The sequence below is a fragment of the Cervus canadensis genome, chromosome 2, assembly GCF_019320065.1.
Source record: "Cervus canadensis isolate Bull #8, Minnesota chromosome 2, ASM1932006v1, whole genome shotgun sequence".
NCBI classification, from domain to species: domain Eukaryota; kingdom Metazoa; phylum Chordata; class Mammalia; order Artiodactyla; family Cervidae; genus Cervus; species Cervus canadensis.
In genome coordinates this window covers 17,544,664-17,609,867 of record NC_057387.1, presented here as the reverse complement: position 1 = coordinate 17,609,867, position 65,204 = coordinate 17,544,664, and the positions used below count along the sequence as shown (strand labels likewise).

The window sequence follows — 65,204 nt, the reverse complement described above, 5'->3', positions numbered from 1 at the left end:
GCATATAAGTTAAATAAGCAGGGCGACAATATTTTACAGCCCTGACATACTCCTTTCCCAATTTTGAACTTTATTGTACCTAGGTTTAATACATAAGACCTTATTATATCTTTTGCAAGGAAAATAGCTTGATGTGATGAAAGCTTAAAGTACATGTAAATGAGATATGAGCTTTGGGTAAGCGCTTTAAAAAAAATTATATTTTAGAGACGTCTACTTCAAATGATCTTTCCAGATATTTGGTAAAGTCCTAGAGTTGTGCTGACTTAACTGATGGAAGTAAATTAACTAGATAGTTTCAAAAAAATAAGATACTGAGACATCAATTACTAAGTAAACTAAGGTATTTAGGAATACTAATAAAAAATGTTTGAACTAAACATAAGTGAAATTCTCAATGAGCGAAATTGAATTCTGAAGAATGGAAGTTCACGGCCAGTCGCGACGCTTAATGCGTTTTACTAGACATACACACAATACTACAACACGAAGACGACTGGATTTGAAAGGAACCGGTTTCCCCTGGACTGCTAAATGTTCTGTTCTCCCCCATTGAACGCCGTTATTTGAAAAAAGGTGCACAGGCTTCAGCCGACCGCCAGAACGGTGCTGGGCAGGACAAAAGTCAGGCAGGCAGCGGAGCACGCGAGGTCCCAACACATAGAGGCTGGGAGAACAGGAGCGGGAGGCGGACGTCACTTCCCCCAGAGGGCGCCCGCCGGCCGGTTGGCCCGGCCGGACGGCGTGGGAGGACGGAGGCGGGGACTAGGGCGGGGCGTGGGCTGGAGGGAAGCGCGGGTTTCCGTCGACGTCACGGCTAGGGGCGTGTCGTATGTAGATATCTGAGCGCAGGGGCTGCTGGTCCGTCTTCTGGTGCTGAAACACGATATGGTCTCCCGTGGCGTGGGAGAGAATCCAGGCCTTTTTGCTTGAAAGTGCGTGGATGCGCTGTGTGGAAGGTCGAAGAAGGCTCGGGGATGCGGGGAGTAAAGTGAGCGTGTGTGAAAAGTGGAGGGCGTATGAGGTTGAGGTGGGCCGGCCGGCTGGCAACTCATACTTACCTGGCAGGGGAGATACCATGATCACGAAGGTGGTTTTCCCAGGGCGAGGCTTCTCCATTGCACTCCGGATGTGCTGACCCCTGCGATTTCCCCAAATGTGGGAAACTCGACTGCATAATTTGTGGTAGTGGGGGACTGCGTTCGCGCTTTCCCCTGATCTTTCTGTGTGGTAAGAGTAGAACTAAAGGGGGCCTTGGTACAGCCACGGGAGTGTCACAGTGTGGAACAGGCCTGCCAGCTTTCGAGAGAACTAGAGCTTAACGTGGAAGCCGCGACGCGACTCCGGGACCGATGCTGCTAACAGCCCCAGTTGGCGCTTGAAAAATAAAGCAGCACCTGGGTGTCACGTCTTGTACCCGTCGAGAAGCGCGCCTGTTTCCGACGTTGTAACACCGGGAGCCTGCCCGGGATAGCGTGGGTGCGCCTTTTTGGCGCACGTTTGTTTTAGTGTCTTACCTGGGCCGTGTTACACACGGAGTCGGATGAGAAGTCGTCAGGAAGGGCGCCGTCTAGCCTGTCCTGTGAGAGGCTGCATGCAACTAGCCATTTTCCCAGCAGTGTCCTGTTTTCAGAGGCTTCATTTCTTGCGTGCTCAGCTGCCTTGCTTTGTCACGCCGCCCCTCCTGACCTTGAACGTGGAGTAGCTCCTCTCGGCCCTCCTGAGCCCACGAAGCCACTGCTCTTTTGAGGTGGGCTAGTCCTCTCGGCCGCTGCCCCTGACATCGGACGTGGGTAATACCGCTCCTCTTTTCTCTCTAGGCCTTCTTCAGCAGTCTTGCAAACTAGGAAACCTCCTTAAAATTCCTTCTCATTAAATGGCAATAGAAATCGTACCTTTTTTTTTTCCTTTCCGTCCAAACTAGTTTTCCTTTTCTTCCGATGAACCCCAGGCCAGTTGTTTTTCTCAGGATATGTTGTGCTCACTTCTGATTGACAAAGTCCTCATGGCAAATAGAAACCACTGGGCCAAACAGAAAAGGCAGGACCATGGCGGGAAGGACTGTCCCCCTCGTGGCTGCCTCGCGGGCGGCACTCATAGATCCGCTCACTCCCAAAAAGCCTCTGAGATTGGAGGAGGCGCTGGGAGTGGGAGTGGGGTGACGCTTAAGGGTAGGTCCAAAGGAAACTAACCAAAAAGCACACAGGATGCAGTTAGAGGATCTAGGTCATTGAAAGTGAAAAGTAGAACATCCTCTGTCTCCCCAACAACCGGAGATTTCCTTGCTCAAATATGAAATATCTGCAACAAGACCAAGGTTAATTTTTAGTGGCTTACTGATGAGAACCAAAAAGCCTCGATGAAAGAGGAGAGTGAAAAAGTTGGCTTTTTCAAAGCTCAACATTCAGAAAACTAAGATCATTACTTCATGGGAAATAGATGGGGAAACAGTGTCAGACTATATTTTTAAGGGGCTCCAAAATCACTGCAGATGGTGACTGCAGAAGAGCTCGAAAGAGCTTTCACGAAGTCGGCACTAAAACAAACGTACGCCAAAAAGGCGCACCCACGCTATCCCGGGCAGGCTCCCGGTGTTACAACGTCGGAAACAGGCGCACTTCTCGACGGGTACAAGACGTGACACCCAGGTGCTTTTTTTTTTTCAAGCGCCAACTGGGGCTGTTAGCAGCATCGGTCCCGGCGTCGCATCGCGGCTTCCACGTTGAGCTCTAGTTCTCTGGAAAGCTGGCAGGCCTGTTCCACACTGTGACACTCCCGTGACTGTACCAAGGCCCCCTTTAGTTCTACTCTTAACCACACAGAAAGATCAGGGGAAAGCGCGAACGCAGTCCCCCACTACCACAAATTATGCAGTCGAGTTTCCCACATTTGGGGAAATCGCAGGGGTCAGCACATCCGGAGTGCAATGGATAAGCCTCGCCCTGGGAAAACCACCTTCGTGATCATGGTATCTCCCCTGCCAGGTAAGTATGAGTTGCCAGCCTGCCGCCCCACCTCAACCTCATACGCCCTCCACTTTTCACACGCGCTCACTTTACTCCCCGCATCCCCGAGCCTTCTTCGACCTTCCACACAGCGCATCCACGCACTTTCAAGCAAAAAGGCCTGGATTCTCTCCCACGCCACGGGAGACCATATCGTGTTTCAGCACCAGAAGACGGACCAGCAGCCCCTGCGCTCAGATATCTACATACGACACGCCCCTAGCCGTGACGTCGACGGAAACCCGCGCTTCCCTCCAGCCCACGCCCCGCCCTAGTCCCCGCCTCCGTCCTCCCACGCCGTCCGGCCGGGCCAACCGGCCGGCGGGCGCCCTCTGGGGGAAGTGACGTCCGCCTCCCGCTCCTGTTCTCCCAGCCTCTCTGTGTTGGGACCTCGCGTGCTCCGCTGCCTGCCTGACTTTTGTCCTGCCCAGCACCGTTCTGGCGGTCGGCTGAAGCCTGTGCACCTTTTTTCAAATAACGGCGTTCAATGGGGGAGAACAGAACATTTAGCAGTCCAGGGGAAACCGGTTCCTTTCAAATCCAGTCGTCTTCGTGTTGTAGTATTGTGTGTATGTCTAGTAAAACGCATTAAGCGTCGCGACTGGCCGTGAACTTCTATTCTTCAGAATTCAATTTCGCTCATTGAGAATTTCACTTATGTTTAGTTCAAACATTTTTTATTAGTATTCCTAAATACCTTAGTTTACTTAGTAATTGATGTCTCAGTATCTTATTTTTTTGAAACTATCTAGTTAATTTACTTCCATCAGTTAAGTCAGCACAACTCTAGGACTTTACCAAATATCTGGAAAGATCATTTGAAGTAGACGTCTCTAAAATATAATTTTTTTTAAAGCGCTTACCCAAAGCTCATATCTCATTTACATGTACTTTAAGCTTTCATCACATCAAGCTATTTTCCTTGCAAAAGATATAATAAGGTCTTATGTATTAAACCTAGGTACAATAAAGTTCAAAACTGGGAAAGGAGTATGTCAGGGCTGTAAAATATTGTCGCCCTGCTTATTTAACTTATATGCAGAGTACATCATGCAAAGTGCCAGGCTGGATGCCTCACAAGATGGAGTCAAGACTGCCCAGAGAAACATCAACAACCTCAGATATGCAGATGATAGCACTCTGATGGCAGAAAGCAAAGAGGAGTTAAAGAGCCTCTTGATGAGGATGAAAGAGGATAGTGACAAAACTGGCTTAAAACTCAACATTCAAAAAACTAAGATTGTGGCATCTGGTCCCATCACTTCATGGCAAGTAGATGGGGAAAAAGTGGAAACCGTGGCAGATTTTATTTTCTTGTGCTCCAAAATCACTGCGGACGGTGACTGAGAGCCAGAAGAATCGACGGTTTCGATTTGTGGGTGCTGGGTAAGACTCTCGAGAGTCCTTTGGACAGCAAGGAACTCCAACCAGTCAATCCTAAAGGAAATCAACCCTGAGATTAACTCTGAGATTAACAAAAATATGCAGACGACAAGACCCTTATGGCAGAAAGCGAAGAAGAACTGAAGAGCCGCTTGATGAAAGTGAAAGAGGAGAGTGAAAAACGTGGCTTAAAACTCAACAATCAGAAAATGAAGATCATGGCATCTGGTCCCATCACTTCATGGCAAATAGAGGGGAAACAGTGAAAACAGTGACAGACTTTATTTTCTTGGGCTCCAACATCACTGCAGATGGTGACTGCAGCCATGAAATTAAAAGACGCTTGCTCCTTGGAAGAAAAGCTATGGCCAATCTAGACAGCATATTAAAACAGCAGGGGCATTACTTTGCAGTCAAAGGTCCGTCTAGTCAAAGCTGTGGTTTTTTCCAGTAGTCGTGTATGGATGTGAGAGTTGGATCATCAAGAAACCTGAGCGTCAAAGAAATGATGCTTTTGAACTGTGGTGTTGGAGGAGACTCTTTTTTTTTTTTTTTTTTGGAGGCGACTCTTGAGAGTCCCTTGAATTGCAAGGAGATCCAACCAGTCCATCGTAAAGGAAATCAGTCCTGAATATTCATTGGAAGGACGGATGCTGAAGCTGAAGCTTCAATGCTTTGGCCAGCTGATGCGAAGAACTGACTCACTGGAAAAGCCCCTGACTCTGGGAAAGATTGAAGGCAGGAGGAGAAGGGGATGGCAGAGGACGAGATGACTGGGTGGACTTGAGTTTGAGCAGGCTCCGGGAGTTGGTGATGGACAGGGAAGCCTGGCGTGCTGCAGCCCATGGGGTCGCAAAGAGTTGGACACGACTGAGCGACTGAACTGAATTCCTGTTACGTGACTCCTCTTGGGTGTTTTCTCAAAAGAAATATACGGACTTAAATTTCTTGTCAAGCATTTTTACGGTTTGTGTTCTTCTTTGACTGTGGAGCCAGGAAGGCTTCAGTTCAAATTCCTGCTATCGGATCCCACTCACTGACTGACTTGACAAGTTACTTAACCTTTCTATGTCTCAGGTTTCTCATATGTGAAATGAGGATGATGACGTGATACAAGCCTTTTGAAAGGATTAAGTGAGTAAACCCATTTAAAGCTTGTAGACCATGCCTGGGCACATGGCACTTTGCGTGTCTTCATTGGGTGTAAGCTCTTGCATTTTGGGAGCAACACTGGATGAAGATTGGGTGTGATTTTATTTGTTACTGACACTTTTCAGTGACTACGAACCTTCCTAGAGAGATGAAAGCAGTGACCTCCTGGGCTGAGAGGGTCTGCCTGTCTACTACCTCGTGTGATCAGCCCATCAGAGGGGGGAATAATGGGCTGATTGCTTGCTTCGAGAATGCCCCCCCCCCCAATTTATGGTTTTACAGTGGAAAACATTCCTACACATGACACAAGACCCAGAATTTTATGAGTGATACATATAATTACACAAACGTTTAAGTTGGAAACACAAGCAGTGAGCTTTACTCATATAATGTGTACATATATATAATATACAGTTACATATGCCCCAAAACTTGTAATGGGAAAAAGTAGACCCTGATCCCATCCCGCATTTCTTCAAAGAATAAACACTTTAAGGTCAGGAAACCGACTGGCTGTTTATCTCCTTATCTCTAAATAAATACTGATGCTCCGATTTTCCAGTTTCCCACCCCAGATGCTGCAGACCGGCCTGAAAAGGGGAAAGTGGAGTGTGCGCGGGTTCCCTGCCAGCCAGTCATCCCCAAGGCAGCCACCAGGACTTCCGCTCACCTGCAGACCCACACAGCCCACCTCACCGCTCCGCACGGAACCGCCAACGGAACTTTGCCAGAACAATTGCCAGGCCAGCAGCTTTGCGATTCGGGGTGAACCGGGTTCCCGGACATTTCAGTGAAGGGTGGCAGCTGCTCCAGGGTGAGGCGCTGTGAGTCGCCCCAACCCAGGGACCGCCCCGCCGCGGCACCCGCCCGCTCCTCTCCCTTCCAGTCCCTTTCTCCCTTCGGGCTCATCCTCTGTTCTCTCCTGCTCTTGCCCTTCCGGCGATCTTTTCGCCGGCCTTACCCCTTTCTTTGGAGGAGGAAATGGCAACCCACTGCAGTATCCTTGCCTGGAGAATCCCATGGACAGGGGAGCCTGGCGGGCTACAGTCCATGGGGTTGCAAAGAGTCGGACACGACTGATCACAGAGGACGCAGGCACCCCTCTCTTTTCCCGTCCTCCAAAGACAGCTGCGTCATTGAGTCCTTCGTAACCGCTGAAAGTTCCAAATTACAAGCCTCGGAGAGATGCTCCTTAGCACCGCGAAGGGAACACCTTAATAAGCTATTCAAGTCCATCACGGGCCTCATCCGTGTTTTTCTCCCACGCAGTAGAGGACACAAGTGTTTCCATCCGCTCACGTCGTGGGGTGTCTTCTCGGTGGAGCAGAGTCTCGGCAGGACGAAGGGGGCCCGGCCGGGGGTGCGGACTCCGAGCGGCCCGTCTCCCCTTCGGTCCGCAGCAGCCTGGCCGGGCGGCCGTGGGTCAAGGACCTGGGGTCTCCTCAAACGCCGGAATCCTCTTTCGGGCTGAGCTTGGGACCAAAGGACGCGATCTCCAGGAGTGAAGGTTCAAACCTTGGCCGAACAGCGGCTTTGCGTGCCCAGCGGAGACTTAGGAGCGAGAAACTCAGAATAAAATCAAAATAAACTGGGATAGGGTCAATAACAATTCGGAATAATAGAGAACCTGACTGAAACACAGTTCTTCCCAGTCAGGTCTGGAACCCTGGATGGACCCGAAAGCTGCCGTCCTGACTGATCAGTGACATCGCAGGCCCTCCCCGCCACCATTTACTCCCAGGGACGACCGTGCAGCTACAAGCCGTGCGGTGCGAAGCCCCCTCGCGGGGCAGGACTCCGTGGGCTCAGCCTCTGCCTTTTACTCCAGACACCCAGGGGACCCGACGAGGGGGCGGCACTGGCGGGGTCGCTGCGCCCCTGGGCGGGGGTTGGAGGGCTGAGGAGGGGCCGGGCTCTGGTGGGCAGGGATGGGCAGAGCCGCCCGCGTCCAGCGAGGACGCCCCGGGTCGGTCCCACACCTGTCCGCCGTGTCCGTGCGAACCACGCCGCTGGGGGTCGCGGGAGCCGGAAGGCAGGTCCTATTAGGGGTGTAAAAGGTGTGCCTCTTCTAACTAGGCAGAAAGGTCCCACCGAGATTTGAACTCGGATCGCTGGATTCAGAGTCCAGAGTGCTCACCATTACACCATGGAACCCCCTCGGGAGCCACCTGGCCTCCGCCGCCAGAGAACCGTATCCGCTTCTTTAGCCTCCAGACGTCCCACCCATAAGCTCAGGGCAGTTCTTCTAAGGCCCTGAGGAGACTCCAATACGGTTGACTCCCGCAGGTGCTCATCCCTCTTGCTTTCTCTCTGCTCCTCTCCTTTGATCGACTCAGCTCACTCTCACCTCAGAAAATGAGGTGAAATCCGCTTTGGGTTTTGTGCCAGGGAGGACCCCCTTAGCTCTCCATCACCAACCGCATAGTCTGCCTAGGTTAACCAGAGTGTCCCATCCTGAGGTAAAATTTCTGCAAATAAGAGTGTTATTTTCCTTTTCTTTGCCTTCACCCTTTTCCCATCATAGCCCAGAGGGGGCAGACGGTTGTCAGGACAGGAGGCGGGGTTTCCTGGGTCCCTTAGTTTCCTCATAGGGCTGATTACACTCCTAAGCCGCCGCCACCTGTTACGTGTAACATATAAAGCGTGTCAGCGGTGGAGTGGGAGTGGAGGCAGGAGAACGCTTCTTCTTCATATATTTCTGATTTGGAGAGGGGTAAGTTCTTCTCACAAGAGGTGTCTATTTGTTAGATTTGCCATGTAAGTAAGAACAACTATTTACATAAAACAGTCGGACAAACCAGCTATACTCACCTAAAGGTGAAGTCAGTGTCGCTCAGTCATGTCCAACGCTTTGTGACCCCACAGACTGTAGCCCGCCAGGCTCCACTGTCCAAGAGAGTCTCCAGGCAAGAATACTGGAGTGGGTGGCCATTCCCTTCTCTAGGGGATCGTCCGAAATCAGAGGTTTAACCCGGGTCTGTTGCATTGCAGGCAGATTCTTTACCTGCTGGCCCACCAGGAAAGCCCCATACTCACCTGGGGTGACTGAAGATCAACCACATGTCGTGGAGGACACGAGACAGGGCTCTGACACTTAGGCAGTCACAGACTCTTTGATCAGGTCGGTCAAGTCAGTTTCTCTCCCATTTCTTAACATATCAAACCCAGAAATTGCAGTTTTTAAAAAGGCGTACAAATATCAAGGTACCCAAGAGCACTGATTGCTGAATCATAGAGGATGCACATCCAAGTTGTCTTAAGTACAGACAGTATTTATGTGCACAAAATACCACCACACTAAATATTTACATGTAGAGTAGATATAAATCCTATCATGGCTCCGAGTAATAATCTTTACTTCTTCATCGTATCCTAAAACTGTTTCTTCCCTAATCCGATACACAGAACAGAAAAAAATAGCACCTGTTTTTAGCCGGCCGAAAAACAGAGTCAGAAAGAAGCCCAGTGTTGCCTGGAGACGTATTTGTTCCCAGAGGCTGGACAGAGGTTGACTCAAGGAGGAAGGAGGCAAAGGGGAGGCGCGAGGCTCTTGTTATGAGGAGGAAGTTCACAGCTCCAGGGTGAGAAGATGAAACTTCTTGGAAACTCAAGATGTTGAGTGGTAACGAACAGCACAAAGTGCTCCACCAGGAGAACTTGAAGAAGGGTCAAGGTTTATGGGTGCAAGGACCTGAAACGGACTCTGACTGATATAGGAAGAAAAGAACGCCCTGGGTTTTCTCGTTACCACCAACGCTGGCGCTGCTTAGAGCCCGGCGGCCGTTAGCTCGGCGGCCGTTAGCTCGGCTGTCTGTGCCCGTGTCCCGGGAAACCATCGGGTGAGAAGGACTTTTAAAAATGTGGGAGGAAAGAGCCAAAAGCTGAAGATAGCCCGATATCACCGGTCTTCTTAGCTCTACTGTGGCCAGATTTTAGTTTGGAAGAATTTGAGGTTATTGAGGGCAACGGCGGGTGGCAGAAATCAGACTCGGTGGAAATCTAGGTTGGCTCCAGTTGAAACAGCTTGAACGGGGTCCCTGCGACCCACCTTCTGCACCAATTACGAGAGCGATGACGTCGAAGTGAGTGGGTAGAAATGAGAAGACCCAGAGTTCCCATCTTTCCTGCCCTGCTCCTCTCCATCTGCACTCTGCCTTGACCTATCCATGGGACCCCTCAAGGCATGCCCGGTACTTCCTCCAAGACCGACTTAGGGACAGGCCTTTACATGGAGCACAAAGATGATGATGATGATGATGTGTCTGCTGCCAAATGGACGAGCAGCTTCTGGGGTCACAGCTGGATAGAGGAGGATGAGCGAGGACTCCGGGACCGCCGCGGCTCGCAAGACGCCAGTTACAGGAAGAGCTGCCTGCCCTGCCCGTTCCCTGTGCTTCCCAGAGTGATGTCGTCTGTCAGCCATCCTAGGAGGGATTCTGCTGCTGCTGCTGCTGCTGCTGCTAAGGCGCTTCGGTCGTGTCCGACTCTGTGCGACCCCATAGACGGCAGCCCGCCAGGCTCCGCCGTCCGTGGGATTTTCCAGGCAAGAGTACTGGAGTGGGTTGCCACTGCCTTCTCCAAGAAGGTATTCTTATGAGGGCCTGGGATTTCGATGCCACACTCCTGTGCGGGATCACAGACAGTGCTCAGGGGATGGGTCATTCAGGGAGCCGTTGGGATCAAAAGGAAGATCCCATACCAAAATTCATTCATTTCCAGACTCCTTTGAACGGCAACTGTGCTTTAGAACCTGACGTTCCGTCTCTTTGGGACCTGAGAGCAGAAAGGAGAGAAATGAGAGAGAACGCCGGTTTCTGGAAGTGAGGTCTTGCAAGAAAGTGGAGGAAGAAAGGAGCTCTAGGAAGGAAGAGCATGGAGAAGCGTACCTGCCCACCCTGTCTGGAAAAGCACTCAAACAACCCTTTGCTTCCACACCACGACTACCACGACGACGCTGCTGTCTTTCTTGAGCCCCAGTTCACCAGACCCAGGAACGGTACCTGTAAGAGGGTCTACAGATGCTGAGTGACTCAGGTGGGTGGTTGATTCAGCTGCTCCCCAAGGCAGCTTGCATCATACCCCACTTGCTTTTCAGAGTATGATCTGCTCTGTTGCCCTTGTAGGGGAATAAAGAGAATAAACGGTATTTTAATAGAATAAAGTTGTTCTTGAAAAGGCAAAGAGAGCTATTTAAAGAGCCACCCACACATCTTCACCAACCCTTCTTCCACATCAGCCTCACAAATAATCTTAAATAAAAGTCATTGGTGTGACTCGAAAAAAAAAAAAGAAAAAAGAAAGAAATCCCTGGAAAGTATGTTGAGAGATCACAAAATGGCCAGGAAACCTGGAGAACCAGGCTCTCACAAGGGGCAAGGACAGAATCAGGTGAGGTTAGAACTGGGATGGGTGGAGATGTGTGTTCTTCCCAAATCCTCCAGCCTGCACATCCGTCCCTGACCTGCAAGCAGAGAACTGGCGATGAAGGGCGGCCGAGCTACAGCAGAGCAAACCGCAAGAGCAATCATGGGAGCCTTTGTCTTGGTTCTGTATACAGAAAATCTAGAAGCAGCAAGCTAATTCAAGGTGAAATAAAGAAGGGTAAGGGTTTGTCAAAAGATTCTGAGGATAGTGACAACACTCTTTATGATTTCTCTGCGTTTAACATTAGATCCAGTCGTTTCTAAACCCAGGCATACCTGAGAACAAGAGAATGAAGTAGAATGCTCTCATGGCTCCCATTTCACAGCAGAAAGAAGGGAAGCACAAGAAGTTGTCTTTAATTTGCCTAAGGCCACAAAAAGTGAAGTCGCTCAGCCGTGTCTGACTCTCTGGGACCCCATGGACCGTAGCCCACCAGGCTCCTCCATCCATGGAATTTTCCAGGCAAGAATACTGGAGTGGGCTGCCATTTTCTTCTCCAGGAGATCTTCCCCACCTAGGGATCAAACCCGGCTCTCCCTCATTGCAGACGGATGCTCTACCATCTGAACCACCAGGGAAGCCCCTAAGGCCACATAAGGACAGAACGATTTTTGCAACCCAGAATGTGTGCACCTGAGCACAGCTTAGTCGGGTCTTTCTTCTCAAAAGTGGGTGTGTCAAGATTTCTCCGCTGTAGGGATGGGAAGAAGACCAAGAAGAGGAGAGAAGGCCAGAGAGGGAGGAGGGGAGGGTAGAAGCACAAATTCTTTTATTCGCTCCTTCCTCCCCTCTCCTTCTGCCTCCTTCATTCTTGGGTTTGCCGGCCCTCTCCCTCCTCCCCCACTCTGCTACCAGACTGAAGCAATGCTCACCGCTGGGGATCCTGGCCCCAGTCTCCTGGGAGGTCTCAGTGCACTCCCCCCAAACCCGCCTTCCCCGCTTGGTCTTCGCCCTTTCCCGCTCCCAGGTGGACCCCACAGAACGCAGCCTACCTAGCTGGGCGCTCCACCCGGCAGGCAGTGCTCCGGAGACCTTGCCCTTGCCCGCCCAAAGGGGTGCTGCGAAATCCAAAACCCGGGATAAAGGCTTTTAAAACAGAACTGTTCACTTCGAAAACCATTCTGCATTTCCATTCTCAGGGGTCTTCATGGGACGAAGGGCAAGAGACGACAATGTACTCATCCAAGTCCTGGAGCGCCCCAGCGAGTGCCAGACTCTGTCCTGGGCGTGCTGACACAGGGCGACCATCTCCGCGACCTGTGTGCTTAGTCGCTAAGTCCTGTCCGACTCTTTGCGACCCCATGGACTTAGCCCGCCAGGTTCCTCGGTCCATGGGGATTCTCCAGGCAAGAATACTGGAGTGGGTTGCATGCCCTCCTCCAGGGGATCTTCCCAAACGAGGGATTGAACCCCGGTGTCCTGCACTGCAGGCGGATTCTTACCGTCTGAGCCCCCAGGGAAGCCCACTCTGGTGGAAACCGCCTGGTGGACAGAGGAAAGCGAAGCACAACCTCGGCCCCGGAGGCCTTTGCCGGGGGGGGGGGGGACGGACGGGACTCTCATTCCTTGGGTGTAGGGGAGGAAACGGGAAGGGCCATCATGGGAGCCCACCGGGTGTTCCGCTGTCCTTGAATCTATTTCGGTTCAGGACCGGAAGGATCGAGCCCTGGATGCCGGTTTCTCCGGGGGCGCTGGCATCTGTGGCGGGTATGGGACAGGGAAATGGCACTGTTTCTCTGGGGGACAGAGCGCTCACCCTGGGAATGCCTTAAGTGTCTACTCCATACGGAGTCCAAGGGAATCGCGTACTGCTGTCTCTGTGGCGCAATCGGTTAGCGCGTTCGGCTGTTAACCGAAAGGTTGGTGGTTCGATCCCACCCAGGGACGGTGCGGTGAGGCTTTTCGAGAACACCGAAGAGACTCCCTTTTGCCAGGAGGACACCGGACAAGTGCTGCGGCGAACCGGCTTGCGGAGAAAGAGCGCAGGAGTCAGATGCAAAGGGGCAGCGGGGAGGGCGGGTCCCGGGTGGACTGGGAGCCTCGGTCATTCCTGAGAGCCCGGAGCGCTGACCGCCGGCGCCGTGGAAAGGGCCACCGAGGCGCGGGTCCGCAGCGCGGGAGGGGCGGCGTCCACACCGCTGGGATGGGGGGGTCTCCTGGGCCTCGAGCGCCCCCAGTCCCCGCCTCCTGCGGCTTCCGGGAGCTGGGGAGTCGGCGGGGGCGACCCCTGAACTCAGGCTGCGCAGCTGAGGGTCTGAGGATTCTGCGTTGGGTGCGGGACCCCGAAGGCAGCCTGTGGGGGCCCGAGGGTCCTCACTTCAGGGGAGAGGAGGAACCCTGAAGCAGGGCCCTCGGGGGCCGCCGTCTCCGTGCCTGAGAGAGCTAGGGGCGTCAAGGTCCCTCTTTCAGAGTTAAGAGTCGATGGTGTGGATAGCGGTGGCGGGACCTCGGGATTTCATGGATACTGTCTTCCGGTAGAAATTGTCCCGTTTCCGTAGTGTAGTGGTTATCACGTTCGCCTCACACGCGAAAGGTCCCCGGTTCGAAACCGGGCGGAAACAGTCCTCCTCCTCCTCCTCCTCCTCCTCCTTTTTTCCCCCCTGAGATGTGCGTTCTCGTTGGCAAAACTAACAGGCGCGAAAGGCCCGGGGTGAGGCAGGGGACGCAGCTGTAGGAAGAGTTGGTGACCACCTGGAAGTTTATTCAGCGCTCGGAAAGGCCCCGGAGCCAGGTCAGAGATCTGGAGGTGGACGGATCCGCTCATCACTCTCCACTCATCACCGAGCCTTCTTTCTTAGCAAAGAAAACCGAGGTTCACGAAGAGAGCAAGACCTGGGCTCCGCAGCGTGCCGCGCTAGAGCTAGAGCAGGAGGGACCCAGCCCGCTACTTTGTGTCCTTGCCCCGGAGCAAAAGCGACGCCCAGGACAGGAGAGGCGAAGGCCGATGAGCGGCGGGGGCAGGGCTGGGAGCCTCGCACAGCTGCACACAGCCCTGGGCCGCTGCGACATTTCCTTTCCAGCTTTCTGACGTTCTGAAGGGTCATCTTGCACTCACCTGTCACCTGGAGAAGCTAAATAACTGCTTTGTCTACAGCTCCCTGGTGGTCTAGTGGCTAGGATTCGGCGCTTTCACCGCCGCGGCCCGGGTTCGATTCCCGGTCAGGGAAAACCTTCTTTCTTCCAGCGTCTGCACTCACACAAGTCTCTCACTTCCTGACCAGAGCGGAACTGTATTTTGCTTAAAGGTCCAGTGTAGAACATTTCTGCACAGAGTTTCTAAATGCCGCTGAGTCCGCGCCTCAGGGTCCTGGACCTCAGGCTGGCTGTTGGAGCTCAGATGCCATGAACAGCCTGGGCTGGCCAGCTCTCGCCTCCACCCTTTTCTCCTGGCATGGTAAACCCAGAGTCTTACTTAACAGAGTTTCCATTCAAAGAGAATGTGAGCCTTCAGTTCCAAAAATTCATTAAAAACTCAAAGCAAAAGCTTTTCTAAGATACCAAAAGTTTGTAAGAATACGAACATCCTATATTCTGTACCTAAGTGCCCAGTTGCTATCACATTCTTTCTTTATGTAAGAGTTATGACATCACTTGGTAGTAATATGCGGATATCTCAGGATTGTTCCTTTCCTTTGGCGTCCCTCTCAAAGCTAACTTCCCTGGGACCTGTCTTCCAAGGCCAGGGAACAGCTTTACCGTCCAGAAGAGGGCCCTGTTGGCCCTTGGGGAACCTGAAATCTGTTCTCTTCTGGGTTGCTCAGTCCTTTTGAACTTTTTTCCAGCCCTTGTAGCATTCCTCTGTCCATGGGATGCTCCAGGCAAGAACACTGGAGTGGGTTGCCATTTCCTTCTCCAGGGGATCTTCCCAGCCCAGGTCTCCTGTATCTCCTCAAACAGATTCTTTACCTTCTGAGCCACCAGGGAAGCCCAAAACAAACAGGACCACGATGCATTGGCCGGGAATCGAACCCGGGTCTCCCGCGTGGGAGGCGAGAATTCTACCACTGAACCACCAATGCCGCTCTCGAGGGGCTGTTCGCAACGACTGCCTAGTTGGAGTTCTAGTCAGGTCTTTCTCAAGCGCGGGCCACTCGTGCCCTTTGTTCCCAGGACGGTCTAGGCTTTCCTCCGCCGCCCTCCGCGGCACCGGCTGCGCCCTGCCTCCTGAGGGTTGCTTTGGCGGGCAGTCAGGTGCGCTCCGGCTCCGTCTGAGTGGGGGAACCGCCTGCTGCTCGTGCTCACTGGCTCAGCCTTGTCCAACTCTCTGCGACCCCTTGGACTCTCGCCCACCAGGCCCCTCTGTCCAGGGGACTCCCACGCTCCTTTGCTGGAAACCCGTCGAGGCAGTGCAGCTGCCCCCTTGGCTCTGGCCTGGCTCCCTGTGCCCTGCAGGGAGGGCCCTTTATCTAAAGCTAAGCCTTTAGATAAGTTAGTGCTCTCCATGCTACAAACAAGAATAACATTCAAGTTGATAATAAGGATGAAGCTCGAATCCTTTTACACTCCTGAAAATTCTAATAATTGATGTATAATTACATAGAAAATATTTGTCCTGTCATGCTCCCAGCGATGACTCCTGGTCATGCACCACACTGCTTTAATAATTTTGGTCTAAAAACTACTTCATGGTGACTTTCAGATTTATTATTATTTATAAAGTTTAAAATTATGTATCTCAGTAAATTAAATATATCACATAATACCTTTTAAATCAAGATTCAGTCTTTAGATTCTCGAAATCATAGTGACTTAATAATTCCCCTTTCAATTTGGGGTAAATGTTTTTAGGTCTCATCTAATATGTGATTCTAAGCAGCATTTATCAGCCACGAGTCAGCTCAAATTTCGATTTTAAGATCTATCGTTAACTTTAAGTTCTTTGACGGATGTTAAATTGGTTGAATTAATGTATAATATTTGCCTGGAGAATTTCTAATTATGGTAAAAAATAATGCTGCCCATATTTTTATAGAGTATACATAGAAGGGCTGTAGCTTAACAGCTTAAGAGGATGTGTGGGTACCTTTAGCAGATGTTCCTGAATGTAGCCATAATGTCACTTGAAGATGAGTACAACACATGGACTCTCTAAGCTAAGTAAGGACCTGTTGCTTACCTGAGGTACTCCTTTATTTAAAAAAAAATTCCTGATTCTTAGTTACCTGCCTTCTAGATCTCAAGTCACCCATTTTCCCATGTGCTATGTAATTCTTTTTTTACTCCGTGCTGGGGTCCTTATGCGCTGGCAGGCAGATGAACCTGAGAAGAACGTGACAGGCTGTTCTCCTGCTGTGATTCTTATTTGTCTCTGTGTGTGTGTGTCTTATTTTTGATGCCTCTTGGTGTGAATGCACCTTGACTTTGCTCCTGATACAGCAGTTTTCCAGGAGAAGGGCCTGGTACCTGGTGAGCACCTAGTAAGTGCTTCCTGACTGAAGGACTCCTAATGCACAGTTCCAGAAAACTGGTGAAGAAGACAGAAAATGGGTAAGAGCCACAGCAGCCTAGAGTATAAGGGACAGAGAGAGACAGAAGGGCACACACTCCAAGAGCGAAAGAGAAGGGCAGAGGGAAATGTCCTAGAACCTAGAGACATCCTCGACTGAGTACGGAAAATCCAAAGACCTCTTGTTTCCTCATGAGCTTCAACTGAGGAATCAGTGGAAGGCGGACCAGGAACTCTCAGGATCCAGGTTTGCACAAGATATATTATTGGTGCAGGATTCTGTAGCTTGCGCCAATTTGTCTCAAATGAGATAATTTTTGCAGATGTAGCCACGTACTGTTGAGATATCATTCGGAGACAAGTCTCAGGCTTGCAACTGCACCGGTAAATTGGAGGGAGACCCCTCATTAGATTGTGTGCATCCAACCTAAGCCAAAATACAACTCATAAAGGGGAGGTAAGACGATAAATGTCTGGAACCAGTGAGTCTTTTTTTTTTTCTTTAAACTCCTGTAATGCATAAGCTGCTCTGCAAGAAGCTCTCCGGAGTCATTCTGGCTGGTCTTCTCTGGAGCGAATTGCTGGGTCACCACTATAAACACTTACAATTATTAGAATACTTTCCGATCGGCTTGGAAGTTTAGCTGCTGAATATGTGCGACCTCTGGGAGATGAACACATTGTCTTTTCATTGTACCTCCCGCTAAGCTGAGTCAGTAGGGCACAAATTCCTTTGTTAGAGTAACAGACATGTGTATTGACAGTTTCCTGTGATGGCAAGACCATGAAGAAAAAGACTCTTTCCTTGAGTTGGCAAAATACATTGGAATATAAATTAGAACATCTATTTAGGGAAAACTAAGAACATGCAAGGGATGCCTTCAGTTTCCAGCAAAGGTGCAGTGACAGAAATCAGACTAACCCTCCTTCCTAAATCTCACTGTCCCCCTTTGAGCCACTCCCAAAGGAACAAAAAGACAAAGAGCATGAAATACTAGCTTCTAAGCCACTGAAAATCAGGCTTTAGCAAAGGATAGCAAGCCCTGAGAGGTGACAAGCAAACAAGATGAGTCTTGCCATGGGCCCAGCTTCCTGCTTTCAGTGAGTTCCCAGGCTGGGCACCAAGAGGAGGATTTGAGGTCAATCCACTGGGCTCAAGAAGCTGAGTGTTGGTGGAGAGCAAGGCAGCTAGAGTTCACAGGACAAAGATCCAGTGATTGTTATTTGCAATGCAGAAGTAGAGATACAGATGTAGAGAACAAAGGTAGGGCTATCGAGGGGGACAGGGGAGTTGGAGGAACTGGGAAGTTAGGATTTACCTATATGCGTTACTGATGCCATGTATACAGTAAATAGCAAAGGGGAACCTACTCTACGGCATAGCGAACTACTGGATGCGCTGTGGTTACCTAAATGAGAAGGAAATCCAAAAAAGAGGGGATATATGTGTATGTATAGCCGATTCACTTTGCTATTATCACAACATCGTAAAACAGCTATACTTCAATAAAAGTTAATAATAAAAGAAAGAAACATGAAGAAAGGTCCAGTGATGAGAGAGAGTGGGAGACAGAGAGAACGCTGGGATGTGAAAGGGTCTCCCTCAAGTACTCAGCAGGGTAACGATCGGGGTATCCTTGTGAAAAAAGTGCCTGTGGCCAAGGAAAGAAAGTTTTAAAAAGATCCTGGTGCAATGCCTGCTGCTCACACAGGACAAGCAATTGTATTCGATCCCCCCAGACTGAACTACTCCTAACTCATGGGCCATTGGGAAGAACATTCAGAAAACTCTTGTTACAGTATTGGGAATAAGCAGCTCTAGACTAACCTACCTAAAAAATCATGAAAGGAAGATCCAAAGGGATCAAACCATTTATAAGTCGCTCGAATGTACCCCAGATAAAACTCAAGAAGATTCGTAGGAATACCAAAATAGCCAGTGCCCCAAATGAGAAACTCTGACCACGTTTGGGCTCCAATCAAAGGATGTCAGTCATGCAAAGAGGCAGGAAAATGACAGGTAAGAAGGAGATGGATGAATGAATGAGTCAATCAAATTGAACCAGAAGGGACACAGTGTAAAAATCTGCAGAGAAGACTTTAACAGTTATCATGACGGTATACATATGTCCAAAATGTCAATTAGAAACGTAGAACATACAAAAATGGCAAAAAGAAATCAAACTTTAGAGCTGAAAACTGTAACATCCAATGCAATAAATTCACCGGATTGAAGAGCAGATTAGACATGGCAGAAAACAACAAAAACAAGATTATGGAACACAAAGCAATGAAAAACTGTTCACAATATCCAAATGGAAACTCACTGTCAAAATAAAATGCTTTTAATGAACATAGTGTCACTGAACACTTGTTTTTCAGTTACTAACTCGTGTTTGACTCTTTGTGATTCCATTGACTGCAGCACTCCAGGCCTCCCTGTCCCTCCCTGTCTCTCAGAGTTTGCCCACGTTCGTGTTCATTGGATCGGTGATGCCATCCAACCATCTCATCCTCTGTTGCCCTTTTCTCCTTCTGCCTTCAACCTTTGCCAGCATCAGGGACTTCTCCAAGGAGTCTGCTCTTCTCATCTGGTGGCCAAAGTATTGGAGTTTCAGCATCATCCTTCCAATGTGTATTCAGGGTTGATCTCCTTTAGGATTGACTGGTTTGATCTCCTCGCCGTCCAAGGGATTTTCAAGAGTCTTCTGTAACACCACAGTTCAAAAGAATCAGTTCTTCAACATTCTGCCTTCTTTGTCATCCAACTCTCACATTGGTACATGACTACAAGAAAGAGCATAGCTTTGACTATATGGGCCTTTGTGGGCAAAGTGATGTCTTTGCTTTTTAATGCACTGTCTAGGTTTGTCATAGCTTTCCTTCCAAGAAGCGAGTGTCTTCTAATTTCATGGCTGCAGTCACCATCTGCAGTGACTTTAGAGCCCAGGAGCAGAAAATTTGTCACTGCTTCCACATTTTCCCCTTCTATTTGTCATGAAGTGATTGGGCTGGTTGCCACGATCTTAGTTTTTTTTTAATATTGAGTTTTAAGCTGGCTTTTTCACTCTCCTCTTTCACGCTCATCAAGAGGCTCTTCAGTTCCCCTTCGCTTTCGGTCATTAGACTGGTGTCATATGCATACCTGAGGTTGCTGATATTTCTCCCAGCAATCTTGATTCCAGCTTGTAACTCATGCAGCCTGGCATTTCCCCTGATGTGCTCTGCATACAAGTCACATAAACAGGGTGACGGTAAACAGCCAAGTTGTACCCGTTTCTCAATTTTGAACCAGTCAGTTGATCCGTATGAGGTTCTAACTGTTGCTTCTTGACCCGCATACAGGTTTCTCAGGAGACAGGTAAGATGTTCTGGTATTCCCATCTCTTTTAGAGTGTTCCACAGTTTGTTATGATCCACACAGTCAAAGGCTTTAGTGTAGTGAAAGAAACAGGAGTAGATGTTTTTTCTGGAATTCCCTTGCTTTGTCTATAATCCAGCAAATGTTTGCCATTCGATCTCTGCCTTCTCTGCCTTTTCTAAACCCAGCTTTTACAGCTGGAATTTCTCGATTCAAATTGAACGCTGAAGCCGAGCTTGAAGGACTTTGAGCATAATCTCACTAGCATGGGAAGCGAGTACAATTGTCCAGTACTTTGAACGTTCTTTAGTGCTGCCCATTGAATGGTAGCACATCATTGAAAGACCTGATACACGGGTGACTGATGCTCCTGAAAATACCCAGGGACGAGAAAGTTTTTGGAGGCACAATGTCAGCTAATTCCAATCATAGTAAAGATTTTAAACCCACCGATCCAAGGAGCCAAATGGACAAAATGAATGAGCACGACAGCATGGAAAAAACACATCTAGTCCCATCGTAATTAAAGTGCTCAAAGCCATTGAGAAAGCATATAGTCCCCGAGGGACCAGAGGAAAAAGACCAGGTACATATAGAAACAGAAGTACACATGTCAGATCTCATCAGAAGCATAGAAGTGAGGGACTTCCTGGGTGTTGGATCCCTGGTTGGAGAGCTAAGACCCCACAGGCCTCATGGCAAACAGGAAAAAGAAAAAAAAAAAAAATCAAACATGAAACAGAAGCCATACTGTAACAAATTTAATAAAGACTAAAAAGAGAGAGAAGAGGAGAGAGATGCATGGAAGTTAAAAGACAGTGGAGCAGCCTCCTCAAAGGACTGAAGCCAAAAAAGTCAAGGTGGAATTCTATCACTACCCACCTTCAGAGTCCTTCAATGTGAAGGTGAATAATGACCGTTACAGACATACAAATGCTGAAAGACTTCATCAGCAGCAGACCCACGATACAAGGAATGCTAAAGGAATCCTCCAGGAAGAACACCACCAGATGGAAATCTGGATGCACGCCCAGGGATGAAGGAAAAGAGAAATGGTATCTGTATGGGGAAAATAAAAGATTTTTAATATAAATCTCTATAGAAATATGTAACTGATTATAAAACAGAACAGTGCATTTGCTACATGCTCAGCAAAGGAGAAACGTAAAGAAATACGGTTACTGGTTTCACTGCTTCAGGAAAGTCTGGACTCCCAGTGACCTGGCAAACCTCCTGTGCACCTAAGACGCAGGACAGGAGGGTAGCGGTAGAGGAGCCCTTTTGCCGTTCCCGGAGAGGTTGCGCAGCGGGGAAAGAACCACAACCCTTCTGAGTGTTTCAAGGAAGGCTTTCCCAAGGTGTGCTTAGAACAATCAACCTTTCCGTGAACAGCCAAAGGCACTAATAGATGGCGCCCCAGAGACACGCTCAAGGAAGGTACGTCTCATCCCTACGGATGGGTAATTACCCGCTTCCACGGCCGGGGGAGCCACACACGTTTGCGAGGGCAGAAACGCGCCAGAGACGCCCCGGGCCGGAGCCGCGGGGGCCAGAGGGAGGCTGAACGCCGGGTGGGCCCCGACTGGTTCTTTCGGTTCTTTCCTCCGCCTGCACCCGACCGACCGTCTGCACCGCTGGTGTTGCCCTCCCTCGGCTCGGCCGCGGTCGGTGGGGCGGGAGCCGGAAGCAGCGAAAGGGGAAGGTCGATCCAAAGGGACGAAGGCGAGGAGCTGGAAAAGAAGCCGGCGAGGTGGGGACGAGGACAGCGAGACTTCCCAGAAGGAACGTGCCGGATCTGGGGAGATGAGAATTGGTGTTTGGTTTGATTTTGTTTCATTTTGTCGTAATATATCAGAATTGAGAGAAAGAGCGGGGGAACCAATGATCGAGCATGAAAGACAGAAAACGAATACTCGTCGTTTCCAAGAATAAAGCAGCTTATAACGATGGAAATCATTTTCCCTCAAAGGACGTACGTTAAAGGCTGTTCTCATCGCTTGATATGTGGCACGCCGTGATCGTATAGTGGTTAGTACTCTGCGTTGTGGCCGCAGCAACCTCGGTTCGAATCCGAGTCACGGCAGGGCATCCGTGTTACACGTGGCATCTGACTTCTTTTTCTTCAACACGGTAATGGTCTATACTGGGTTCTCCAACATGTGACCGCCCATTCTATCCAAAAAGAAAATTATTAAGGTGTATTCACAGGACAAGATGCACAAAATCATTAATGAACAGCTGTTTGATCTGTAATAATCACCAAGATCAAGACATACAAAATTTTTTATCAACCAAGTATGGAAGATACTCTTTGATACATCGATGAAGCACTCTGATACGTTTTCCAGGTAATGCCTATCCATCCCCTGCTACTTAAAATGGTTGAGTTTGTCCTTTCCTCAATTCACCAGAATGACTATAGACATTTTACTATCTAGGGATTATCAAGCAGAAATTCTGAAGTCAATTTCACCCTAGTAGGGAAACCACAGAGGTCAGAACGCCAGGATAACTGCTGCCTCTGCAGGCTTAGTCCACACCCCTGGCCCCCATCCACCAGCCCCACTCCCTCGCTCACCTCTTGCTCTACTCTGGACATAACATCTGTCCTAACAGGTCTTCTGAGCGAGTTTCCCAAGCAAAAGGGAAAACGTGCCCACTGCCTGGTAGAGACCACGGGGATTCCAAACAACAGCAGCTGGAGAGTCAGGCCATTTCCCTGGATCACCATCGTATTGATATTCTGATGTTGATTTTTACATGAACCATCTGCTTATGCTGCTGATGACAGTTTTCCCTTTATGGTAGTGAGATGAATTGGCTATTCAAAGTACTGGGCGGGGGGGGGGGGGGGGGGGGGGAGGGAATGAATGTGAATCAATAGGTTGAAAGAGAATATTTTAAAAACCTGTTATGCACTTGCTCAACTGAAAGCGGGTGGAGATGGTAAAAACCTGGGAGGCTGGGCATGTCCACTATTGCTGGGCCAGTCATTGGATCTAACCCTGTGCACTCTGGGAATACCCTGAGCCTGGGTCTCTGTCTCTGAGAGACACTGAGGAAAATCCACAGCACCTGGTTCCCTTTTCCTGTGAAGCCTAAGCCAGGGATCACAAAGGTAATATTTTAATGACCAGACGTTATAAGAAAATACTCTTGACATATTTACTCGTTCGGAAAATAAACGTCATACGTATAAGGAGATCTCATTACATAGCCTCCAGCACGACTGCTTTTTAAACATTCCTACACTAAATGCTGACAAACGTGGAGCAATTGCATCTGCACTAGTCAGTTCAAAATCATTCTAGAAGACTGCTGGCAGTTTCTAATAAAGTTAGTCTTGTACCTACTTCATGACCCAGCAATTGTAATACTTCTATGAATGCACAAATGTACAAAAAGTTGGTATAGAAAATTCATCAAGAACACCTGTTAACACCAAAAAATCCCAATAAAATTACTCCAATAATACCAAAATTAATGAGATATCCATAACACTTTGAATATGTTTAACGAACAAAATGTTGCATGAAAGCAAAGTCAGTTACCAAAAATGTAGCTTCCTTCATTTGAATTTCAAGAGCAGGCAACAGTACACTATTGCAGTAGACCTCAGAATAGTAATAAAAGAAGCGATCTAGTGTAGGAATTGCCTAGAAAGTGGCTCAAATGACATATCAGGGATGGGGGAAATTTTCTACAATTTGATCTGGGTGCTCATTACATTTGCAAAAATTCAACAAACTGTGCCTATAGTTCAATGATTTACTGTTTCTGTAAAAATCAGTGGCTGGTGGATGGAAAGGAACTGGTCTAGACCATGATGACTAGTTTGCATTTTATTGTAAGCCTCTTAAATACGCCTTCTCCTTTAGTGTAAAAAAAAAAATCACTGATATTAGAAATATGTTTACCAGAAAATGACAACAACAACAACAATGACCATGTTATTTTGTTAATGTAAACTATAGACAAGGCTCCTTGAAGGGCAATATTTCAATTTTGGGGATGTGTTCTGCTCAACAGTGAGACAAGCAGTCATTCTAGGTTTTGCTTTGACCGGCAGGTTTGTGCACTGTGGGATTTACTCCTCTTCTCGCTGCATCTTGCTTTCTGGGCCAGCGGCAAATTCTGTTCTCCCACCGCTGCTAGGGGGCATAGCTGGTGCTGGAATTAAAAGTAAACAGATAGAATATTACTCAACCAAAAAAAAAAAAAACCAGAAAAGAATAAAATAATGCCAATTACAGCAACACGAATGGACCAAGAGATTGTCATCTTAGTGATGTAAGCCAGGCAGAGAAAGACAAATATCATATGACATCGCTTATATGAGAAATCTAAAAAACAAAACTAAAACTGATACAAATGAACATATGTACAAAATGGAAATAAACCCACGGACATAGAAAACAACATTATGGTTACTAAAGGGGAAAGGGGAAGGGATAAATTAGAAGTTTGGGATTAACATACACACACTACTACTGTGTAGAAAACAGATAACCAACAAGCACCTAGTGTATAGCCAGGGACCTGCACTCAATATTTTGTAATAATCTATAAGGAAAAATAATCTGAACCACAAATAGATGTATATGTGTGTACAACTTAATCACTTTGTTGTACACTTGAAACAAATACAACATTGTAAATCAACTATAAGTCAAACTGAAAAAAAGAAAACAGGCAAATGGCGAGACAGGCTATAGACACCACCTTGCCTTAGCCTGGATCTGAACCAAGGTCGCTGCTGCCACAGTGCAGCACCCACACTGTCCAGTGACAGTACACAACGCGGCAGAAGGTAACTGTCCCACATAAACATACCCACACTGCGTTTGCTGCTTTATTTGTGGACACCTACAGAAGTTCGAGCTTTTCTCTCTTTCATGCTCTTCTCTGATTCTCCCTCAGAGTTTTGCCAAGAGAACGCACCGGGCATAACAAACACTCTCTTCCAACAACACAAGAGACGACCCTATACATGGACATCACTAGATGGTCAATACCCAAATCACACTGGTTATATTCTTCGCAGCCCGAAGATGGAGAAGCTCTATTGCCAAACTCAGACTTAAACTGAAGAAAGTAGGGGAAACCACTAGGCTGTTCAGGTATGACCTAAATCAAATCCCTTACGATTGATTATACAGTGGAAGTGACAGATTCAAGGGATTAGATCTGATAGACAGAGTGCCTGGAGAACCATGGATGGAGATTCGCAACATTGTACAGGAGGCCTTGATCAAAACCATCCCCAAGAAAAAGAGAAGAAAAATGCAAAATGGTTGTCTGAAGAGGCCTTGTAAATAGCTGAGAAAAGAAGAGAAGCAAAAGGCAGAGAAAAGGAAAGATATACCCAAATGAATGCAGAGTTCCAGAGAATAGCAAGGAGAGATAAGAAAGCCTTTCGAGGTGAGCAGTGCAAAGAAATAGAGCAAAACAATTAAAATGGGAAAGACTAGCGATCTCTTCAAGAAAATTAGAGATACCAAGGGAACATTTCATGCAAAGGTGGGCACAATAAAGGACAGAAACAGAAGCAGAAGATATTAAGAAGAAGTGGCAAGAATACACAGAAGAACTACACAGAAAAGATCTTCATGACACACATAACCAGGATGGTGTGATCACTCACCTAGAGCCAGACATCTTGGAGTGCAAAGTCAACTTAGGGACTCAAGAAGCATCACTGCAAACAAAGCTAGTGGAGGTGAGAGAATTCCAGCTGAGCTATTTCAAATCCTAAAAGATGATGCTGTTTAATTGCTGCACTCATTTGCCAGCAAATTTGGAAAACTCAGCAGTGGCCACAGGACTGGAAAAGGTCTGTTTTCATTCCAATCCCAAAGAAAGGCCGTGCCAAAGAATGTTCAAACCACTGCACAATGGCACCAATTTTTCATGCTAGCTGTGTAATGCTCAAAATTCTCCAAGCTAGGCTTCAACAGAATGTGAACTGAGAACTTCCAGGTGTTCAAGCTAAATTTAGAAAAGGCAGAGGAACCAGAGATCAAATTGCCAACATCTTTTGGATACTAGAAAAAGCAAGAGCATTCCAGAAAACATCTATTTCTGTGTCATTGACTACACTAAAGGCTTTGACTGTGTGGATCATAACAAAGTGTGGAAAAGTTTTCAAGAGATGGGAATACCAGACCTCCTTACCTGTCTCCAGAGAAACCTGTATGGAGCTCAAGAAGCAACAGTTAGAACCGGGCATGGATCAATGGACTGGTTGAAAATTGGAAAGGAGTACGTTAAGGCTGTATATTGTTACCCTGCTTATTTAACTTCTATGAAGAATACATCATGCAAAATGCCAGGCTGGATGAAGCACAAGCTGGAATCAAGACTGCAGGGAGAAATATCAATAACCTCAGACATGCAGATGACACCACCCTTTGTCAAACAGCAAGGAGGAACTCAGGAGCCTCTTGATGAATGTGAAAGAGGAGAGTGAAAAAGCTGGCTTGACACTCAGCATTCAAAAAGCTAGGATCATGGCATCTGGTCCCATCACTTCATGGCACATAGATGGGGAAGCAATGGAAACTGTGACAGACTTTATTTCCAGGGCTCCAAAATCACTGCAGATGGTGACTGCAGGCATGAAATTAAAAGACACTTGCTCCCTGGAAGAAAAGCTATGACCAGCCTGGACAGCATATTAAAAAGCAGAGAATAACTTTGCCAACAAAGGTCCATAGAGTCAATGCTACGGTTTTTCCAATAGTCATGTATGGATGTGAGAGCTGAACCATAAAGAAGGTTGAGCATGGAAGAATTAATGCGTTTGAACTGTGGTGTTGGAGAAGACTCTTGAGAGTCCCTTGATCAAGGAGATCAAATCCTTTGATCAAGGAGATCAAACCAGTCAATCCTAAAGGAAATCAGTCCTGAATATTCACTGGAAGGACTGATGCCGAAGCTGAAGCTCCAGTACTTTGGCCACCTGATGAGAAGAGCTGACTCAGTAGAAAAGACCTTGCTGGTGAGAAAGACTGAAGGCAGGAGGAGAAGAGGGTGACAGAGGATGAGATGGTTGGATAGCATCACCGACTCAATGGATATGAGTTTGAGCAAGCTCCGGAAGTTGGTGATGGACAGGGAAGCCTTCCGTGCTGCAGTCCATGGGGTCGCAAAAAGTCCGAGAGGACTCAGCGACTGAACAGCACCACCAATGTTTCTGCTACTTAATGAAATTATCTTTTCTCTCTTACGATCTGTCCTGAGCCTCTTCACAGGCTTCCTGGGAGGTCTCAGTGTCTCATCCATGCTTCTGCCTGCTCTCGCTCCTTTTCACGTTTCCTCGTTGGACGTGATCTCTTTCCAGCTGCAGTCACACGCACCCCATCTACTAAGCCGACGTCCAGAAGCGCAAATGGTCGGATAAAGGCGGAGCAAACCAGGAGCCATCAGCTTCCTTCGGACGCCCCTTGGATCAAGCTCCGGGCGTCTCCTGGGCGCTGGCATGTGCGGCGGGATTGGAGCAACGCGCGGCGGGGACCCTTCGGGGACCTTCTGCCCTCGGAATCTCACGGCTTCCCCGCGGGAATGAACACGCCGAGTGGACTCCGTCTCTCAGGTTGTCCGAGGCTCGGAGGGGGAAACGCTGTTCTGAGAGACACAGGTGGCTCCGGCTAGCTCCGTCAGCATGCTTGCTTTCTGTCGGAGTGAGGAGTAAGCTCTCCTCGCGTCTCTGCGGTGCAATCTGTTACGGAGTTCGGCTGTTAACCGAAAAGTTCTTGATTCGAGCCCACCCAGGGAGGGGTGTCACTCTTAGAATGTAAATGACGTACGATTGTTTCTAATCTCTGCATCCTCTCCTGAGCTCCAGTACTACCTTACCCTGTGTCTTGAATACACACACGCGCGCGCGCGCGCGCGCACATAGGAGGACCTACGTCCGGGATCTCTGGGGGAAAGCAGGTCCTGGAATTCATGAAACAGTAGGCTCATCAGCTACCCTGTAAACTCATTTTACCAATGAAGTTTCTTCCACTGTTCGTAGTAGTCTCTATTTAACCTTTTCCATACACTTTTCCAGTTAATTTGGTTCTATTCTTTTCCTCCATTTTTCCTACATTGGATCACAGAAGAAGCCAGAGAATTCCAGAAAGACATCTGTTTCTGATTCATGAACGAAAGCCATTGACTATGTGGATCACAACAAACGGAGGATGGAAAATTCTTCAAGAGATGGGAAAAACAGACCACCTTACCTGCCTGCTGAGAAACCTGTCTGCAGGTCAAGGAGAGATGAAACCAGTCAGTCCTAAAGGAAATCAACCCTGAATGTTCCTTGGGAGGGCTGATGGTGAAGCTGAAGCTCCAAGCCTCACTCCCCGCGGCGGGCCTCCATTTTGTGTTTAAAATATGAACCTAGAAGTTTGCGGAAAAGTGAAGTTGTTCCCGCCCGGTTTCGAACCGGGGACCTTTCGCGTGTTAGGCGAACGTGATAACCACTACACTACGGAAACCACATGGCCATCAGTGCCTAGTGACATCCTCAAGAAATGCATGTTTGAACACACCTGACCGTCCAATTTTCAAAGGAAGAAGACTCTGGAAGTCCAAGTGATCCTTCAAGTCAGGATCTGGGTTCCTGAAAGGCCCTGACTTAGGGTTCCTCACCTCTCCCAGAGCGAGGTCCTGTGGGCCCCCAGGCAGTTAGACCTCAGGATGCCCCAGAATCTGCTCTCCACTCCCTCCACTCTTCTCCCAGGCCAAAATTTCAGGCTTCTCCATGAACTGCAGCTGGTCAGTTGCTCCTTCCATTTGTGAGGTCCAGATGCTTTCAGGACCTTGTCAGTTGAAAAGCAAACATCAGAGTGATGCAATCTGTTGGGATTTGTCTTTAAAAAAAAAAAAAAAAGGAGTTGGAATGGAGGCCCCCAGGTGAGACCTGGGATCCCAAATATCTCTAAGGACCACAGATGTGGGGAAGGGGACAGCGTCAATGGATAATGCTTTCTGGGAAGGCCCCAGGGTCCCAAAGGAAACTCTAGGTCTTTCCCCTTCCACCCCTGTGGCAAGGGTGTTTTCCCACCTTACCTGATGCTCTGTTGGCTCAGACCAAACACACTTCTCTTTGACACCAGTCTTTCAGACCACACTTCCAACTTGTCAGAAAATCCTATTTTTCTTTGATTATGCATTTTGATGCACATAATTTTTTTCTTGGTCTGATTTCCTCCCTCCACTTTCCTCATAAAGGCCGGGAGATGGATTCAACTCGAGAGTCTCGCTCCTTTGAAACTTCAGGGTTTGAGGCTCTTAACCTCGAGTGTGTGGGGCTGGGCCAAGGTTGAGAACTCTCTTGGCCAGGTTGGTCAAGACCGGCCTCTCCTCGGCCTGTCCTCCAGGGTTGGGGGCAGGGCCGGGCCACCTCAGCATGGCCCCTGTCGCAGGGTCTAGAGCCCCACACAGGCGTGGTGCTGCGGGAGAAGCTTCAGCCGGCAGAGTGGATTCACGTCGCCGGGAGCCGGTGAGGCACAGGTAAGCGGTGCACTTGTGTGCACGTGGCAAATTTTGGTTCTCAGGCAGCCGGTGCCCTCCCAGCTCCCTGGTTCTGATCCTGCGGGCAGTAATGTCCGGCAAGAAGAGACCAGTAGGAGAAGAGCAGCATCTCCTTCAAGCCCTATCCAGTCAGCATCCAACAGTGGTCTTGAAGAGAGGCAGTGAGAAGTGGTAATAGATTAGGGGAAAAGAAGAAATCCTTGGTGATTTCCTCATCGAAACACCTCATGAGGATGAAGTGGGAGCTTCAAAGTTTTGGTGCTTTCACGGCTGTGGGCCAGGGTTTGTGGACCTAAGATCCCACAGTCTGTGTTCAGTCATGCACACTCAGTCATATCCAACTCTGTGGGATGCTATGGACTGTAGCCCACCAGGCTCCTCTCTTCATGGGATTTTTCAGGCAAGAATACTGTCGTGGGTTGCCATTTCCTACTCCAACAACAGATAGGTTTCTTCTTAATGCACTTATTAAGGTGAGTAGTGACTGGTGGCTAGATGGCCCAGCAGGCTTTGTTTGCTGATATGACAGGCAACCTTTATCATTCACATTCCTCCCCTCTCCCCTCTGATCTCCTTTGTTTGGCTGCACCCATTGGATTCCACGGGCAAGAAAGACCTGGAAATGCTGGTTGCCAAGGTCAGCCACAAGCACACAGATCAGGGGCAAAAGGTAGACAGGAAGCCAGGAACCAGGGACGGCAGAGAGTATTTAGCCCAAATGAAATGAGCCCAATACTCAGGGGGCCTCCTATTAGTCCTGGTGCCACCACTTAACTTCCTTTTGACCTTGGGTCAAGTCCAATTTGCTAGGCCAATTTTACAAGTGTCATATGAAAGAAATAATAAGTACTTCATAAAACTATTGTGTAGATTAAATGAGACAATCAAATAACACAGCTGGCATAGAAGGTGGCCAATGTGAAGTATGTTCTGGTAGGAAACAATCAAAGATAAGCTGGTACTTCCATCTTTTTAACATTTGAATACATTTTTAAATATTTCAATAAATTTTGTCTTTACGAATGTAACATCCATTCACAAAATAAATGTATATTAGAGAATAGAAAATTTTAAATGGAATTTATAAAACATATGCCCACAAAAGGGACTTGCTTATAGTAGCTTTGTTCATAATAGTCCCCAAATTGAAAACCATTCAAATGTCCATCACCAAGTGAATAGATATAATTGTGACATATTCACTCAAAGGAATACTACTCTTCAATAAAATGAAACAAATTCCTGATACATGGCAACAATACAGACTAAAACATCACCCTGAGTGTTGAGAAGAGTACCTATTCTGGGGAGCCACCTATGGGGATTACTAGATGAGCCAAACTAATCCCTAGTGAGAAGAACTAGATCATTGAGTACTTGGGACAGGGAGTGATAGGGGGATTGACTGCAAAGGGGCACAAGAGGATATTTTGGAATACTGGAGATGTTCCTGAACAGGGTAGTGGTTCCATGGGTACATCCACTTGTCAAAAGTCATCGAACTTGAAATGGATAGATTGTATTATTTTTAAATTAATTCTTAAGAAATTTGATATTTTAAAAATAATGAGAAAAATCATTCCAAATTTTAATAACTTAATTCAATCACACTCATTATTTTTATTAGCATAGAGGGTTCTTTTAGAAATGTATGTCTCTTAAGGTAAACAATTTGACTGAAAGTTCAACAGTTTCTTCATTTTTGTGTTTTTTTCATTCAATTTATACACTAGTAAATTGAAATACTTTAAAGTTGGAATAGATTTTATAAAAGCTCAATCACATAAAAGCATATATATATATATATATATTCTTCTCTCAGTTGATATTCCTAAATGATTCCATTATCATTTACCTACATTAACAGAAGTTAGTTTTGAATTTAAAGTGTTTCAAAATTTTACATATTTGTATTTTCTGCATCATTTCAATTTTTTAAAATAACATATAGAGTGTAGGAGCTTCCCAAGTGATACTAATGGTAAAGAACGCACCTGCCAATGCAAGAGACACAAGAGATGTGGAGTCTATCCCTGGTTCAGGAAGATTCCCTGGAGGAGGGTATGGCCACCCACTCCATATTCTTACCTGGAATCCTCTCATGGTCAGAGGAGCCTGGCGGGCTACAGTCCACGGGTCCCAAAGAGTCAGACAGGACTGAAATGACTCAGCATGAACACTTTTGCTACAACTTAGAATAATGTAAAAGTAGATTTGAAGAAAAATGTGCAAAGATGTTAACAGCAGTTCATTCTAGGAGGTGGGACTACAGATGACTGCTTATTTTCTTCTTTAGATGTATTTAACATTTTTAAATTTTAAAAAATGAATGACCTGGAAGTGAAAGAACAGAAGAACTATGAAAGAGGTATTGGAAAGGTGAGAGGAAAGGACAAAAGGGAGGAAAAACCTAGTTCTTTCAGAAGGTGTGTTTAAGTTGGGGATCAAGGGGAGCAGCTCTTGGAATAAGAAAGGTGTTTGGGAGACAAGTGGGTCATGAGGATACTGCAGTTTTATTCATGTCACATGACTCCTCCTTGGTGTTTTGTGAAAGAAATATACAGGCTTAAATTTCTTGCCAAACATTTTTACCATTTGTGTTCCTCTTTGACCAGCACCATATCCTGTGGAGCCAGGCAGGCTCCGGTTCAAATTGCTGCTCTCAGATCCCACTCACTGATTGAGTGACTAGACAAGTTATTTAACCTTCCATGCCTCAGATTTCTCATATGTGAAATGAGGATGATGATATGATAGAAGCCGGTTGAAAGGATACAGTGAGTTCACCCATGTAAAACTTGCAGACAGTGCCTTAGCACATGGCACTTTGCACGTCACCATTGAGTGTAAGCTCTTGCATTTTGGCACTACACTGCATAAAATCTGGGTGTGGTTTTCTTTTAAGTTACTGATATCTTTCAGTGGCAGTGGATCTTTCAAGAGAGAGTGAAGGAATCCCGTCTGACCAGCAGTAACCTCCTGGGCTAGTGGAATCTGCCAGTTTACTAGTTCATCTGATCAGCTCATCAAAAGGGGAACAGTAGTCCAATTCCTTGCTTCAGAAATCCCCCAATTTTAAAAAAATGAAGGTTTTACCGTGAAAAACATTCCTATACATAAGACCCAGAATTTTACGTAACAGATATATATATATATATGTATATATATTTATGACTACATAGAAACATAAAGCTAATATACAAGCAATGGACCTTACTATATGTTTATCTGTGTATATACACCACACACACATACACACACACAGACAAGGACGTACATGCAGGTAGCCTCTGATCCTCAGTGAGGATCTCTGGAGGAAAGCAGGTTGACTGGGAATCCTAGAATGCATCGAAGAGTAGGCTCATCATCATCACCCTGTAAACTCCTTTTACCTATGAAATTTCCTCCACTGTTTATAGGACTCTCTATTTAACCTTTTCCATATACGTTCCCAATTAATTTGATTCTATCCTTTTCCTCCGTTTTCCCTCCATTTTTCCTCCATTGTATCATAGAAAAAGCAAGCGAATTCCAGAAAGTTATCTATTTCTGCTTCATTGACTCCACTAAAGCCTTTCACTGTGTGGATCACAACAAAATATGGAAAATTCTTCAAGAGATTGGAATAGCTGACCACCTTACCTGCCTGCTGAGAAACCTGTCTGCAGGTCAAGGAGAGATCAAATCAGTGAGTCCTAAAGGCAATCAACCCTGAATATTGACTGGAAGGAATGATGCTGAAGCTGAAGCTCCCAACATCACTCCACGCGGCAGGCCTCTACTGTGTGTTTAAAATATGAATCTGAACGTCTGGGGGGGAAAGTGAAGTTGTTTCCGCCCGGTTTCGAACCGGGGACCTTTCGCGTGTTAGGCGAACGTGATAACCACTACACTACGGAAACTGGGCGACCACTTGAGCCTAGTGACATATTCAAGAGTTGCATGCTTGACCACACCTGACCGTCAAATTTTCAAAGGAAGCGGACTCTGGAAACACAGGCAATTCGTCAAGTAAGGATCTGCCGGTCTTGAAAAGCCCTGATGTAGGGTTCCTCGCCTCTCCGCCTCTCCCGGAGCGAGGTCCCTGTGTGCCGGCTTTGCGCCCAAGCGCAGAGGTCGCCCCCGCTGACTCCCCAGTTCTCAGAAGCCTCAGGAGCGGGGGGGAGGAAGGTGCGTCTGAGCCCCAGGTGGCCCCACGTCCGTCAAGGTGGACGCAGCCCTTCCGGCGGCAGATCCGCGCCTTAGAGTCCCTTTTCATGGCGCCAGCGGGGACCGGGCTCGATGCTTTAAATCCCACTCGGGAAACAAAGGACCCGCCCTCCCCTCTGCGCGGCCCGACCCGTGCGCCCCTCTCACAGGCCTTTCACAGCAGCGCTTCTCCGGCGCCGCCTGGCACCGGGGGTTCCTCAGATTCCTGCCTCTGTGGCTGATTCTAGTCCCCTAGTTTCAGTCCGGACTTGCATCACACGTCCACGTTTAGCAGGAAGCGCAGCAAAGGCTGAGGCTCAGGTCATTTGTTGAATTCCTTTGCCGACCAGGCCCCGCAGAAAGCGCGGAGGAGCCGGGCGCGGTCCACGCAGATCTGACCGTCTTCATTCCTTCCTCATCAAACTTGACATTCTTCTTGAAGGACGGCTTTGTTTTACAATTCACAATGTCTGAAACGCCTCTGGTTTTCCTTTTATAATTTTGCAGTTCAACAGGTCGTGGAACGCGAATTTAACACAGAGGTAAAGGCGTTTTCTCAGAAAGCCGGTGACTTGAAGGGTTTTCGTATTTACTTCACAGCAGGCCGAGTTTCTTTTCGCTGAAAGACTTGAATGCAATGTTGTCTGTGTCTGTCTCTGGTTTCCTTTAGAAGTGGAGCGTCTCAATTTGGGGACTGCATGTGCCGTTTTCTCCAGCAGTGGCTTTCCTCTTCTCGCGGCGGCCGGCGCTGCCTTCGCGTCTGAGGTTCACCGGCTCAGACCCCGAGGAAGGCGCGGGCCGCGTCCAGGCCGCAGGGCTCCTCCTGGTTCCGCGTGGACTCCGAGCGCGGTCGAGGGTGAGACCGCCCGACAGCACCCTCACTCGCGCTAGAGGCCTGAGTTCCCAAAGAGGCGGACTGGAAAATAGCTTTAGATGAGGGCGTTTCTTTGAGATTTCGCCTTACTTTCTTCCCCTGCAGGTCCTAGTGTTCGGCTCCCACGTCCAGATGGAGGAGCGGGTTCATCGCTTTCTGTCGCGTCCGGCATGCTGACGCCCCACTTGGACGGGACCAGGGTGCGGTGGTCCTCTCCCCGTCAGGGTGGGCGCACAGCGGACGCCGGAGGGACCACAGACATACGGCTCCCTGCGGCAGAAATGGTAGGCGCAGGGCTTCAGAGCCCGCGAGTGGAGCGCGCTGAGGCGACGGATCCATCCCCGGCCCCCGAAGATGTGACAAAGCGCAACGACGGCCGCCCAATGCCTGGATCAGAGGTTCAGCCTCATCCAAGAAGTGGACAAGGGAGGTTCCGCAGGTCGTGTGGGAAGACCTGGAATCCAGGTTTGGTGCGAGGTCAAGCTCTCTTTCTGAACCTGTTTCCTTGTGAAGCAGGGGCCACTTGGTTCTCAGCTGGTGATGGGTGGGTCCATTTACTACCTGATCTTGACCTGATTTCGGGGCCTCCTCTGAGAGCGGCACGAGGACCGGCTGCTTTTCCCCCTGGATCAGCTCAATCCGCAGAGCCTGACCCTCTTTATCATTGTGTCTTTGGCTGGAAACCGCGGTGTGGAGTTGAATTCGTTCCCTTTTGTTCTCTGACTCAAATCAGATTGTCCCACACTTGTGCTGGAGTGAGGGAAAGCGAAGTGTCTTCACAAGGGATGAACTTCTTGGTTTTCAGAGAGATGATAGGTGTCACAGGTAGAGACGATGTAGGGCCCAGATGAGAAGGTGAGGGGATATCAGGAGGTAAAAGTATCCTGCAGTCAGCTTTGTCCTGTGCCCTCCTTGGATTCACTGACTGTGGCTTGTTCTCCAAGGTGACTCAGAGCAGAGAAAGGTGGGCTGGTTGTCGGCCCTGTGGAGCTTTCCGGTGGTGAGGAACTCTTCCCAAATTTCTTCAGTTCAGTAGCGACCCCAAGGATGGCAACATGCCAGGCTTCCCTGTCTTCACCAAAGCCTGGAGTTTCTTCAAACTCTTGTGCACTGAGTCAGTGATGCCATCCAACCATCTCATGCTCAATCACCCTCTTCTCCTCTTGCCTTCAATCTTTCCAGCATCAGGGATTTTATACTGAGTCAGCTCTTCCCATCGGTGGCCAAACTATTGGAGCTTCAACTTTAGCATCAGTCCTTCCGAAGAATATTCAGGAATGATTTCCTTTAGGATGGACTGTTTGGATCTCCTTGCAGTCCAAGGGGCTCTCAAGAAACTTCTCCAACACCACAGTTTAAAAGCATCAATTCTTTGGTACTCAGTTTCCTTTATAGTCCAACTCTCACATCCATACATGACTACTGTGAAAACCATAGCTTTGTTTAGATGGACCTGTGCCGGCAAAGTAATATCTCTGCTTTTTAATGTGCTGTCTATGTTGGTCAGAGCTTTTCTTCCAAGGAGCAAGCGTCTTTTAATTTCATGGCTGCAGTTACCATCTACAGTAACTTTGGAGCCCAGAAAATAGTCTGTCACTGTTTCCATGGTTTCCCCACCTATTTGCCATGAAGTGATGGGACCAGATGCCATGATCTTCCTTTTTTGAATGTTGAATATTAAGCCGGCTTTTTCACTCTCCACTTTCACTTTCATCAAAAGGTTCTTGACTTCCTCTTCGTTTTCTGCCATAAAGGTGGTGTCATCTGCATATCTGAGGTTATTGATATTTCTTGCAGAAATATTCATTCCAGCTTGTGCTTCATCCAGGCTGGCATTTCACATGATGTACTTTGCATAGAAGTTAAATAAGCAGGGTGACAACATACAGTCTTGACATACTCCTTTCACAATTTGGAACCAGTCCGTTGTCTCATGTCCGATTCTAACTGTTGTTTCTTCACCTGCATACAGCTTTCTCAGGAGGCAGGTAAGGTGGTCTGGTATTCCCATCTCTTGAAGAATTTTCCACAATTTGTTGTGATCCACACAGTCAAAGTCTTTGGCGTAGTCAATAAAGCAGAAGTAGATGTTTTTCTGGAACTCTCTTGGTTTTACTATGAACCAACAGATGTTGGCAAGTTGATCTCTGGCTCCTCTGCCTTTTCTGAATCCGGCTTGCACATCTGGACGTTCTCAGTTCACATACTGGGAAAACCTCACAGTGAGAATGTTGACCATTACTTCGGTAACATGCGAGATGAGCGCAATTGTGCAATAGTTTGAACAATCTTTGCCACTGCCTTTCTTTGGGACTGGGATGAAAACTGACCTTTTCCAGTCCTGTGGCCGCTGCTGAGTTTTCCAAATTTACGGGCATCTTGAGTGCAGCATTTTAACAGCCAGGCCTCCCTGTCCATCACAAAGAGTTTTTTGAATGTTCTTCCTAATGACCCCTGAGTTATAAGTAGTCCAGTCTGTCTGGGGAGATCGCTTACATACAATTGCTTGTCCTGCGTGAGCACCAGGCATTGTTCCAGGATCTTTTTAAAACTTTGTTTTCTTGGCCTCAGGCACTTTCTTCATAAAAATACCCCGATCATTACTCTGCTGAGTACTTGAGGGAGACCCCTTCATATCCTAGCATTCTCTCTCTCTCCCACTCTCTCTCATCACTAGACCTTTCTTCGTGTTTCTTTTCATTATTATTAACTTTTCTTGGAATATAGCTGTTTTATGATGTGTTAATTATGATGTTGTGTTAATAGCACAGTGAATTGGCTATACACATACATATATCTCCTCTTTTGTGGATTTCCTTCTCATTTAGGTAACCACAGAGCATACAGTAGTTCCCTATGCCATACAATAGATTCTCATTTGATATTTATTGTATACATAGCATCAATAGTGTACATGGGCAAATCCTAATTTCCCAATTCCCTCAACTCCCCTTTCCACCTTGATATCCATACCTTTGTTCTCTACTTCGTTTTTGGAAATAAGAATCACTGGATCTTTGTCCTGTGAACTCTAGCTGATTGCTCTCCACCAACTCTCAGCTTCATCTCCAGAGTCCAGTAGATTGACCTCAAATCCTCCTCTTGGTGCCCAGGCTGGGAACTCACTGAAAGCAGGAAGCTGGGCCCATGGCAAGACTCATCTTGTTTGTTGGTCGCCTCTCAAGGCTTGCCATCCTTTGCTAAAGCCTGAATTCCTGTGTCTTAGAAACCAGTATTTCATGTTTTTTGTCTTTTATTCCTTTGGAAGTGGGACAAAGGGGGAGAGTGAGATTTAGGAAGGAGGGTTAATCTGATTTCTGTCACTGCACCTTTGCTAGAAACTGAAGGCATCCCTTGCATGTTCTTAGTTTTCCCTAAATAGATGTTCTAATTTATATTCCAGTGTATTTTGCCAACTCAAGGAAAGAGTCTTTTTCTTCATGGTCTTGCCATCACAAGAAATTGTCAGTACTCATGTCTGTTACTCTAACAAAGGAATTTGTGCCCTACTGACTCAACTTAGTGGGAGGTGCATTGAAAAGACAATGTGTACATTACCCAGAGATTGCACATACTCAGCAGCTAAACTTCCAAGCTGATCGGAAAGTATTCTAATAATTATAAGTGTTTATAGTGGTGACCCAGTAATTCACTCCAGAGAAGACCAGCCAGAATGACTCTGGAGAGCTTCTTGCAGAGCAGCTTATGCATTACAGGAGTTTAAAGAAAAAAGAAAAAAAGACTCACTGGTTCCAGACATTTATCGTCTTACCTCCCCTTTATGAGTTGTATTTTGGCTTAGGTTGGATGCACACAATCTAATGAGGGGTCTCCCTCCGGTACAGGTGCATTTGCAAGCCCGAGGCTGTCTCTGAATGATATCTCAACAGTATGTGGCTACATCTGCAAAAATTATCTCATTTGAGACAAATTGGTGCAAGCTACAGAATACTGAACTGATAATGCATCTTGTGCAACCCTGGATCCTGAGAGTTATTGGGTCACCTTCCACTGATTCCTCAGTTGAAGCTCATGAGGAAACAAGAGGTCTTTGGATTTTCCGTACTCAGTCGAGGATGTCTCTAGGTTCTAGGACATTTCCCTCTGCCCTTCTCTTTCCCTCTTGGAGTGTGTGCCTTTCTGTCTCTCTCTGTCCCTTATACTCTAAGCTACTGTGGATCTTACCCATTTTCCAGGACTGTGGATTAGGAGTCCTTCAATCAGGAAGCACTTTCTAGGTGCTCACCAGGTACCAGGCCCTTCTCCAGGAAAACTGCTGTATCAGGAGCAAAGTCAAGGTCCCACTCCTTGGTGCATTCACACCAGGAGGCATCAAAAATAAGATTCACACACACACACACACACATACACACACACACACACAAGAATCACAGCAGGAGAACAACCTGTCATGTTCTTCTCGGGTTCATCTGCCTGCCAGCGCATACGGACCCCAGCACTGAGTAAAAAAAGAATTACATAGCACATGGGAAAATGGGTGACTTGAGATCTAGAAGGCAGGTAACTAAGAATCAGGAATTTTTTTTTTTAAATAAAGGAGTACCTCAGGTAAGCAACAGGTCCTTACTTAGCTTAGAGAGTCCATGTGTTGTACTCATCTTCAAGTGACATTATGGCTACATTCAGGAACATCTGCTAAAGGTACCCACACATCCTCTTAAGCTGTTAAGCTATAGCCCTTCTATGTATACTCTATAAAAATATGGGCAGCATTATTTCTACCGTAATTAGAAATTCTCCAGGCAAAGATTATACATTAATTCAACCAATTTGATATCAGTCAAAGCACTTAAAGTTAGGGTTCGCGCAGGGAGTGGGCCCCTGGCTGCCACCACCACCTCGGCCGCTGCTGCTGTCATCCCCTTCATCCCTCGTCCCCCCCATGGCCAAGGAGCTCTCTGCGGCCACGTCCTGCACTGAAGATGACTTCTACTGCCCCGTCTGTCAGGAGGTGCTCAAAATGCCCGTGCGGACTGCGGCCTGTCAGCACGTTTTCTGTAGAAAGTGTTTCCTGACTGCAGTGAGAGAAAGTGGAATACGTTGTCCCCTCTGTTGTGGAAGTGTGACTAGAAGAGAGAGAGCATGTCCTGAACGGGCCTTAGACCTTGAAAATATCATGAGGACATTTTCTGGTAGCTGCAGATGCTGTGCAAAACAGATTAAATTCTATCGCATGAGACATCATTACAAATCTTGTAAGAAGTATCAAGATGAATATGGTGTTTCTTCTATCATTCCAAACTTTCAGATCTCTCAAGATTCAGCAGGGAACAGTAACAGGAGTGAAACATCTGCATCTGATAACACAGAAACTTACCAAGGGAATACAAGTTCTTCTGGGCAGCCTACCTTTAAGTGTCCCTTGTGTCAAGAATCAAATTTTACCGGACAGAGTTTACGGGATCATTGTAACAGTAACCACCTATTTCAGATAGTTCCTGTGGCGTGTCCTATTTGTGTGTCTCTTCCTTGGGGAGATCCTAGCCAGGTTACTAGAAATTTTGTTAGTCATCTAAATCAAAGGCATCAGTTTGATTATGGAGAATTTGTGAATCTTCAGCTAGATGAGGAAACCCCGTATCAAACTGCTATTGAAGAATCTTTTCAAGTAAACATCTGAAGGCTGTAGACACCTCTGCATCTTTGTACCTGCAAGTGCCATCTTTAAGGAGAAAACTACAGGAAGTCACCATTTCAATAACTTGATGTGCATATTAATAAAAGGAATTCAGTCTATTGTTTTAGATTTTTAATTGAAAAATAAAGGTGGGCCACGTAAAAACTTAATTCTTTTGATAAAAGATAAAGCTTAGGACATTATCTTTATAAACATTAAAAGGATTATATTTCATTAGTGGTGAAAAGAGAACCCCTATTGTACTTATCTTTTTTGCGTTACATATTCTTGAATTTTTCCTTACTTTTGAAATTTGGTGCAGTTCCTCCCATTGACATTATTGCACACAGGTAACACAGTACCAAATTCTGAATGATGTGATTAATATAAACCCAACAAAACTGAGCCAGTTATTTGAGTTGCAAATGGAGACTTGAAGTGCTAAATGAAACAATCAAAAGAAAACTTTTTAAAATACAGATTCTAGCTGCAGAATTCAACTATAAGAAAATTGTATTTATATAATATTTAGTATTTTTGAAGACTAGTGAGATTTCTTTAATAATTTTAACTCTTTAAAAAGCAAAAGCTCACTGTATAGATATTTCCTTTTTGCTGTTAGAAGGAAATATCAAGAGAAAAATGGATTTCTTTGGTGGACAGTTGGTAATGTCAAATCTTGTTTGTTTGGCTGACTGATTTGTAAGCCTCAAGTACAGTAAGCTGAATTACAGCTCTTTGGCCTCAGACTTTTCAATAACAGAATTGCTGGTTAGCTATGATGAACCTTTTATTACAAACTTGCAGTTGGTGATATTACATTCTCTCTATATATTTAAATGAGAGGTTTGACTTCGTCTCAATTTAGAAACTTGTTCAAAGCTCAAGATGTGTATGTATATATACATGCACTTTTGTATGTGTATATACACGCACTTTTGTATGTGTATATACACATGTAAGCATGCAATTTGTCTGGTTATATGCAGAATTTCTATTAAGATTTTTTTAAAGGGACAAGTAATATGTGGTTGATGTGTTTATCTGAGTTGATTAAAATTTTGTATGTTACCAAAATTTTTAAAGTAACAGTCAAATGCTAAGTTGTCTACTTGGCTACTCTGACACCTTAAAAATTGAGTTTACACACCTACACAATTCTATGTTTACATGGTGCTCATTTGTTATCTTAAAGATAATGCGGGACTATAGGAGTGAGATGGATCCTACCAGCCACTCTGTTTCACTACATTTCAGTCAAATTTGAGTTCATTCTTAGCATTCATTAAGGAAAGTCATAAAATAACTTGTACTCGAAGGCCCAAATCACAGAATAAAGCTGAAGAGTGGATTAGCTGACATTCCATACTAATATAATTGTTTATGCTTTCTTTAAATTAAATAACTAAAAGAACATAAAATCTCAGAAGTAGTTTGCTGCTAATATACACATATGTTGTATCAAAAGGTATATTTTGGTTTTGTTAAAACCCTTGTTGACTTTTCTACAGTGAATTTTTTGTAACTTGATTTAATAAAAATGTTAATTTTGAAAAAAAAAGAACTTAAAGTTAATGATAGATCTTAAAATTGCAAGTTGAGCCGAATTGTGGCAGATAAATGCAACTTAGAATCACATATTAGATGATAGCTAAAAACATTTACCCCAAATTAAAAGGGGAATAATTAAGTCGCTATGATTTTGAGAATCAAAAAACTTTAGCCTAATTTAAAAGATATTATATGGCATACTTCATTTACTGGGACACATAATTTTAAATTTTATAAATAATAATAAATCTGAAAGTTACCATGAAGTAGTTTTTAGACCAAAATTTAAAGCAGTATGGGGCATACCAAGAGTCATCTCTGGGAGCGTGACAGGACAAATATTTTCTATGCAATTATACATCAATTATTAGAATTCTCTAGAGTGTTAAAAGTATTTGAGGTTCATCCTTATTATCAACTTGAATGTTATTCTTGTTTGTAGCATGGAGAGCACTAACTTATCTAAAGGCTTAGCTTTAGATAAAGGGCCCTCCCTGCAGGGCACAGGGAGCCAGGCCAGAGCCAAGGGGGCAGCTGCACTGCCTCGACGGGTTTCCAGCAAAGGAGCGTGGGAGTCCCCTGGACAGAGGGGCCTGGTGGGCGAGAGTCCAAGGGGTCGCAAAGAGTTGGACAAGGCTGAGCCAGTGAGCACGAGCAGCAGGCGGTTCCCCCACTCAGACGGAGCCGGAGCGCACCTGACTGCCCGCCAAAGCAACCCTCAGGAGGCAGGGCGCAGCCGGTGCCGCGGAGGGCGGCGGAGGAAAGCCTAGACCGTCCTGGGAACAAAGGGCACGAGTGGCCCGCGCTTGAGAAAGACCTGAATAGAACTCCAACTAGGCAGTCGTTGCGAACAGCCCCTCGAGAGCAGCATTGGTGGTTCAGTGGTAGAATTCTCGCCTCCCACGCGGGAGACCCGGGTTCGATTCCCGGCCAATGCATCGTGGTCTTGTTAGTTTTGGGCTTCCCTGGTGGCTCAGAAGATAAAGAATCTGTCTGAGGAGATACAGGAGACCTGGGCCAAGAAGATCCCCTGGAGAAGGAAATGGCAACCCACTCCAGTATTCTTGCCTGGAGAATCACATGGACAGAGTAATGCTACAGTCCACGGGGTGGCAAGAAGTCCAAATGGACTGAGCGACCCAAAAGAGAACGGATTCCAGGTTCCTGAAGGGCCAAGAGGGCCCTCTTCTGGACGGTAAGGCTGTTCCCTGGCCTTGGAAGACAGGTCCCAGGGAAGTTAGCTTTGAGAGGGACGCCAAAGGAAAGGAACAATCCTGAGATATCCGCATATTACTACCAAGTGATGTCATAACTCTTACATAAAGAAAGAATGTGATGCCACCTGGGCACTTAGGTACAGAATATAGGATGTTCGTATTCTTACAAACTTTTGGTATCTTAGAAAAGCTTTTGCTTTGGGTTTTTAATGAATTTTTGGAACTGAAGCCTCACATTCTCTTTGAATGGAAACTCTGTTAAGTAGGACTCTGGGTTTACCATGCCAGGAGAAAAGGGTGGAGGCGAGAGCTGACCAGCCCAGGCTGTTCATGGCATCTGAGCTCCAAAAGCCAGCCTGAGGTCCAGGACCCTGAGGCGGGGACTCAACGGCATTTAGAAACTCTGTGCAGAAATGTTCTGCACTGGACCTTTAAGCAAAATACAGTTCCAATCTGGGCGGGAAGAGAGAGACTTGTGTGAGTGCAGACGCTGGAAGAAAGAAGGTTTTCCCTGACCGGGAATCGAACCCGGGCCGCGGCGGTGAAAGCGCCGAATCCTAGCCACTAGACCACCAGGGAGCTGTAGACAAAGCAGTTATTTAGCTTCTCCAGGTGACAGGTGAGTGCAAGATGACCCTTCAGAACGTCAGAAAGCTGGAAAGGAAATGTCGCAGCGGCCCAGGGCTGTGTGCAGCTGTGCGAGGCTCCCAGCCCTGCCCCCGCCGCTCATCGGCCTTCGCCTCTCCTGTCCTGGGCGTCGCTTTTGCTCCGGGGCAAGGACACAAAGTAGCGGGCTGGGTCCCTCCTGCTCTAGCTCTAGCGCGGCGTGCTGCCGAACCCAGGTCTTCCTCTCTTCGTGAACCTCGGTTTTCTTTGGAGTCTGGCTCGGTGGTGAGTGGCGGGTGATGAGCGGATCCGTCCACCTCCAGATCTCTGACCTGGCTCCGGGGCCTCTCCGAGAGCCGAATAAACTTCCAGGTGGTCACCAACTCTTCCTACAGCTGCGTCCCCTGCCTCACCCCGGGCCTTTCGCGCCTGTCGGTTTTGCCAGTGAAAACGCACATCTCGGGCAAAAGAGAACGAGGCGCTTTGTTTCCGCCCGGTTTCGAACCGGGGACCTTTCGCGTGTGAGGCGAACGTGATAACCACTACACTACGGAAACGGGACAGTCTCCCCTTCTGAACACTGTATCCAAGAAATCCCGAGGTCCCGCCACCGCTATCCACACCACCGACTCTTAACTCTGAAAGAGGAACCTTGACGCCCCTAGCTCTCTCAGGCACGGAGACGGCGGCCCCCGACGGCCCTGCTTTAGGGTTCCTCCTCTCCCCTGAAGTGAGGACCCTCGGGCCCCCACAGGCTGCCTTCGGGGTCCCGCACCCAACGCAGAATCCTCAGACCCTCAGCTGCGCAGCCTGAGTTCAGGGGTCGCCCCCGCCGACTCCCCAGCTCCCGGAAGCCGCAGGAGGCGGGGACTGGGGGCGCTCGAGGCCCAGGAGACCCCCCATCCCAGCGGTGTGGACGCCGCCCCTCCCGCGCTGCGGACCCGCGCCTCGGTGGCCCTTTCCACGGCGCCGGCGGTCAGCGCTCCGGGCTCTCAGGAATGACCGAGGCTCCCAGTCCACCCGGGACCCGCCCTCCCCGCTGCCCCTTTGCACCTGACTCCTGCGCTCTTTCTCCGCAAGCCCGTCGCCGCAGCACTTGTCCGGTGTCCTCCTGGCAAAAGGGAGTGTCTTTGGTGTTGTCTAAAATGTCACCGCACCGTCCCTGGGTGGGCTCGAACCACCAACCTTTCGGTTAACAGCCGAACGCGCTAACCGATTGCGCCACAGAGACAGCAGTAGGCGATTCCTTTGGACTCCGTTTGGAGTAGACACTCATTCCCGGGTTAAGCACTCTGGCCCCCAGAGAAACGATGCCATTTCCCTGCCCACTACCCGCTACAGATGCCAGCGCCCCCAGAGAATCCGGGATCCAGGGCTCGAACCTTTCGGGCCTGAACCGAAATAGATCCAAGGACAGCTGAACACCCGGTGGGCTCCAATGATGGCCCTGCCCGTTTCCTCCCCTACACCCGATGAATGAGAGTTGGCCCCCCTGGCAAAGGCCTCCGGGTCTGTGCTTCGGTTTCCTGTGTCCACCAGGCGGTTTCCACCAGAGTGGGCTTCCCTGGGAGCTCAGACTGCAAGAATCCGTCTACAATGCAGGACACCTTGGCTCAATCCCTGATTTTGGAGGATCCCCTGGAGAAGGGAATGGCCACTCACTCCAGTATTCTTACCTGGAGAATCTTTGGACAGTGGAGTCTGGCGGGCTACAGTCCCTAGGGACACAAAGAGTTGAATGCCACTGGGCGCCATTGACTTCCCTGTGAGTGAGTATAGCTGGTTTGTCTGAGTGTTTTCTTTAAATGGTTATTTTTACTCACATTGTAAATTTAGCAAATAGGAACTTGTAAGAATAACTTACCCCTCTCCAAATCAGAAGTATATGAAGAATAAAAGAAGCGTTCTCCTGCCTCCATTCCCACTCCACCGCTGACACGCTTTATATGTTACACGTAAGAGGTGGTGGCGGCTTAGGAGTGTAATCAGCCCTATGAGCACACCAAGGGACCCAGGAAACCCCGCCTCCTGCCCTGACATCCGTCTGCCCCCTCTGGGCTATGATGGGAAAAGGGTGAAGGCAAAGAAAAGGAAAATAGCATTCTTATTTGCAGAAATTTTAACTCAAGATGGGACACTCTGGTCACCTAGGCAGACTATGTGGTTGGTGATGGAGAGCTAAGGGGGTCCTCCCTGGCACAAAACCCAAAGTGGATTTCACCTCATTTTCTGAGGTGAGAGTGAGCTGTATGGATCAAAGAAGAGGAGCAGAGAGAAAGCAAGAGGGATGAGCACCTGCGGGAGTCAACCGTATTGGAGTCTCCTCAGGGCCTTAGAAGAACTGCCCTGAGCTTATGGGTGGGACGTCTGGAGGCTAAAGAAGCGGATACGGTTCTCTGGCGGCGGAGGCCAGGTGGCTCCCGAGGGGGTTCCATGGTGTAATGGTGAGCACTCTGGACTCTGAATCCAGCGATCCGAGTTCAAATCTCGGTGGGACCTTTCTGCCTAGTTAGAAGAGCACTTTTTACTCCCCTAATAGGACCTGCCTTCCGGCTCCCGCGACCCCCAGCGGCGTGGTTCGCACGGACACGGCGGACAGGTGTGGGACCGACCCGGGGCGTCCTCGCTGGACGCGGGCGGCTCTGCCCATCCCTGCCCACCAGAGCCCGGCCCCTCCTCTGCCCTCCAACCCCCGCCCAGGGGCGCAGTGACCCCGCCAGTGCCGCCCCCTCGTCGGGTCCCCTGGGTGTCTGGAGTAAAAGGCAGAGGCTGAGCCCACGGAGTCCTGCCCCGCGAGGGGGCTTCGCACCGCACGGCTTGTAGCTGCACGGTCGTCCCTGGGAGTAAATGGTTGCGGGCATGAGCTGCGATGTCACATATTCACATATTAGATGATACCTAAAAACATTTACCCCCACGTTGAAAGGGGAATATAAGTAACTATGATTTCTATAAATAAAAGACTTAATCTTCTTTGAAAAAACATTATATGGTGTATTCCATTTTCTGTGAAACAGAATTTTGAATTTTATAAATGGAAATATGTTTGGAATTAGAGTTTGCTTAAGAGAAACAAAGCAATACAGGAAATTTAGGCAGTTCACTTTCATTAGGATTTTGAATAGAAAATAAATCCAAGACTTCTACAATCTACAGTAGTATGGCACCAATATTTTCCACATTTTTAGAAAATCTGAAAGTCAACATGAAGTAGTTTTTAGACCAAAATTATTAAAGCTGTGTAAGGCATACCAGGAGTCATCTCTGAGAGTATGACAGGACAAACATTTTCTATACAATTATACATCAATTATTAGAATTATCTAGAGTGTTAAAAGCATTCAAGATTCATCCTTACTATCAATTTGAAATTTTTTCTTGTCCATAGCATGGAGAGCACTAATTTATCCAAAGCTAAAGGTTTTTTATATTCCTGAGTTACATTTCAGCAGAACAGAAAGTTCAAGGAAAAAAAAAAACCCAACCCACATGGGTTCTAGAAAAGGTGGTTCACTCCCCCACTTTGGAGAGAGGGAGAATGGAATATGTGTGGTAAAGCAGGATGCCTCTGTGCTGGAGTTCAGACTGGACCTGGGACTGGGTCAAGGCCAGAAGAACACAAGACTAAGCATTATTATCCTGGGCCTTAGACCCAGCTGACAGCACTCGCACAACAGTCCTGGAAAGCTCTTGAGGGTATTCCCCCTTCCCTGGACGTGTTTCCCATCTGGTTCTCTATTCCACCAGCCACAGGGAAGCATTTCTTCACCTCTGTGTCCTGACAGACAATTTATCATCCCTGCAGGACACAGGGAGCCAGGCAAGAGTGAAGGGGAGAGCTGCAATGACCCGATGGATTTCTAGCAAAGTGGCGGGGAAATCCCATAGAAAGAGGAGCCTGACTGGCTACAGTTCATGGGGTCGAAAAGAGTCAGATATGCCTGAGCCAGTGGGGATGAGGACGAGGGGTTCCTGGTGAAACCAGGTGCTTTGATCAGACGGATCAAAGCACCACTGACTGTCCACCTAAGCAACCTGCAAGAGGCCAGAGGGCAGCCGGTGCTGCGGAGGGCAGAGGATGAAAGCCTAGAGCATCCTACAAGCATAGGGCATGACAGGCCTGCACCTGGAAAGAGCTGAATAAAACACTATCTAGGTTATTCTTTTAAAAAGCCTCTCAGTAGGGGCATTGGTGGCTCAGTGGTAGAATTCTCGCCTATCACCCGGGAGACCTGGTTTGATTCCTGGTCAATGCATTGTGGTCGTGTTTGTTTGGGGCTTCCCTGGTGGCTCAGATGGTAAAGAATCTGCCTGCCATACAGGAGACCTGGGTTGGGAAGATCCCCTGGAGAAGGAAATGACAACCCACTCCAGTAGTCTTGCCTGGAGAATCCCATGGACAGAGGAGCATGGTAAGCTACAGTCCAAAGGGATCTCAAAAAGTCTGACCTGACTAGCGACTAATACACATACCGTCTCTACATCCAAAAGAGACAAGATTCCAGGTTCCTGAACGGCCAAGAGGGCCCTCTTCTGGACGGCCAAGCTGTTCCTGTCCTTGGAAGACAGGTCCCACAGAAGACAGCTTTGAGAGGGACGCCAAAGTAAATGAACCATCCTGAGATATTGGCATGTTATTATCAAGTGATGTCATAACTCTTACATAAACAAAGAATATTATGTTAACTGCACATGTAGGTACAGAATATACCATCTGCAAACTTTTGGTATCTTACAAAAGCTTTTGGTTTTGGTTTTTAATGAATTTTTGGAACTGAAGCCTCACATTCTGGAATGAAAACTCTGTAAGTAAGACTCTGGGTTTACCATGCCAGGAGAAAAGAGTGGAGGCGAGAGCTGGCCAGCTCAGGCCTTTCACAGCATCTCAGCTCCAACAGCCAGCCTGAGGTCCAGGACCCTGAGGCCCAGACTCAGCGGCTTAGGAACTCTGTGCAGAAATGTTCTGCACTGGACATTTAAGCAGAATACCGTTCCGATCGGGGCAGGAAGAGAGTGACTTCCTTGAGTGCAGACGCTGGAACAAAGAAAGTTTCCCCTGACTGGAAATGGAACTCGGGTCGCAGAGGTGAAAGCGCCGAATCCTAGCCACTAGACCACCAGGGAGCCGTAGACAAACGGCTATTTCGCTTCTTCAGGAAAAAGATGAGTCGTCAGAGAGCAGGAAAAGAAATAGCTCAGCGGCCTACAGCTGAGTGCGTGCCTCACCCAGAGCCTTTCGCCTTTGCCAATGGAACGCATATCTCCGCGGTGGGGGGGGGGGTGAGCATCCTGTTTCCGCCCGGTTTCGAACCGGGGACCTTTCGCGTGTGAGGCGAACGTGATAACCACTACACTACGGAAACGGGACAATCTCCACTACTTAACACTGTATCCAGGAAATCCTGAATGCTGCCTCCAGTATCCAGACCACCAAATTTTAACACTCAAACAGAAACCTTGAAGCCCCAAGCTCGCTCAGACGCGGAGACAGCGGTTCCCGAGGGTCCTGCTTTAGAGTTCCTCATCTCCCCTCAAGTGAGGACACTGGGGCCCCCACAGGCTGCATTCGGGGTCCCGCACCCAACGCAGAGTCCTCAGACCCTTAGCTCCGCCCCCGAGCTCAGGGGTCGCCCCAGCAGACTCCCCAGCTCCCGGAAGCCGCAGGAAGCGGGGACAGTGGGTGCGTCCGAGGCCAGGAGACCCCGCAGCCCAGCGGTGTGGACGCCGCCCCTCCCAGGCTGCGGGCCCGCGCCTCGGTGGCCCTGTTCTTGGCGCAGGCGGTCAGCACTCTGGGGTCTCAGGACTGACCGCCGCTTCCAGTCCGCCGGGACCCGCCCTCCCCGCTGCTCCTTTGTACCTGACTCCTGGGCTCTTTCTCTGCCTGCCAGCTCGCTGCTGCACTTCCCGGTGTTCTCCTGGCAAAAGGGAGTTTCTTTGGTGTTCTCTAAAATCCCACCCCACTGTTTCTGGGTAGGCTCGAACCACCAAGCTTTAGGGTTAACAGCCGAACGCGCCAACCGATTGTGCTACGGAGACAGCAGTACCGGCCTTTTCTAGAGTCTTTGGAGTTGCCACTTCTTCCTAAGATAAGACCCCTGCCCCCAGGGAAATGGTGCCATTTCCGTGCCCTCTGCCGACATCAGATGCCAGAGCCCCCAGAGATACCAGGAGCCAGGGCTCCAATCCTTCGGGCCTGAACGGAAATTGATCCAAGGACAGCTGAACACACGGTGGGCTCCCCTGATGGCTCTTCCGGCTTCCTCGCCTACACCCAATGAATGAGAGTTTGCCCACCCTGGCAAAGGCCTCCGGGGCCGCGGTTGTGCTTCGGTTTCCTGTGTCCACCAGGCGATTTCCACCAGAGTGGGCTTCCCTGGGGCTCAGACGGTAAGAATCCGCCTGCAGTGCAGGACACCCGGTTTCAATCCCTGGTTTGGGACTATCCCCCGGAGGAGGGCATGCAACCCACTCCAGTCTTCTTGCCTGGAGAATCCCCATGGACGGAGGAGTCTGGCGGGCAACAGTCCACAGGTCACAAAGAGTCGGACATGATTGAGTGACTGAGCGCAGACACACACACAGGGACCTATAGTCAATATCTTGTAATAACCTTTAACGGAAAATAATTTCAAAAATAATATATGTGTATATGTGTAACTGAAGCACACACACAAAAAAGAATTCTACTTTTTGAAAATTTAATAATGTTTATCTTTTTGCTAGTTTTTCTATGTCTTATGGATATCTAATAACAGTGTATGACATACAAAATTTTGAATATATTTGTGTAGGATATGATTAATATAAATTAATTAAATATAAACCTATTATATTTAAATTATTGACACCATTCAAGATGCTCCTATTCTTTTTTCTGTACTTGATAAAATATTCTCAGAGAAATGTTAATGTTTCACTATGATTATATATTTTTTCTTTTCTTTTGTGTTTCTTCTGATTTTTGCTTTATGTATCTTGCTTTCTTTGTTGTTAAGATGTCTAATGGTTTATGATATCTGTCTTCTTTGTGAATCGTGTACCTTTTATCGTTAAAAATATTCATCTTTCTTTCATTTAAAATAAATAAATTTTAAAATTTCAAAATAAATAAATACTTTTTTTTTAAAAAAAAGAAAACCTATTTCAGTGACTTTAACAAGTTGGAAAGAAACCTTGTGGTGCTAGGATGATATTCACAAGGGACAAGCACAAAATATTATATGCAGTTTAAAACACAAAGCAACCCACAGAGGAAGAGGAAGATGGGGTTGGAGGCAGGGAGCTCAAACCTGATTTCAAGTTTAATGAGAAGCCCACATGCTTCCCCAGTGAGGCAAAAGAAGCTACCATAATATTGGTCTCCACCAAGAAGGTAATTAAGACATAATCTAGTCAGTAATCCTTATAAGTTAATTACGTACCAAGTACAGTATTAAATTCAGGATTTTTTCCCCACAATATTAAAATGGTGTGGAATAAATGAGAGAAACAAACAACATCAAGACTGTCTAAAAGTTTTGAATTTTTCTGATGGAAAAGTGACTTCATGATAGTCCTTTTGACAATGAAAGAATTTGGGAAAATATTGATCCTTGATGTTTTCTATGCTTGCAAGAATAGAAGTACAAAATAGCTTTAAAGTTTAGAAAGAGATAGGTCTGTAGTATCAGTACAAGGGTTCACAAATATTGGCCTCCGAGGGAATGTCCCCGTCAGTGGTGACCTTCAGAACAGACCAGGTGGCCTTGAGTATCAGTTTGGCCTAGTCAACTAGAATACAGGAGCTCCCGAGATTCCATGACACCCCCCACCTTCCAGTTCTGTTATTGCAGGTCCGCATGGTTACCTGGCCCGCTGGGTCCTCTCTCTGGCACTCTTGTCAGAGCCTGACCTCTGAGCTTTGGCTTCTTGTGCCTCATTTTTACAGTTGAGGATTCTCAGAGTTGAGGAATGCTGACAAAGTAGGCCCCAAAGTAAGTAATAAATCGCATCTTCATTTTAAAAACATTTAATACATTATTTTCCACTGAATGAAATCTCATTAAAGCAAAAGTTACATACTGTAATAGTCACTCAGTCATTATAATTGTATACTTTAATGATTTTAGTAATTTACCAGGCTGTACACGCATCACACAATCCATTCACTTGTCTCTAATTGCTTATTTCTTTGGGTTTCTTTTCCCCAGTTTCTGGCTCTGCTTCTTCCACCCTAAGCTTCAGCATGGCAGTATCTCACACCATTTTCTCTGGTTTGAGGACAGAAATGGGCATCTTGGAAACCAACCAGTACTTGCACTCCCAGCTGGAAAAAAGCAAACAGGACTTTCGAGACCTCACAGAGAAACTGCTCACGTCCCAAGCTACTGTTTACTCCCTGGCCAACCAGCTGCAGAAATACAGTAAGTCCTTGGGGTCACAGTCACCATAGTGATAAATGATTGTCTTCCCTCTAAGAAACAAAACACCCTCAAACTGTATTCTTTTCCCTCCTTCATCAAAATAAATTGCATCCTTACTACACTCCCAGAAAGGTGGAAGCAGGTAGTTAACTCCCTTCTCAGAGGATGGAGACACTGACGAACAAAGGGGTAAAGTTTGTGGTGAGAGTATAGGGAGGAAAAGAGGCTAAGATCTCATTCAGGCACTAGACTTTTTTTCTGTCTCAGGAATATGTATTAGATTCTATAAACATATAATATCCTTGTTGGCTTAAACATCTCAGGATTTAATTCAAACTTTTTGTGAGCACCCATTTGCAAAGCACTGTGCTAGCTGCACTAGGGAAGAAAGAAGTGACAGGACACCCTGCCTACCTTAAAGGTCCTTAAAGCTGTCTGTTCCCAAGTCACCCACAGAGATCTGGAAATGAGAACATCAGTAGCACACAGCAAGAGGAGGGGAGGAGCTGTAGTGACTGAGGAACATGGGAATGAGAACCGAGGGGGACAGGAAGAAAAGGGCAGAATTCTTACTGATGCAGCAGTGGAGTTCACTTTCAAATTTCTACCATTAGTTTTCAGTAAACCAATGGGGGATAAAATTTGCTATCCAACTTATTGACATGGATCAAAAAGTAAAAATTAAAGCCTAGTTATCAAAGAAGTGAAACGAGCTTTCAGGTATGGGAATGTAAGTGTTTGTTTTTACATCATTTATTATGACCATAATACAGCGTTTTTTAAAACTGGAGAAGAAGAAAGATGTCACCCAACATCTTCGTGTATAGGTAACACGGTGTAGTAATTAAGAATGTGTGCCCTGGGGCCAGACTTCCTGGTTTCAAACCCAAGTTGTTCATCTTCTCCATGTCTCAGTTTCCTCATCAGTAATGATAACAGGAAGAGTATCTACCTCCTCAGAGAGAGATGATGATTTCAGGATGATAATTCTCAAAAATCTGTTAGAATAAGGCCTTGGCTGCTGCTGCTAAGTCACTTCAGTCGTGTCCGACTCTGTGCGACCCCACAGACGGCAGCCCACCAGGCTCCTCTGTCCCTGGGATTCTCCAGACAAGAACACTGGAGTGGGTTGCCATTTCCTTGACAAACACTGTGTATTAGATTTCCCACCAACCTAACGCAGCACCTGTTAGCATTGAGCATGTCTTTCAGGTTACTTCCCCTTAGTGTGCATTTTTACACAGTTGTATCTAGGTAAACTTTAAAATCTTGGAAATGCTGAGGGATTATCGAAACTCTCAACATGGGAGGACTGTCAGCCGTACAGTCCTTGGAGGATTCCCAAACACACAGGGAATTCCTCCTCTGTGCCCAGGTTCATATTTTCCTTAAGAGGCTGTGTGCTTTGGTAAAGTGGCCCAAGATTTGGAGTCACAACTCAAGAGTGTGTGAATTCTGACTTTGCTTCATTCCAGTTGAATCATTTTGAGTTATTTTACTCTCTATGAGGTTCTGTCTCCTCAGCTCTAACTTGGGGGGAATCAAATGCTAGTAGCTGGGAAAGCTGAGGAATCAGATGTGGGATTCCTTGTGTGGAGCCTGGTACCCAGCTGACATCTGTCCTCGGGTGGGCCCTCCTCCTCCCTTGAAGGCTGGACCACAGCAGCAGGGCCAGCTTTCCCTGAGACAGTGTCTCTGTTTCCCCAGAGTGTGAAGAGTACAAGGACCTCATTGAATCTGTGCTGGAGGAGGAAATGCCCTTTGAGAAGGGGAAGCTGGCAGAGAAGAGGAGACTGGCTACACGACTTGGGTAAGGAGGAAGCTGTGTGGAAAGTGGGGAAGCCCAGGACGGTAGAATAAGGAGAAAACTTGTGCAGGGAGAAGGGCAGAAATGTACACACAGGCATAGAACTAGACAAAGACAGCCTGCGGGGCTGTGGGAACTAATGGAGGACTCTCTGGATTCTCCCTGAAGTAATATATGAATAAAATGAGCTCACATGCTCGTATTGGAATTCTGGCAATGTGGCTTGTGAATTAGCAATGGGCAAATGAACTCAATTTTCCATGAATCTCAACGACCTCATCTGTGAAATAAAAATACTGACAGTGTCTGCCTCAGAGGGTTATGGAGATGAAATGCACGATGACCAGTGGTTATAACCATTTCACACACATGTGGAGCTTTCAACAATATTAGCCATAATTATTATACCTGTTCTTGCTTTTCATAGGGCTAGTACTTATCATCTTTTTTAAAATATTAGATTTGGTTTTTATTGTAGAGCACACATGAGAACAAAGTGCTGACACAAAACTGCAAGTCACATCTGGGAAGTAAGCTAAAAAAACCTGTAACTGTTTTAGTTATACAGTCCTGACTGGAGGAATCCATGGTGGCAAAAGAGCCCTGGCCCGTGAGAGGGGTTTCTTGATGATGGCTGCCCCAGGTTATGCTGCCTCAGGCCTGGGCCTCTGTGAGACTAGGTCCCTGGCAGGTGGCAGCCTGGGGACCAGGAGGACCTCTGCCCTTAAGACTGGGGCTTAGCTGTGGCTGGGAAGGGACACTCCTAATTTCTAATGTCCCCAAGTACCTTTTATGATAGTAATGTTTCTCTTCCCAACCTTTGATTGATTGATTTATTTCTAAAAGTATCAGACTATGTCGAGTGTTAGCTGGTAGGGCCAATGGGTAGACAGCTAATTCAGCTGTCATTGCCTGGAAAATGAATTATTAATTTGCAAGGCCCAGTATTGCCTATCCTTAGAGACTTTCATAGATAGGGTAGATTGTGGCATTGAAGACATCTTCTCAACCTTGGTTAAAATGAAATCTGAGAAGCTCAGATGTGTAAAGCCACTGAAGCGGAGATGCTTGACTGAAGGAGGCCTAGGTCTGGAGACCCTGTTTCTCCCTGATCTCTGCTTTCCTCTCTTCTGACACTTTATAGGAACTCTAAGGAATGGAGTTTTGAAAGACAATCTGTGGATGATTACTTAGTGTTGAGGAGATTCAAGCATCAGATGGGGTAGATGACTATTAATATCTAGTCTAGCATTAGGATTATGTGGTTTTAAGTATTAACTGATTGTCTACTGAGGTATGTATGCTCTACTATGCACTGTAAGCTGTCATATGGACTGTCTCTAGCCTCACAGAGCTCACATTCTAGTTGGGAATCTATAAAAAGTATTTGTACAAAATCAGAAAACTGTGAAATCCCAGACAGAGTCATGTAATTGTTACTCAGAATTTTAATTACTCTTGAGTGCCTCCTTACCTGTTATAATAGCTTATTTTCATGTCGTTCAGAGGAATGCTCTTCATCTTAACCCTCTCACTGATTTTTCTTTTCATCCTTTCAGTTAATACCAGATGTACCTGTCCAACACTTCTGTGCCTGGCTTCCCCACCCCCAATTGGCCACACTTTCTGTATAATGCTTGATGACGCATATGACATTAAAATGGATGTGGACTGAAGTGAGGAACTGAAGGGGCTTTTTTTTTTTTTAAGTGAGGTTAATGAAAAAGAAGGAAACAAACCCAATACCATTTCCTCATTCCTTCTGTTACAGGCAAGTCACACAACCTGTGCAAGTATTCAACTTGGGAAATTCCTTACAAGTAATCGAAGACACACCTCTGCTGAAATTTCCATAACTTATCATTCATGACATTCACTTTTACATTTTACTTTTCTTTTCTTTTTTTTAACATTTTACTTTTCTTTACCACTTTAGGAGATATGATCCCCTGATTGAGGCTCAGGCCCGAGAACTGACCTGCTTACGACAGAAGATACAGGAAGGGAAAGATGTCTGTCATCTATTCACACAGCATGCAAAGAACACAATCAAGACTTTTGAGAGTTTCCTCAAGAGCACTGACATGACCTACTACCAGAGACAGAGATACTGTGAGCTCCTGGCCCAAGGAAGCCAGATGGCAGAGAGACTTGCCAGCAAACTCTCCACTGGTAAGTTATCTTATAGGCTCTGAGAACACTTAGCTCCTCCAGAGATCCTAACCTCACATGAGACTCCACACCTTCACAACTCCTTCAGTGACGTTGTAGCCAGGTGTCCTGCGGTTCTGTGGTGGTCTCAGCTACAGGACAGCTTCCCTGGTGGCTCAGCTGGTAAAGAACCTGCCTGCCAATGCAGGAGATACAGACGTGGGTTCGCTCCCTGGGTCAGGAGGATCCCCTGGAGAAGGAAGTGGCAACCCACTCCAGAGTGAAGCTATCAGCTAGAAATACCTGGGCGTCCAACCCTAGGCCCAAGGTGAGCCTCCACAGACATATTCCAAAAAGGAGCCAATGTTGTCACTGGACTGACCCTTGTGGTTCTTATGATTGCAAGATATACCTTAGCTACAACCATCAGGGAACTTTGAAAAGCATGAGGTATATCACTCACATTTGCCAGAGGGTACATGGCTCAGCCAGAGCTACCCAGTGAGGTTAGGGTCTGGTTACCTGTAAAAAGAGGGAGACAGCACAGGGCTGTGGTTCTGCCTAATTTGGGTCGAGGGTGGGGTGCCTAGGATTTCTTGGGTTCACTCTTTACTGGTGATTAAAGTGCAGGAAAGAAAAACAAGGGGTCAGACATCAATGATCTAAATCAGCCAAGGATCTCTAAAACAAGAGAAACTTCAGAGGTGGAGCACCTTGCCTCTTCATCTGGCCCTGTAGCTGGCCATGTGTTCCTTCAAGATAGCTGTCTTTGAAGTGGATGCCTTCAGAATCAGTAGCCTGATATCAGCCCTTGGGGTACAATTTTAAAAGAAGAGGACTGTCAGGTGCTTACAGCATACCTGCTTCCCACCCTGTATTCTGGGGACCATGACAATGGTACTCGAGAGTACAGTGGAGAATATATGGGGCTGGAGACCACATTGCTAAAACTGCTTTCATCACATGCTTTTGGAGCAGGAGGCAGCAGCCATCGAATCATTTTTGATTTTTAAGATACTTGATATGCATTAAACTGACCCACTGGAGAATCAGTTCTGTGAGTTTTGAAAAATGCATACAGTGTTACATAAAAGTACCACCACAATCAAGATACAGAACAGTTCCATCGTTTGTAAAAGTTCCCTGTACCTCTTTGTAGTCAACCATTTCCTCCAAATCAAGTCCCTGCAACCACTGGAATTGTTTTTTGTCCCTTTAGATATTTTTTAATCTCCAGAATGTATCAGTAGTTTGTTCCTTTTTATTGATGAGTACTATTCCGTTATAGAGATGTACCACTTTTTGTTTATCCAGTCATCCACTGAAGGACATTTAGATTGTTTTCAGTTTGGGGTGATTATGATTCATAGTTGTTAAGATTCACATACAGATTTTTGTGTGAAAATACGTTTTCACTTCACTTTGCTTGGATAAATATCTTGGAGTAGGATTGCTGAGTCACATGGTAAATGTGTGTGTGTGTGTGTGTGTTAGTCACTCAGTCATATCTGACTCTCTGTGAGTCCATGGACTGTATAGCCTGCCAGGTTCCTCTGTCCATGGAATGCTCTAGGCAAGAATATTGGAGTGGGTTGTCATTTCCTTCTCCAGGGGATCTTCCCAACCCAGGGATCAAACCCATGTCCTGTATTGCAGGCGGATTGTTTACTATCTGAGCCACAGGGAAGCTTAAAGAGTGTACGTATCCTTCAAGTGTACATTATAAGATTGTACATTTAACTTATAAGAAACTACCAAACTGTTTTCCAGTGTGACAAAACCATTTCACATTCCCCTGAGCAATGAGTTAGATTGCAGTTGCTCCCCAATACCAGCTTTTGACATTATCCGGTTGTTGTTTTGGGGCTTTTTGTCTTTTAATAGCTGTGTGGCTGCTTATCACTGTGATTTTTAATTTGCATTTTCCTATTGACTAATGGTTTTGAAGATCTTTTCATATGTCTACTGATCATCCATGTATCTTTGGGAAAGTGAGTGTCTACTATATTGTTCATTTTAAAGTAGTTTTTCATATTATTGAGTCTTGAGAGTTCTTTATATTTCTGGATACAAGTCCTTTATCAGATATTTGACTTGTCGGTATTTTCTCCCAGTTTGTGGCTTATCTTTTCATTCCCTTAACTTTCTTTCAGAGTGAAAAATTTCTTAATATTGGTGAGGTCCAACTTATTGGATCATCATTGTCTAGTTTTATCTAAGACTCTTTGCCTAAAACAAGGTTCTTGGCCTTTCCATATAGATTTTACAGTCATTGTCTATAAAAAATCCTGTTGGGATTTTGAGTGGCATTGCATTAAATCTGTGATAAGTTGAAGGAGAATTTATATTTTTAGTAATATTGGGTATTCTAATTAATGATCACAGTGTCTTTCATCAGGTTGAGATAGTTCTTTGTTTTATTTATTCATATTTCCATGAACAAACCTTTTTTTATTGTTTTATGATGGTGACTGCTGACAATAGAGAAGAAATTTTGTCTCCTAACACAAATATGAGCAGGCCGAGGTCCAGCTAAATAAAACTTCCAACTTATTTAAGGAAGTTCCTTATTTGCTAAGAATTCTATTTTGAATTGACATTGTTTTGTCAAATGCTTTTTTGTTCATCAAACAAATGATTATATATATATATTTTTTATGTTGTGTCCTTTTAGATTGTACTCTGGACATTTTGAATATTATATTGTGAGACACTGGGTCCTGTTAAAGCCCTCTGGATTATTTCTTAGCAGGCAATCAACCTCTTCTAGGTTTAGACTGCAAGTTCTGTCTCACATTCTATGGGTAGCAGTTCCAACATCAGTTTAGTGTTCAGGGCCTTTGATGTGTTGTTTGGGTCAGTTCAGCAAGTATGCCACTAGGTTTAGTCTGGACTAGCTGATGGTTTATATGGTAATTCAGTTCTCTAATCCTTTGCCATGATTCCTTGTCTCTGTTCCACACAAGCTCAGTTTGGGGATGAACCCTAATATTTTTGACAGTCTGTAGATCATTTCCCAGCCTCTCCTCTCTCTGGCATTTCTTCTCTACTTCCCAGTTCCCAAGGGGCCTCTTCCACATTCCTCTGTTCAGAAAGATTGGGTTCTCCCAGTCATTTCTCCTGTCACACTGTCCTGCAGAACTGCAGGGGGCTATACTAAGATCAAAGAGGCAAGAAAATTGAGACAGAAAAAAGAGGAGGGGACACTCTTCACACTTTTCAGACAATTAGTCCCTTTTGGACTAGAGCCCTAGATTCTCATTTGTGGTTAACATCCCTGCTCAGCTGTCTCAACAACACAGTTCTGCAAATGGGCTGGTCTCTGGGCAGGGTCAGGAGAGAAAAAAAAAGAAATGGGGAAGAGTCTCTTTACACTCATCAGCAGAGGTCCCCCCATCCAGTCATTTAGATAGAACAGGGGGTTTCTCCTGTTGCATTTGCTCCTCCGTGGCTTCTGGAATATCTGTGTGAGAGCAGTATTGGGATTCACAGCCATGGTCCATCCACCAAGTTTGTGGGGAAATGAAGGTTAGAGCTGAAGGAGTGCAGAAGCCAGCCAGGCAAGTATCCCGTGTGCTGGAGAACAGGACATTGTGAACTTTTTGCCTTGACTCAATAGCAGACATCCTGGTGACAATTCAGCCAACCAGCAATATATTGTTCACTGTTGCTCAGGAAAGCCTGCCAGGCTGCTCCTCTAAAGACACAACTTTAGCCCTCCTGGAATAATTCTCCCAGAGCATTCTGAACAAACATATAGAGTATTGTGTCTCTGGTCAGATAGGTCCTTGTATTTGTAAGCATGAGATGGGACCTGCTCAATTTCCCACTAACTCTTTCTATTTTTGGTTCACAGAAAATCACCATGATAGGAAGGATGAAGAGGGACAGGAGTCACCGGCAGCCAGGTAACTATGAGTGATGAAAGGGCTGATCATGGAGTGGTGAAACCTAGAGAGGAGTCCAGAAGCAAGAGACCCAGAGGCCAAAGGTCCCAGATCCAGGAGAATCCAGAAGCTGCTGATTGTTCCTATTTCATGCATTCATCATACGATGATGTGTCCTTTAACCCATGTTATCTGTTCTCATTGAAGTTCTTGTATTAGTTGCCATTTCTTAGTAATTTTTCAGGTTTAGTTAACTGAGTCATTTTGACCTAAAGGTAAACCAGCCAGAGAAACCTGGTCTCTATTTTCTGAAAACCTGTATGATTAAAAACTGAAGTGAAATGCCTGTTTCTGCCCAGTTGCCCTGAGATATGTTGGCCAATGTTTCATAGCCAGAAATATCTTGAAAAATAAAGCCAATCATGTCATATATATATAAATATACATATATATGGAGAGAATGATCTAAAAGCTATAAGAGTCCTAGGAGGTTACATTCCCTCAGGAGCCAGTCTTCAATGGACCCCTTCATATACTCTTACATAAAAATTGTCCATAGCATTTTAATGTCTGTATTATAGGAGTCTGTGTGTCCTGTGTGTCAGAGTATATTTTAGAGAAGTCGTTGAGTCTACTTCCTCATCCATATTTAGAGGTCAGTGCACTGAACACATGCTGCTCTCTCTTCTACCCCAATTCTATGCACACTGAAGTCCCAGTTAGAAATGGATTGTTATGTTTTTTCTCTCTGAGAGGATAGGCCTTTTGGTTTCTGGTGTCCCTTCCATGAGCTTCAGATGAGCACCAGCTGTCAGGATGAAGCTGGTTGCCTTCTTTTCATCTCCTGTCTTGTCTGCCTCCTTCTCCATCCCCCACTTAGGCTCAGCATGGGGCTCCAGGAGGAAGAAGTGAATGAAGTCCCGGAGGACTCACTAGATGAAAAGTATCTGATGCATTCCAGTCGCCATGACTCCCACCAGCCTCCCAGCAGCAATGCCTCTGTGTGTGATGTGCAGGACCAGCTCTGATGTAGACTGAGCCAGTGAGTATTCCCAATACAGAGAGAATAACCCCCAACAAGCAGAAGACTGAATAATAAAGCTCTGGTAGCTTCTACCTGCTCACCATCTCTGTCTAGGCTGATTGAGATCATCTCTGCAGGCAGACCCTAAGAACTAACCTTGAAAAAGTGATTAGGCTGAATTCAGTTCTGGGACCACGTTTTGTGTCACTGGTGTGTCTGTTCATTTGCATTCTCCCTGGTCCACACCTCACCTCCCTTTCTCTGGCCCCCACTGGCATATGCAAGCTGAGGAACCCCGGGCAAACCAGAGTGCAGAGAGAGAAGGGATCATGAGAAACTCTCTGCCACGCCTCAGCACATGTACATAATAAACTTCATTATTTAAGATGAAGCATCTTAGCTTTCCTGAAATGTTCTAGCTAATTACAGTTTCTGAATGGTGTCCTTTAGGCTTTTCTAGCTTTCCGAGAATATCATCAGCCTTGCCCATATTTGGGGTCCACTTATCATGGTTCCTCAGCAATGCAGGAGATGAGGCAGGTTCCTCATGAACTCATGGCTCCTGAGTTTAAGCACCAGTGTCCATCGCCCCTCAGGTGGCTTCTCTCCCCATGAGGTTCCATCTTAGTACAGACTATCGGGTGGTGAAAGTTAAGCTTCTGCCCCATCACACTGAAGTCCCCACCCTTGAGTCCTGGTTTTGTTCTGGGCTGAGGCAGAAGCACAGGACAAGGAACTGCAGAGAGCATCCTTGGAAGCAAATGTGTGTAACTCGACTAAACTGTAATTATTTCCTGGAACAGGATGCACTTCTCACTTCTACAGGCAGATCTTGGAATCCACTGCCCAGCTGTACAATGAAAACACAGATATCAGGGGAGAAAATCAGAGCCTTCCACATCACCTGAGTCATATTCCAGACATAAGCGGTCAAAACCCACAGGGAGAGACCACCCTCAGATCGCTCTCTCCTCTTGCCACATCTGGCTATCAAAACAAAAGATGTGGAGAACAACACTATTACACAATCCATAACTCTCCTAGTTTTCTCTATCTAGAAAGATGTTCCCTCTACAGGTCCCCAGACTCCAGGCTCCAGGAATGGCTCTAGGAAACCCACCATTTACTTACAAAATTCACCCTATTATTTAAGCCTGAATTCCAGTCTTCGGTTTCTCAACTTATAGGTCACGTAGCTCTAGTTACTTAAGCTCTTGACCAACTGTTTCCTCAGGGGCAAAGGAAGTATACTTGAATATATTTAGATTCTGGGACCAGTTCCGACATGGTAAGGGAGATTTCCCATTCCATAGGTTAAGGTTAAGTGTTCAGTCATACAAGATTATTCCATGCCTCCACACCTTGTCCATTTTGGAGGGCAGTTGAAAGCCTAGATTGTTACCTGAACTCCTGACTGACTGGCTAGAAATCAGGATATCACCATCCACTCCTCAGGTTCAATTAATTTCCTAGAGTTGTTCCTACAGAACTCAGAGAAACATTGTACTTACTACACTATCGGTTTATTATAAGAGGATATACCTCAGGAACAGCAGATGGAAGAGGTGCACAGGGCAGGGCATGGGGGAAAGTGTGGAGCCTCCATGCCTTCTCAGAGAAAGCCTAGTACCTAGTACTCTCCTAGTACCTCCATGTGGTCACCAACCCAGAGGCTCTCATAATCCTGAAAACCTTTTGAACTTTATGGAAACTCATTACACTGGCCTGATTGATGAAACCACTGGCCATAGTGATTGAAGTCAGTCTCCAGCCCCTTTCCCCATCCATAGGTCAGGGGCTGGGACCGGAAGTTCCAACCCTCTCATCACAAGATGGACCTTCCTGGCAAGAAGCCCCCAGCAATACTTGCTTCCAAAAGTTGCTTTATTAATACAAACACAAGTACCTTTATCCCTCCATCACTTAGGAAATTACAAGGGTTTTCAGAGTTCTATGCCAGAAACAGGGATGACGACCAAGTGTGTATTTCTTATTACAAATCACAAGGCACTGATAGTGTCTGAGGATGCTCCTGGTTTCATAATAGCACCCTCTTTCTATTTAAAAAGGATAGGACATGGATTTAGGAGCCAGATTTCCATTTAAAACAGCCTCTCTTTCCTAGAACAGGCTGCTTTTTTTTTTTTTTTTTTAACATGTACACACTACTTTATTTACTTATAGCTGCACTGTGTCTGCGTTGCTACATGCCGGCTTTCTCTAATTGTGGCGCACGGGCATTTCATTGCAGTGGCTTCTCTTGTTGCAGAGCACAGGCTCTAGGAGCACAGGCGTCAGTAGTTGCAGCTCCCAGGCTCAGTAGTTGCGGCTTGCTGACTCTAGGGCGCATGGGCCCCAGGAGCTGCAGGATAAGGGCTCATTAGTTGTGGCTCAAGGGCCCTAGTGCGTGCAGGCTTCAGTAGTTGCAGCTTGAGGGCTCTAGAGCATGGGTCAGTACTTGTGATGCCCCGGGGCAGTTGCTTCCTGGCATATGGATCCCAGACCAGGGATGGAACCCACGTCCTGTCCACTGGCAGGCGGGTTCTTATCTATTGCGTCACTAGGGAAGTCCTAGAACAGACTGTTTCTGAATGTGCATGCTTGAAGCTAGGCACCTCTCTCCTGAGAGGTGTGAAAGGTCTTCCTTTTTTCTCCACAAGAGTAGAATGGAGAGTAAACCGATGCTGAGCGGGGTGAGGGGGTGGTTAGCAGTGGGGAGGTGGAGGTAGTGGGGGTGGTGGGGGGTGGGGGTAGGGACCTGGCTAAACCACATGCAGCAGTTTTGAGCAGGGCCATCAGTGTTTTGGGGTGGTGGAGTCCTATGTCCCACACCACAGGGCAGATGGTATATTTCAGAGGGCTTTCCCCTCTCATCTGCTAGCACAGCTTTCTCTTTCCAGATTGTAGCTGACTGCCACAGTTTATCCTCCTAATACATCCAGGTGGCACATGCCATCTTTCCTCTCTTACCTCTCACTGCAACCTCAGTTAGGTATCAGCAGAATCTGATAGAAAATCCTCACTTGTATTCTGTTGTGTTTTGTTTTCTGTTTCAGGTGACAACTAATGCTGTAATTGTGTGAAAATGTTTGTCTTATTTCAACAGAGCATAGCCCCCAATTGATGAGAAAAACAATAAAGCAAGCAAAATCCAAATCTGAGAGGAACAGCAAGATTTCACACTACTTTAGATTTTTACTCCAGTTTGCAGAAGTCTCAGTCCTTCAGCCCACAAATATAACTGCCCAAGGGACACCAATGCCTAGACTCACAGCTAATCTTGAGAAAAATCTCACCCTTTTCCCTCCCATCTCCCTCCTGTGGATAACTAGAGTCAGCAGCAGCTGAAAGAAAAAGGCAAGGACTTGGATGAAGAATATGTCAGAATAATGTCACTGCAGACCATTCATCAGCTCTTCAGTACATGTCCCTTTTCCTGGGAGTTTGGGGGTTTCTAATGATCCTAAAATAAAGCTTATTTTCTATGCATTCTGTTGGCTATCATCTTTTTGTACAAATCAAAATTATAAAACTTTCTTTCTTCAGCCTAAAGCAGAGAACTCAAACATTAATGTGCCCACTACATTTATAACCCAGAGTGATAGAAACCAAGGCTGAATGCATACTTCATTCCAAAATTACATGTTATTGAGCACCTAATATTACATGTGAGTTGGACTATAAGGAAGGCTGAGTGCCGAGGAATTGATGCTTTTGAACTGTGGTGTTGGAGAAGACTCTTGAGAGTCCCTTGGACTGCAAGGAGATGCAACCAGTCCATCCTAAAGGAGATCAGTTCTGGGTGTTCACTGGAAGGACTGATGAAGCTGAAACTCCAATACTTTGGCCACTTGATGTGAAGAGCTGACTCATTTGAAAAGACCCTGATGCTGGGAAAGATTGAGGGCAGGAGGAGAAGGGGATGACAGAGGATGAGGTGGTTGGACGGCATCACCGATTCAATGGACATGAGTTTGGGTGAACTCCGGGAGGTAGTGATAGACAGGGAAGCCTGGCGTGCTGCGGTTCGTGGGGTCGCAAAGAGTTGGGACACAACTGAGCGACTGAACTGAACTGAATATTACTTGGAAATATTCACTGGGTCCAACTGTCTGGGAACCAAGGTACTCAGGCAAAAATTTCTGCCCCCTAGGTTGCACATCTGCAAGCAGAGCAGCAGTCTCATACCTATCCACCTGACAGGGGACCCAAGGACACAGTGATAGAATTTCTGCCGGAGAAGGATCCTGAGAGTCTGCTGTTCACTGCTGGACTTCAGCAAATTTCCATCCTAGAGGTCTGTATTTAGGACCCACAGAGAGAGAGCTAACATACCTAGATGGAATTACTGTGGCTGAGTCACTTCAGTCGCATCTGATTCGGCAAGAATAGCAGAGTGGGTTGCCTCGCCCTCCTCCAGGGGACCTTCCCAACCCAGGGATTGAACCCATGTTTCCTGCAGGTGGCGTCTTCATTGCTGAACCACCAGGGAAGCCTCCTAGATGGAACTGGTGGCTTTCAAATTACTCCACTCATTGGGAGATTTTTTCTGAAAATAAA

General features: G+C 46.7%; 2 protein-coding genes, 16 non-coding genes and 1 pseudogene across 20 annotated transcripts; 10 read left to right on the top strand and 9 right to left on the bottom strand.

Moving 5' to 3' along the window:
* The first annotated feature begins 1,053 nt into the window (after positions 1-1,053).
* LOC122437551 lies at positions 1,054-1,217 on the top strand. The gene has a single exon (XR_006268360.1). It is a non-coding gene; the product is annotated as a U1 spliceosomal RNA (small nuclear RNA).
* Positions 1,218-2,828: 1,611 nt separating this feature from the next.
* On the bottom strand, positions 2,829-2,992 carry LOC122437549. The gene has a single exon (XR_006268358.1). It is a non-coding gene; the product is annotated as a U1 spliceosomal RNA (small nuclear RNA).
* A 4,630-nt stretch (positions 2,993-7,622) lies between these two features.
* Positions 7,623-7,694, bottom strand: TRNAQ-CUG. Its single transcript has one exon. It is a non-coding gene; the product is annotated as a tRNA-Gln (tRNA).
* Positions 7,695-9,768: 2,074 nt separating this feature from the next.
* Positions 9,769-10,510, top strand: LOC122426797 (annotated as a pseudogene).
* A 2,267-nt stretch (positions 10,511-12,777) lies between these two features.
* TRNAN-GUU lies at positions 12,778-12,851 on the top strand. Its single transcript has one exon. It is a non-coding gene; the product is annotated as a tRNA-Asn (tRNA).
* A 601-nt stretch (positions 12,852-13,452) lies between these two features.
* Positions 13,453-13,525, top strand: TRNAV-CAC. The gene has a single exon. It is a non-coding gene; the product is annotated as a tRNA-Val (tRNA).
* A 534-nt stretch (positions 13,526-14,059) lies between these two features.
* On the top strand, positions 14,060-14,131 carry TRNAE-UUC. Its single transcript has one exon. It is a non-coding gene; the product is annotated as a tRNA-Glu (tRNA).
* Positions 14,132-14,912: 781 nt separating this feature from the next.
* On the bottom strand, positions 14,913-14,983 carry TRNAG-CCC. The gene has a single exon. It is a non-coding gene; the product is annotated as a tRNA-Gly (tRNA).
* A 6,799-nt stretch (positions 14,984-21,782) lies between these two features.
* Positions 21,783-21,854, top strand: TRNAH-GUG. The gene has a single exon. It is a non-coding gene; the product is annotated as a tRNA-His (tRNA).
* A 6,333-nt stretch (positions 21,855-28,187) lies between these two features.
* On the bottom strand, positions 28,188-28,260 carry TRNAV-AAC. The gene has a single exon. It is a non-coding gene; the product is annotated as a tRNA-Val (tRNA).
* A 4,868-nt stretch (positions 28,261-33,128) lies between these two features.
* Positions 33,129-33,201, bottom strand: TRNAV-AAC. Its single transcript has one exon. It is a non-coding gene; the product is annotated as a tRNA-Val (tRNA).
* A 6,063-nt stretch (positions 33,202-39,264) lies between these two features.
* LOC122427218 (E3 ubiquitin-protein ligase RNF138-like) lies at positions 39,265-40,002 on the top strand. Its single transcript, XM_043446515.1, has 2 exons — positions 39,265-39,379; positions 39,650-40,002. Exons 1-2 carry the CDS (start codon positions 39,265-39,267, stop codon positions 40,000-40,002), a joined length of 468 nt encoding a protein of 155 aa, XP_043302450.1.
* Positions 40,003-42,417: 2,415 nt separating this feature from the next.
* Positions 42,418-42,488, top strand: TRNAG-CCC. The gene has a single exon. It is a non-coding gene; the product is annotated as a tRNA-Gly (tRNA).
* Positions 42,489-43,274: 786 nt separating this feature from the next.
* On the bottom strand, positions 43,275-43,346 carry TRNAE-UUC. The gene has a single exon. It is a non-coding gene; the product is annotated as a tRNA-Glu (tRNA).
* Positions 43,347-43,857: 511 nt separating this feature from the next.
* Positions 43,858-43,930, bottom strand: TRNAV-CAC. Its single transcript has one exon. It is a non-coding gene; the product is annotated as a tRNA-Val (tRNA).
* A 600-nt stretch (positions 43,931-44,530) lies between these two features.
* TRNAN-GUU lies at positions 44,531-44,604 on the bottom strand. The gene has a single exon. It is a non-coding gene; the product is annotated as a tRNA-Asn (tRNA).
* A 1,196-nt stretch (positions 44,605-45,800) lies between these two features.
* On the top strand, positions 45,801-45,872 carry TRNAQ-CUG. Its single transcript has one exon. It is a non-coding gene; the product is annotated as a tRNA-Gln (tRNA).
* Positions 45,873-48,663: 2,791 nt separating this feature from the next.
* TRNAV-CAC lies at positions 48,664-48,736 on the bottom strand. The gene has a single exon. It is a non-coding gene; the product is annotated as a tRNA-Val (tRNA).
* Positions 48,737-51,189: 2,453 nt separating this feature from the next.
* LOC122427203 (neuroblastoma breakpoint family member 6-like protein) lies at positions 51,190-64,133 on the top strand. Of its 3 annotated transcripts, none has more exons than XM_043446502.1 (7): positions 51,190-51,346; positions 51,633-51,775; positions 53,483-53,585; positions 55,519-55,754; positions 59,590-59,641; positions 60,501-60,662; positions 63,701-64,133. In XM_043446502.1, the coding sequence occupies exons 2-6, from the start codon at positions 51,640-51,642 to the stop codon at positions 60,646-60,648; spliced, it is 675 nt and encodes a 224-aa protein (XP_043302437.1). In that variant the 5' UTR covers positions 51,190-51,346; positions 51,633-51,639; the 3' UTR covers positions 60,649-60,662; positions 63,701-64,133. The 3 variants fall into 3 exon arrangements, with proteins under 3 accessions (XP_043302437.1, XP_043302427.1, XP_043302418.1); XM_043446492.1 differs by having other exon boundaries at positions 51,242-51,346; positions 51,563-51,775; positions 63,751-63,997; XM_043446483.1 differs by having other exon boundaries at positions 51,242-51,346; positions 51,563-51,775; positions 63,701-63,997.
* Positions 64,134-65,204: the final 1,071 nt, after the last annotated feature.

What these genes read in the sequence shown, in the direction of transcription:
- LOC122427218 (XM_043446515.1), top strand. Translation starts at nt 39,265, where the DNA reads ATGGCCAAGGAGCTCTCTGCGGCCACGTCCTGCACTGAAGATGACTTC. An exon ending in GGCCTGTCAGCACGTTTTCT is followed by an intron (nt 39,380 to 39,649) that starts GTAGAAAGTGTT and finishes AAGATTCAGCAG; the next exon opens with GGAACAGTAACAGGAGTGAA.
- LOC122427203 (XM_043446492.1), top strand. Translation starts at nt 51,598, where the DNA reads ATGGCAGTATCTCACACCATTTTCTCTGGTTTGAGGACAGAAATGGGC. An exon ending in CAACCAGCTGCAGAAATACA is followed by an intron (nt 51,776 to 53,482) that starts GTAAGTCCTTGG and finishes CTGTTTCCCCAG; the next exon opens with AGTGTGAAGAGTACAAGGAC. An exon ending in TGCCAGCAAACTCTCCACTG is followed by an intron (nt 55,755 to 59,589) that starts GTAAGTTATCTT and finishes TTTGGTTCACAG; the next exon opens with AAAATCACCATGATAGGAAG.